Consider the following 72,089-nt stretch of genomic DNA (forward strand, 5'->3'; position numbering starts at 1 on the left):
GAAGCAGATCAAACATGTATCTATACTGGCTTACTACATGTGTGGCTGTCCTAATCACACAAAATTTGTCTCTCCACCTAAAATTTTAAATTGATAATTTAGAATTTAAATTAACTAGATCAATGATATAAAAATTAAATTGAATTAAAACAACATACCGAGAATCGTAGGCTCGTCCAACTAACTGAGCGTCATTAACATGTTGTGGCTGTGGAGTCATTGTTGGAAATCGCTCCTAAGCCCATAGTTGTAAAAGTATGAGAGGCCCAGCTATCTCTCGAACCTCAGGTATTTGCATATTTGTCTATATAACCATGCCAAACATGCTTCACCCCACGAATACCGCCCCACATCATGGAGGTTAACTAACATTGGCCTCAGGTATTTGCATATTTGTCTATATAACCATGCCAAACATGCTTCACCCCACGAATACCGCCCCACATCATGGAGGTTAACTAACATTGGCAGGAACATCAAGTGAACAAAATGACCCGATTTATCTGAAAACAGATTTCCACCCATCATTTGTAGTATATATGCTTACGCATATCTTATGACGGTTTCCTTGTCTACATCATCTGAGAACTCTCGAAATTGTATTCCTAACCATATTAAACTTAACCTCGATCCTTCAATCTTGTCGGAATACCGAATGTTTGCCACTTGTTACATGTACCGTTCCCTGTTTAGCCTCAATATTTGAAAGTTTCCTCCTTGGCATTGAGACTATGACATCCGGTCTTCACATGAAACACACCTTCATACCGATCGTATGATTGTACTTCATGTTTACTAGATCGTGTAGCCCATTTATTTATTTTGTCGTGTGCGTACCTGGATTTTTACTCTACTTAGTATTATAAAATATGTTTGAAATAAACTATTAATAAATTATATATAAAAAATAATATTTATCGGGTGTATTTATCTTGACGCTCTAATGCATCCCTTATTTATGCTCTTCTTTTTTCGAAATAGTTCACGCATTTGAATAATGTTATCTGAGCAAGAATATTTATAGGCAACATTCGAGCTCCTTTGAGGACTCCATTTATGCACTATGATAGAGACAACTCTGATTTATTCCTTTGATATCTTTAATTGCTTTGTTGAACTTTCGAATTTGAGACTCCCGGCACGATAAACATAATTTTTCAATGAATTAAATTTATACTTTTTATTGAAGTTGCTAACGATATGTCATAAGCAGAAACGATGGTGACATTTCAGCCCCGTCCAACCATTTGCTGGGTTGTTCACTGCTGCAATTATACCAGCATGTCGATCTGAAATTAAACACACCTCTTCGTGTGTTACAATTTCTCTCCGGTGTTTCAGGAACAATAAACATAACAACAATAATTTTCATATGAATAAACTAAAAATTTCAAACTATATTAAATTTTTGAAACTATACTAAACTGGTTAACTATCACAATAATTTTGTATTAAACTATAAATATTTAACTTCTTAAACATAACAGTAAACTAAACATTCTAACACTATAAACATCAAAGTTAATACTAAATAAATCAAATATCATAAGAATAAACTAAACTTTTCAAATATCATAAGTTCAACTCACAGATTCGACGGTAGTTCTCTTTTTTCCTTCAAAGTGACGACGTTCACCCTTTTTTCTTGTTATTTGTTATCTGACCACAACTACAAAATTTTTTTAAAAAAATAGAATCTATAAAAAGATAATAATATAAGAACAAAAATAAAATTTATAATTATTCTTAAAAAATAAAAATCTAGTAGAGTAACGAACCAGTATAGTTGTGTGAGAATGATTTGTATTAAACGAAATACAAGAAGGGAAATGGAAATGGAAATGGGAGAAGAGGAAGATGATTTCGAAGGCAGTGAGCTATGAAGGGGTAGTGAGCAAATCAAGGGGAGAGGAGTGAGCAAAATCAAGGGCAATGAGTCTTAAAAATTATCGAGGGAATGAGTGAGTAGAAATGAAGAGGATGGAGTTTTAAAAGAATGTAGGTCGAGTGTTCAACACTCGACCCACGGATTTGGGGTGGTTGAAAAGGCATTAAGGTTATGGCAGAGAGGCATGAATGCGCCAATGAATGTAGGGAATCAGAGCAGGGGAATCAGATCAATCGGTCAATGCATCAGGGAATCGTGCAGGGGAATCAGAGCATGGTGATAGGACTTCACACCTTTTTTAAGACTTAGTCAATAAATATATGCACTTTTTCAGACTTATGGAAAGTAAATAAAGTGAAGACGATTTCCACGTCAGCTGTGGTTGATCGTTTAATCCATGAGACTCAATCTCACTCTCTCCAAAACCCTCGCTCAACATCTCGTTCTCTCCTACAATCTTGCTCTAAATCTCGCTCTCTCCAGTAATCTCGGTTTGAATCTCGCTCTCTCCTACATTGCTTCACCCACTTATGTTCCTTGTCGAGGATTGAAGTTCCGACTTAGGTATGATTTCTAAGTATGTCGAAACTTCAACCCTTGACAACAGTAATTTACGTATTGTTTCCAACCTTATTGGTTCCAACCCTAATGTATGTCGAAACTTCAACCCTCGACAACTTTATTTACGTACATTAGTCGAATCTTCAACCCTCGACAACCCTGATTTACTACATTAGTCGAATCCTCAACCCTCGACTTCTAGCCTCGAACTCCCAAAACAATAATATTTCTCTAATAAGTTACAAAACAACAATATTAATATTAAAGGTCCGAATTACATCACTCCTAAAAAAGAAAAAAAAAAGAGAAGAAAACTCAAAAGTCTCCTGCACGGCTGCACGTCATACTAATCGTTTCCCTTTATTTTTTCAAGAAAAAAAAAACCTGCATGTACAGTCTACAGTCTTTTGAAAAACCGTACTATACACAGTATCTGAACAGACGCCATTTTTCACCAACTTCATCTTCCTCACTTCAACTTTCTTTCATTCTCTGCAACTCTACCTTCCTCCACCATTAACAATGGCTTTTCCTCCCAAGTTTTTCAAAATTCTTCCTTCACTTTTCATTTTTATCTTTCTCCTTCCCTCCCTTACACAAGGACGAATTTTCTTATGATCAAGAGAAGAAAAAAGGAAAAAAAAAAAAAAGAAGAAACTTTTCAAGTTCTGTATGTCTTAACTTAAGAAATGGTCTTTTGCCGTGTTTTCCAGATGATTCCGAAGATGTTTGTCAAAGACTATGGTAAGCTTTTATCAAGTTCCGTTGTTCTTAGGCTTCCAGATGGAATGAAATGGAAAGTGGGTTTGAAGACGGCCGCTAATGGCGCTGTTTGGCTGCAAAAGGGATAGGAAAATTTTGCCGAACATTATTGTTTAGAGTTCGGTTCATTGTTGGTGTTTAAATTATTAAATGGAAGTGGAAGTTGGAGTAGTTTTGAAGTGACCATATTTGATCCAACTGGAGTGGAAACCCAACATTCTTTCAATGTTAATGAATTTGATTCTGATTCTCATAAAAGTTTGCAGAGTTTTCGCCGACAATCTAACAAGAGTAAGAAGGCTTCAGTTTCCTGTCGTCGATCTTGTAAAAAATGAGAAAGAAAGATTCGTTTTCAATCAATACGGAATCTGAAGGTATGCAAGTTTTAAGGTTCATTTGGTAAATATTTTTAAGTAGAATAGTTAGATTCTTAGTCAAATTTTAAAAATAAAAATATTTTTTAAAGGTTTTTTTTTAGTTTTCAAAATTTAGCATGATTTTTTAAACAGTTGGTAAAAATTGATAACATTTAAAGAAATTTGGAACTAGAAGTAGTATTTATAAGCTTAATTTTTAAAAACAAAAATTCAAAATAAAATTATTACTAAACCAACCCTAAAACATTCATTTCTTATTAAGTCTTCTGTCTAATTTGTTAGTTTATTTATTTGACTATGTCCACTGAAAGTATTTTAAACTGTTTTCCAAAGTGCTTTAGATCAAAAAGTACTTTTAGTCATGTTAATTAAAGCTTAATGTCACGCCCCGCAAAAATGACTTTTCAAATCACACCAATAGAAGGCCCAAGGCTTCTTTAGCATCGCCAAGATGGAGTCATGACCCGTCAGAAGGCTTTCCCAAGTCGCCACATATGGCCCACTCATGCGCCCCCTATCCCTGGTGCAAGCCCATCACGGACACCTAACAAGTCGGCATGCCAAGGCATAGGCAGGCACATGCCCGGACAGGCACCCAGCCAAGCGCCCAAGGCAGCAGACATGCGCACGGCCAGGCCCGCAACCGTGCTCACGACTGAAGGCCCAGCGTGCGCGAGTCCAAACGCGCGCGCAACGCTCAGCCGGGCGACCCCGCGTGTGAGCGACGAACGCGTGCGCCTCCCTGTGCGCATGACCCAACGACTAACACCTCCAGACGCGCTAGGCGACCCGAGAGCACTCCAGACCGTCCGAGATGCCGCTAGAAGCCTCTAGATAGGGCTGGACGGACCTGGACGGACCTGGACGACGTTGGACAAGGCCAACGCCCCTCATGAATGTCCCAGAAGCGTCTGGAAGCCCCTAGACAGTGCCACACAATGCTAGAACGTGCTGGACAGCCCCGGTAGCCTCTAGAAGACCCAAGATGGTGCTGGAACGTGCTGGATGGTATCGGATGACTCTAGACTGTGCTAGAAGGCCCCAACACTCAGTCCAAATATACATACTCTAGAATACTCTACAAGAGTCTAGAATAGATTAGGAGTGTCTAGAATATTCATGTATGTACTTGGTAGGATCTAGAATGGCCTTGTATGGCCTAAGATGTATCTAAGACACATATAGAAGTGTCTAGAATGGTCTAAACCGACCTGCTAAGGTCGGCCATACGCCCCTAGGTTGGTGGGGCATGTATATAAATAGATTGGTAGGGATCATTTGTAGATCATCCCTTGGACAATTCAACAAAGCTCTCATTCACTCAAACTCCCAAGTTCCCTTGCCTACTCATCTTAAAACCTCCCAAGCAACTTTCTTTGAGCCTTGAATAGGCCAAAACTCTTCTTAGGCTTACTTGGTGCACTCTTTAACAAGCAAGAGCCTCCAAGTGCTGCACGTTGGTCGTCTCAAACTCCGACCGCGTGACATTAAGGTACTCTAAACACAGCTTAGAAGATTGTTTTGAAAAAAATATGGTTTAATGACAGAAGACTGCAGTATTTCTAGTGATATACCAAGTTGTAAGAAAAGAAAGCCAAGAGAAGATGAAGTTGAGATTTCAAGGAGAAGGCAAGAATCCAAGAACAAAGCTGAATCACTTGAGAAATCTGGCTTCAAAGTTGTGATGAGCCAATCAAATGTTCCTAAGAAATTTGCAAGAAAATAATTATCAGAGAAATTTGGAAGTATTAGCCTCCAAACAGAAAATGGTAAAAAAGGGCCACTTCTGTACAAATGGAGTAGAAATAGAGATAAAGATGCTTATATTTGTAGTGGATGGAGGAGTTTTGTAGAGCAAAATCTCTTGAAAGCAGGGGATGTTGTTTGCTTTGAACTCATTATCGATAGATTTTTGTTCACCAAATTACAAGAGACAGCTCCCTCTTCTTTCTCTTCACCAAAGAAGAAAATTGCATCAACCAGATATCCCTTCTTCAAAGTGGAGATTCACTTGAATCGCTTCAGGCAATGGAACAATGTTCTGGTAACAAAATAAAAAAACTTTTCTTGGTTAAAAGTATTATATATTTTCATGGAATTAAGTTGAAGCATTATATGTTGTCCATTGGCAGCACATTCCCATATCCTTTGCAAATGAGGATTTTTCACCAGAAATGGACTCTGAAAAGCTTCAAGTTAGGAACAAAGAGTGGAATGTAACATTGAAGCAATATGAGAGCAATTCCAGATTCTCAGCAGGTTGGTGTAAGTTTTTTCAAGAAAATGAGTTGTTTGAGATGGTGAGCAGACACATGCTTGTTTGAGATGGTGAGCAAAAAAAAACCTGCACTTTTGAAGTTACCATTTTCAACAACTTGAGATGGACACATCCCTAGCTATGTTGCACATGCTTGTCTGTAAGTTTTTTCAAGAAAATAATCGAGTATGATTATGACCCTCGAATTTAGGGAAGTATATTATATAAACTCTCTAATCCTAGTGACGACGTTTTGTATTTAGAAAATATTCTCTTTAATAATATTAATCCGTGTAGATTTTTTTTTTATATTATTATTATTATTATTATATTATTTAATTACTGATTGCGTAACAATACTTTTTTTCAAAAATGATGTCTAGCCACAATTATATTAAAATTAAAAGAAAATCTAAAAAATTTAAATACACAATTTTCAGTAGATTGCATCAAATCACGGACCAAGGAGGCACTATTTAATCTTCCTCCCACAACTGAGCACTTCGTCGAACTTTATTTTAGAAATAAATAATTTAATTCAATCGAGTGGGGTCACGTATCTCCTCATCCTTACATGAAATTGGCTAGGCAACACATAATCATTATAATGAAGATTCTATCGTGTTAAGAATATATAATTGGTATATTCTTATGAATTTTATGGCAATGCATGATTTCACTTATGAGCATATCTTGAGGCCTTATTTGATTAGAAAACTTAGCTAATTGAAATTAAAAAAAATTTTGGTACGAAGACTCTGATTCTCCATCACTAAAACCTCCCAATCAATAATTCAATCTAAGAATTGTTTAAACATTAATTGCCTCAGGATCAAAGCTCTTGAGATAAAGAACAAATTTCTTGGCGCAAGATTTGAACGGTCCACAAGATAGGCTGATCAATCGTCCCAATCGAAAGTTCTTGGCATGTAACTCAATACATGATTCCAAAATTTAAGAAGCTCTCTTGACTAACTTTGAAAAATAAAAGCTTAAAGGCTAAATTCAATTCATCTTAAACTTCTCAAACAACCTAATAGCAAGACTTTAGATAGCCAGAAAACCCTAACGCGTTGTAGTAAAATGACAAAAATATTCTTACTTAATATGTCGTCAAATAGATAAAATTGGAAAAGAATTACACCAAAATTATTAAATAAAACATATGATATCACATTTTATTTTGGTAATACAAACCGCATCATCATCACATAAGAGATCTTCCAAAAGCTCAATATTTCAAGTATGCAAATTGAAATCTTAGCCAGTGCCCATATTGAAGGTCCCTTCAATTTTCAAACCAAAATTTTCCTTTCCAACGGAATATTCTTAGCTCTAATAATCTCATCCAGAAATCCAGATAACGAAACTCATATTAAGATCATTCTTAGGGATCTCTAGAGCCAACAAATATTTGTCAAGAACCCAATCCTTATCTTTAACAAAGTTAAACCCAAAAAGAAAGAAATTCTTACCCATGTTTTCAACATAAAAAGCCTAGTTTAGCCCTCCACTAGTTCATTAAAGCTTTGAACTCCATTCGAACCCACACCAACAATCACGAACACCTGCAGGAGGACAACCACATCTCCCCGATACAGCCTTACACAGAGGAGGTTTTTGGAGGGATCTTGAAGATCCTCGTTGGGTTTAGAAATTGAATTGGGAATTTAATATTCAAGTTATATCCTTCTAATTGAATTTTGTTTATAATTACTTAGTAATTTATTTTAAAGAAAAATAATAATGGCGATTTTTTCCTTGCAAAAGTTCATCTAACTTTTTAATTAATTTTAGCAATTAAATCTTTCCCAATTTTGATTTCCAAAAAATAGCATTTAAAACAAAAGATTATTAATGAGTTCTTTTATATAAAAAAAATACTATAATTTTATAGTAATAAGTTTTTTCGGAATTTCTAGATAGAAGACCTTACCAGTAGGTTTATATTACACTATTGTTTTCTAGACTCCATTTATTTTATAAATAGACTAATGGATTACAAATTTTCACTAATGTTGGTGTCTATTTATGTAAAACCCGCACCTTACTTTCCTCTTTTTAATTATGTTTATTGTTTAAGTTAAGAAAAGGGTTGGGTTAAATATTTAAGTTAGATTGGATTTGTGCGTTTTGAGGTAAAGGATAAGTTTGAAGAAGGAAAATATTTAAGTATGGGAACTTAACTCTGATTACTTATCGATCTAACCTTACAAAGAGAATTTCTGGCTAAGTGTTGGTCGTGTTGAGAGGTGCTTGAGCAGCAAGTGGCAGAAGGTAGGATCGAGTAAATGTTGCCGAATGTTGAGTATAAGTTATCGAGGAAGGGTCGAGCATCGAATATAAGTTATTGAGGAAGGGTCGAGCATCGAGTATAAGTGATCGAGGAAGGGGTCGAGCGTCGAGGGTAAGTGAGGAAGGGTCATGCGTCGAGTATGAAGAATCGAGTAAGGAGTGTGCATCGAGCGAGCTCCCAGTGCCGAGTTCCCCATCGAGTATCAAGTCCTACCCATCAAGTATTCAACAGAGAGCCAGAGAATGTTTCATCGAGTAAGGACCTTTCTCCATCAAGTTTTCCCAGCGAGGATCGAGTTACTTAAAACGCTCAGTTTTAAACTTCTCATTTAGTTACCCAGACAAATGGCTTAAACTCGATCCTTAATCTCCACTAGTGGGTTGGGTGGCTTAAGGAGATTTCATGCAAGGAGCTGGACGGTAGTATAAAAAGGGAGGAGAACTTCAAGGGCTCATTTTGGACTATTTGCTCGAGCAAGCCAGACGAACTTTTCTGAAATCAAGCCTTTGGAAGAGAGTTCTCACAGGAAAAAGGGTCGAAGAAGGAAGGAAGAGTTGAAGATTCATTTTTTGGGTGTTTTCGGCCACTCGATGAAGAAACGTAGATCTAGAACGAACTACTTAAACTTGCAAGCCGAAAATTTAAGGTATTATCGTGAATACCATTTCAAGTACGTTTGTAGAAGGAACTTTGACAAGAAGAGGTCTAGATTTCAAGTTGCATATTTTGGAAGTTAAACCTAGAATTTTTGCTCAAGTAGGGAGTTATGGTTAAGGCTTTCGGGAAATATTTGAAAGCTTAGGTTAAACCACAAGGAGTTTCACGTTGAAACTTTGAGGTAACATTGTTAACATAATTCTAAACATGTTTAAAGAAGGAATTTTCTTAAAATGAATTATGGATTTCGAGTTATCGACATTAGAATCTGAACCTAGAATTTATTGGACGAACAGGCAGCTACTTACTAAACGTGGGTTTGACATCCTAAAATCCTACTAAGTACTGGGTATGGGCATCAGAAAAGAGGCGACCAGCTGAAGTTTAAGCCCTTTTAAATTCGACTATGTACCCGACGCCCTAAGATAAGTTACGAGGAATTAAAAGCGAAAGAAATAAATGTGAGCTTAATTCTGAAAGCGAGTCTAAAAAGGGAAACCATGGCTAGTAACTAAAGTATAAATGTGAGCTTAATTCTGAAAGCGAGTCTAAAAAGGGAAACCATGGCTAGTACCTAAAGTATTTCGACATGTTCATAGGGTTGACATTAGTAGGAGAAGCTCATCAATCTTAAAAGGAGTTTCCAAAGACTGTGAGTGACTCTAATTTCTACAAATATTTATGAATGATTTAGCAAGACATGCTTTAATGAAAGTTACTTATTGATAGCCAGCCTCAAACGTTTGTCAAGCTATTTCCTTTACCAATGTTTACATATGCTTGATAGATTAATAACTTATAGAGTATGGATAGGTATGGTCCAAGCATGATGTTTTTAAGTAATTAATGTCTAGTGCTTATGAAGTATGTTGCCCTAGACAAAGCCTGAATAGTTAACGCTTGCTATTAGGGAAAGCTAAGACTATAAGACAAAGCTAAGTGTAATATTTATGTGAAGGACTCCTAGTAAAGTATGTTTAGCTCAATACCTCGAAGTGGTAACCAAGATTATAGGCGGTTGAAGATAGGATCCTAGCTACGCACACATAGGACCAGTGGGATTAGGAAGGTGATGGACAGAGGAGCCATATCCCAGGAGATGAATTCAAGTTTCAGTAAAACTTATTAATGAAGAATGCTATGTATTGAGTTGGTACCATATTGGCAAGAACTATGAAGAGGGATAAACTATGTCATTTCAATGATAATTGTTGATAAGTTTATATGTTTTCAAGCAATTAAGTTTCATGAGATTGCTTAGCATTTTCCTCGAGTATGTACTTGTTTGATCACATGCCAAGATAATATGTTAGCCTTATTTAATATTGGACTCAAATCAAATACTATACATTATAAACATATATATAAATAAATTATTTTATATATTATAAATATATAAATATATCAAATCAAGGTAGGGGGTGGGGCCCCAAAAATTTTTCTCGGCTTGACCCCATCCTCGGTCAAACTGGGGATTCCCCGCCTCGATCGGGGCGGATCCCCACAGAGACCCGATCCTGCAAGGAATTTTGCCAACCCTAGGTGTAAAGAGTTTAGCCAATTAATCTCGGATTGTTGGAGCCCATGATTTGTAGGTCCACAAGGTTCCTACTAGCTCGTAAATGGATTAGCTTTAGAGTAGCATGATAAGTTAATTTGAAATGTTCAAATTAGAATTAAAGGAATTAGTAATTATATATGTTATAATTACACGTTTAATTTTACAATTAAACCGTATTGGAGAATTAATTAATATTTAAATATGATTTAAATATTAAATTCATGAATGTGGAATTTATGTAAAATTAATTTAATATTTGAATTTATTAGAAAATTAATTTTGAAAAAATTAATAATGTTTTCAATTTTTGAAATCAAATTGATTTTGGAAATTCAATTTGTAAATTAAAAAAATTGGAAAAAACACAAAAATGGAAATGTTGGATTTCTCCACTAACGAACAACTAGCTCACTCAATTTCCCTCCATTTCTTGATTCAATCTTTCAAGCATGAAGTGCTCTCCATGCAACATTTTTCATTGCATGATTGTCCTACAATAAATAAAGAATAGTGGAATTGAAACATGCATTAGTTGAATTTTTATAGAAAAATTTGAGTTAAAGAAGGTGTTTTTCAAGTGGGTGCAATGGTGAGTTCTTCTCCAAATTCCCTTCATTTAAGCTTATTTCGAGTCCCACAACTCAATCTAAAGCTCTAAGAGTATAGTAGGGAAGATCTTGAGGTAGTTCACAACGAGATTTGGAGAAGATTTGCAACTGAGAATTGTGATTTAAGGTGTTCTTCAAAGGTATTACTTAAAACCCTCTTATTATTATATGAGCATGTTTTATTTACAGCCAAAATTAATAAATTAGAAAGAATACTTAATGATTCTTGTTGCTTCCGCTGCATACTGATATACTGCTACGGATGGAACATGGAATGTTGAGCTCCTTAACAGAGTATTTTTGCAAGAAGATGTTGATGTAATCAGAACAATCTCTCTAAATACAAAAATTCAGGACAAAATGATTTGGCACCATGAGAAAAAATGCATTTAATTGTGGCAGCTCAAAATCCATTCAAAGACAAACCACTTTTTATGGAGATGTGTAAACAATATCATTCCAATAAAAGTAAATCTTCATAATTGAGGTTTACATATAAATCCCATTTGTCCAGTCTATGGAAAAAATTATGAGTCTACAGATCATGCTCTTTTCAAGCGTAATCATGCAAAGGCCATATAGAAACAGATTATATCAAAGCAACATCTAAGTACGAGCTTTAACAATAGTTTCTTAGATCGATGGTGTCTTCTCAGCTCAAACACATCAATCAAAGATTTAGAATTAATTGCAATTACCTATTGGTCTGCCTGGAATGATAGAAATAATCTGCTCCATAATAAACTAATCTCCATTCAGTCAAGATGCATCTGGATTCACAAATACTATCATGAGCATCTGTTGAGTTTTATGTCTTAAAACCCGTGATTTGTAAACAGTAAACTTATTCTGATAAATTTAATAAATTTATTATTGAAGTTTGATTCAATAAAGTTATATTGAATATTTGAATGGCTTGTTTCGTTTTAGAAATAAATCCAATAAACTAAAAGATTCATGACTATTACACGAGTACTTGATTTTTATGTGAGACATACAAGTAGATCTGGTTTGAGTAAATAGTCTAAATGATCTATAGTATATGAATAAAGTTGGGTGTCTTATTCTGGTAACACTATCGGATGCGGCTCACTTTGTAGTTGTTACAAGGAGTTGTAAAGTGCTACAGGCGAAGTGATCCTGATTTGTACATGTAGTGACATGAATTGAGACGTCTTGTGCAATGAGTTTGCGTAAGATCAGACCAAGAAATAAGTCACTCTTACTTTATAACGTTGGTTACTGTTTAAGATTGGCTATTTCAAAACAATGACCTAGATAACTTGATCTTAATCCCGAGCTAACTATGAACTTTTGTTTATTCGGGACTATCCTTAGATTTGCATAGGTGAGAGTTGACTCAACAGCACTGGCTCAATAAGCCCCCTATTTTAGGGGTAAGACCGGGTAAATAGTTGAGGACATAGGGTACAAGATGGAATTCACTCTTACCCGCTTTGAGGGATAGTAGAGAGGTTGTTCCCTTAAGTGCTGACTCCAGGTCTTGAACAATGAGCCTCACCCTCTCATTGGCCTGAAAAGAACTTGGTTTAATGATCGGATCATAAAACAATCGTTCATTAGAGGATCAGTGGGACTTAAGGAACAAGAGGTAATCTCGAGGGTAAAACAGTCTTTTGACCTAGTTGTTATTATGAACAACCTGTGAAGAGTTAATTTACTGATCATTGTTATATCGAGTGGACACAATATATCTACAGTGAGAGGAGTGCAACTACGGGTTCTAGTGGAGTGACCCAATAGTTAACGAATGAGGATTAATTCAGTGTAAATAGTTTAGCCAATTAATATCGGATCATTGGAGTCCATGATCTGTAGGTCCACTAGGTCCCCTACTAGCTCACAAAGGATCAACCTTAGAGTAGCGTGATAAGTTTATTTGAAACGTTCAAATTAGAATAAAGAGAATTGGTAATTATATGTCACGTTTAATTTTGAAATTAAATGGAATTGGAGAATCAATTAATATTTAAATATGATTTAAATATTAAATTCATGAATAGGGATTCATGGTAGTAGAATTGGTGATTAATTAATTATTAATTATTGATTATTAATTTTATTAGAAAAATTAGTTATTGAATTAATTTTGAAATAATTTTTGTAAAATTAATAAAATTTCAACTTTTGAAAATAAAATTGATTTTGGAAATCAATTTGATAATTAAAACAAAAAAATGGAAAATGGAAAATCCCAAAATTTGGGAATTTTCCACTTTCTTTAAAGTAGGTTAGTCACAATTCCATTTCAATTCTCAGCAAATTAAAGGCAATAGTTGTAATTCATACATGCTTCTTGATCGCATGATAGTCATGCAATATATAGCTCAAATTTTGAGTAGCATGACCATGCCGTTGTTGTTGAATTACAGAGAGAAAAGATGGAAGAAGACTGTTTTTCAAGCTTGTGATAAACCAAAAAGTCTATCTATCAAAATTCCTTAATCCAAGCTTATTTTGAGTCTCACAACTCAATCTAAAGCACCAAGAGAATAGTAGAGAATACCTTGTGGTGGTTCACATCCAAAGGAAGGGAGGATTGCAACTGAAATTTGTGATTCAAATGTATCTTCAAAGGTTATTGTTGAAACTCTCTTTTTAGTTTATGAGCATGCTGAATTTGAAGCCAAAATTAATGAATTAGAATGCGTTTTCTTCCGCGACTTGTTTTGTATTCCAACAGTATCATGCTTCATATCACAAATTATCTCCATGCAAAGATTCTATGATTAAAAATTCAGCAAAATCAAAGAGTACTTGGTCTGCTCCCTCGACGAACTTCATTAAAGTAAGTGTTGATGTAACTTGAAAAACATCTTCAAATTCTACAGGATTCAGTACAATTATATGGGATGACCAAGGATCCTTGAAGGCGGTACAGATCTTCTCGATCGATGTTGTTTACTTACCGCTTTTTTTGTTAAAATATCTGTTGTTCTTCAAGGGATACAACTTTCTTCTAAGATGAATTTTAGGAAGATCATAGTAGAATCGGACTGCAGTAAAGCCATTAACCTTTCGGGAAACAAAAGAAATTGACAGTAGTGTACTGTATGGCTAGAAAAAAATTTTGGGAAATCTCCCCTTCTTTTGAATCCATAATTTTTCCCTATACCCCTGGAGATATAAATAAGTTAGCTGATATTGTAGCTAAAAAGGTTAATACTAGGATTTGATTATACTTGGATGGATTCCTACCCCATGTGAATTCAAAATCTTGCTGTAAATGAATGTATCTCAAATCATACCTTGAGGTTTAATAAAATACTTCATTTCTCAAATAATAATAATAATTAATTGCTTTAAGTAATGAAAGAGAAATTGCACTTAATTATAAATATTTTAATCTGAACATTTAATTAATTATTAATTATTAATGTTTTAAAGAATTGTTGATAATTTAAACTAATTAGAAATCAATTTCAAAATTAAGAAATCAACTAAAAATAAAATTACAATTTGAGAACCAAGTATATCGATATCACTTTTTTAAAATCGCAATAATCAAATAGAAAACTAAAACCAAATATCAAAGACAAAAAGTGATATCTTCAAAATTTTATGGATCATAATAGGAATTAATTTCAAATTACCATTGGGCAAAGTGTGTATTCTATCATATTTTAAAACAACCTTTTTAATTGGGGACTTCTATTAAATTAAAATACCTAAAATTAACTTTTCAAATATATGGAGCTATTATCCTAACATTTTATTAGATTTTAGGAAAATACCCGTTCAGTTATTGAATTTTTAAGAATATGTGTATTTAGTCTTTCAAATTTCAAATAGACTATTTTTAGTCTTCAAATTTTTAAGAATATATTTAAAAGATCCATCTATTAAAGTCTCCATTGGATTTTTTTAATAAAAAAAAGACTAAATTGGTGACGTGGCTTGATGATTTAAAAAAATTTATATTTTAATATTTTTCTCTCCCCTCTCTTCTGTCTTAATAGCTGGAGAGAGGACAAAAAAAACCTCTTTTTTATATCTCTTCAATAACACCATTTTCTTGTTTTTCATTTCCAACACTCTTTATCATTTTTAGTTTATTATAATTGTGTTTTCTCTCTTTTCCAACGCAAAAGTTTCCATCTCTTTATGAAAATTACTCATCACCAAAACCAAGTGAGCTCCAAAGCTCTTCATTGGCACTATTTGATGAAAAGAAAAACAAAAAAACAAACGGATAAGAAACTGACCATCACATAATAACACGAAGGGTTACAAGAGAAAAATGAAGTTCAACAAACTCAATCCAGCTCAATCGAAGCTCATGCTAAAAATTCATGGGAGAACTTTCCAAGTCAATCTAATTATGAGGCAGTCATTATGCCCTATAAACCAATGATGAGCTAGAGCTAAAAGACTTCTAGAATGATTAAATGTTTGCTTTGAAGATAAGTTTCCCATAAATGGTGAAAAGTTGCAACTATTGAAGCTCCAGTCATTTGGTCATCCAAAAGCCATCATGAATCTAAAAATTCAGATTCATTTACATTATTAACATCCCATGTATTTGATTAATATTATGAATTTACATTTATTAGAGTAGTTGAAAGGGTGTTAGATGAATGTAGCCAATGTAGGTGAAAGGTTGCATCCTTTCATGATGTCTATTCAATTAGTTTAAACAGGACTGTAATCCCCACATTTAGAACAACACTTTGAATTTGAATGAAATTTCATTAGAGTTTATTTTCTCAAACTTTATGCTTTTTCTTTATATTCTTGTGTTTAGAATGCATGTATTAGAACTTTCAATCTAGTTTGATCAATTAGATTGTGGAGAGTTCGAAATCTTGAAGTTAGGAACAAGTTCTTTTTTCTTGATCATCAATCAATCTACCAAGCCAAATCTGTTTAGCTTTTTTGGTTGTTATCATTTTGTTTATCGAAGGTTATTCTTATTATCGTTGTAGGATTCATATAGAATGAAGGAGGGTTCTCATACGTGATTGAGGTAGTTCTCTTTATCACAAATCCATATGAGAAATTGGAAATTACGATTCAAGATTGATTATTCGATTCTCGACAACTTTGACAACAACTTATCGAGGGAGGAAGCTAAAGGAAGGGGATTTGTTGGATGGTTGATAGACTCGATGACAAATTCGAAGATGTGAAGAGGAAGATGTAAGAAAGAGAACACCATCCTCAAATTTGGGTTTGTTGGATGGTTTTGATGGTTTATTAGAGAGGGTTTTTTCGCTAACCCGTCAATAGAAAGACTGAGAATTAATTAAAAACCACCCAACAAACCCCCAAATCCATATCCATAGTGGTTTTAGTAATTTGATTTGGGGGTTTGTTTGATGGTTTAAAGGGTTTATGGAGCCGATTATTAGGATGAAGAATAAGGCTTTTTTCTCTCTCCCACTATTAAGAGGGGAGAAGAGGGAGAAAGGAGTGAGAAATGTTAAAATATAAAATTTTCTAAGTCAGCATTCCAATCGTATATTTAATCAACTTTTTTTTTGTTTAAATTTGATGGAATTTTAAATAGAGAAATCTTTTAAAAAGTTTGGGATTAAAATGACCAATTTAAAATATGACGGATTAAATAAACTTATTATTAAAAATTCAAGGACCAAAAGAATAATTTCCCTTAAATTTTAATTTACATTTTCCCCCATATATAAAAAGTTACAATTATAATATAAATGTTTGGTTAAAATATCACTGTAGTCTATTGTCATGGTTTTCATTTTATTTTAGTTTTTTCTATTTTAAAATGTTTAATTTTAGTCTATATATTTTTAATAAATCTTAAAAATATTTTTTTTTCAAAATAAAAGTTTAATTTTTATTGTCTTTTTTATATTTTAGAAATATAATTATTTACATAAAGTTTTTTATAGCAGGGAAATTATTATTATTTCAATATTATTTAACTAACTTGGATAAAATTACTTTCTATTTGTCAATTAAAAATCAATGTGATAATTTATTATTTTTTTTCAAAAAAATATTAAATTATAACTTTTTTTTTATGTAGAAGAATGGGAGTATGAAATTAGGTATACCTAATCATTGCTCTTAGGCTATTCACGGTTCATTTCGGTTCAAGTTGAGGCTTAAATCGAACCAAACAACAAATTTTAAAAATTGTATTTTATGAAACAGAACCAGACCGCATGTTTGGTTTGGTTTTACTTTATTTTTTAATCGTTTATGTTCTTTCATATCTTCTAAATTATAAGCGGTTCAGTTTCACGATTATATATATATATATATATTATTTTTTAATACATTTATTAAAAAAAGATTCGCTTCGATCGATTTGAAATCGAGTCGAACAGTATTAATTTAGTTTGAAAATATAATTTGATTTCAATTCAGTTTACAATTCGATTCGGTTTTAACCGTTTCAATGATAACGCCTAATTGTTCATTCCTAAAATGATATTTTAATACATTAATTTTTTAAGAAAATAAAAACAAAAGAAAAAATCCCCAAAACCCTAGAAAGATTAGCAATTTAGCCCTCACCTCTGACCTCATAGTGCAAGCCGAAAGTTGCATGCATGTGGTGTAACGTATCCATGAGTTCTACTCTGAATTCTGAAATCTGGGGACCAAAATTCTATTAAATTCCCCTTTTGTCTTGTGTTTCACTCCTTCGATTCTTTTTCGTCTATGATTATCAAGCTTTCTTCCGCAGTTTCGGTACCAAAATCTTCCCCTGTTCTTCGCATTGTTATCTAATTCTTCATCGACACCTCTTTTAGTGTGAATGATGAGTCACAGCAGCATGGAAGCCACTTCTAGCCTTGAGTTTTTCAAGGTTTTTCTTCCCGATTCTTGCTCTCTTCATATGGTAATGGTTTTTCTCTGTCTCTCTGTTTAATCATCCACATTGTGCCCTAATTCCACAACCCCCCCCCCCCCCCCCCCCGGTTTAAAAGGTTGATTAGTGGAGTTTGATAGATGGCTTTGTTACTTTTTCTGTATTAAGCAAAAGAGCATGTGGGATTGATCTGTTTTTGAGTATTTGACCATTGTTGGATTCTGCATTGCACGTGCACGGAAAATAGTCTGAAAAGTTACTTGCGTATTACCACAAAAATTAGGCATATTAGAGATGCATGTGCTCCTCTTAAGGCTTCTTTTTTTTTTTTTCCCTTCTATTTTTGTTAATTTAAGTCATCGTGATCTCTCTGTTCTGACATGCTTGAGTTGATCACTTAATTCTAGTCATGCTGGGTCAACATGTTAATAAATTTCGTGGAAATCAACAAAATATCATGAAAAAGTTGACCAAATAGCAAAACTGTACTTTTCAACAATATGTTGTTAAATTTATATATAATTGGGAATGACTTTTATGAGCTTTCGTGATTCCCACGATCTTTCTTGAAATATCCCTCGACATTCGACCAATATTTCCATGAAATTGGCGTTTAAACTCATTGATTTTATATTTTTATACGGAGGATTTTGATCTATGTGGACCAGAAGAGAAAGAGGCTTCTGTACTCATAGAAATAACTAATTATCTTATTGTATGACAGTATTGATTAATTTTGAAAACAAGCTTTTGTTAAATAAAATAACATGAACGTGCTAGGTGATTTGTTTTGTTTTGTTATCTGTTTGCATTTATTCTTGATTTCTTATTTCCAGAGCATACCTCCAGCTTTTATGAAGCATTTAAATGGAACCTTTCCAGAAAAAGCTACCATCCAAGATCATACGGGAAAATCATGGGGTATTACATTGGAAAAATTGGACGACCTTCTGTATTTCAAGAAGGGCTGGCAGGCCTTTGTAGATTACCATTTTCTGAAATATGGAGACTTCTTAGTTTTCCAATATGATGGTCACTCTACGTTCGATGTTAAGATATTTGGCAAAAATGGATGCAAGAAGGCAGTGACAGCAAAAGCTACTAGTTCTGTCCCAATTTTGGAGGCTGAGATAGCAGAAGCTGGTAATTCTGTTTCAAATTTGGAGGCGATGGTAGCAGATGCTGGTAATTCTATTTCAAATTCGGAGGCTATAGTAGAAAATGCTGGTAATTCCGTTTCAAATTTGGAGGCTATGGTAGCATATGCTGGTAATTCTGTTTCAAATACGGTGGCTATGGTAGCAGATGCTGCTTATTCTGTTTCAAATTTGGAGGTTGTGGTAGTAGATGCTGGTAATTCTGTTCCAATTTTTAAGGTAAAAAAAGAGCCTGTGGTTGAGGAAGAAGATGTGGAACCTTCAATTTATCGCAAGAGGAAGCGATTACAAGATGGATCAGGTGAGTACTTCTTGTTTTACTTGTGTGCTTCACTTAGAGCCTGGTTTGTAACTTTGTAGTGCTTCGGTTTCTTGTTATTTGTTTATTCCTATTTTCAGGTTTCGGGAAAATAGGTACTTTTGGTCTTGTCTTCTTTGCTTAGTTTCTCACTTATTGAAACATGATGCAAAATTGTATCCAAATTTTGAACAAGATGTTCTTGTTTTTTGTACTGTTCCTAAACTTTCAAAATTCGATGAGACTGTTCCTCTATTGTTTTTAGCTCATCGATTACATATTCAATGTAGCTTCCTGATTTGATATTATTTTATGCTCTGTATTAGTGTAAACAAACGCGTCCTTTCAGGGATTAGTCTATCTTCTTTGATTTCTAATTAGAGATCTCTTTGGTAATTTACATCTTGGTGTTTGGAGACCACTAAACTCCTTGTCTGCTATTCATCAATAAAATTTGTTTCTCCTCTAAAAGAGTTACATACTCAAAATGGATTCTTAACATTTATTTCTTTTGAAGAATAAAAACAAGAATGATTTCCAAACACATTCTTCTTTTCAATTCCTATATATTATTTCATCGAATTTTGATTTATCTCTATTGAAAAAATATATCTCGTTTCATATATTATCTCTCGGTCTGATTTAGAATTCTTTCAACTATGCTTTGTAGAGATAGTTCGCAAGTCAAAAAGCATTGTAGCTTCAAATCATGGTAGACTGGATAATGCCTCGAACTCTGTAGGACAGGTTAGGCCAAGAGGGCCTTTCTTTGAGCGGATGATGAAACATTGGTCGAGTCAGACCATTGTGAGTATTACTCTCCAAACTTCTTTTCTTAAGAAATCTTGATTATAATAGTACTATTATAGTTGAGAAGCTTGCTAACTTATAGTAAGCTGATGCATCTCATATATGAAATTGAGTGCTAACTTATAGTAAGCTGATGCATCTCATATGTGAAATTGAGTTGGATGTTGCATTGAATGTCCAGTTTTTCATAATTTGATTATGATGTAACCTCTTTATGAGCTTCTCATGATTTGATTATGATGTAACCTCTTTATGAGCTCAGATTTCAATGCTATTCATAAGGCCCAACATGTTATATCAATATAGAAATGAAGCTAAAACGATATGGCAAGGATTTAACTCAGGGTTTCCAACATTGGATATTTCAATGCAAAATCACTACTAAATTAAAAAAACTTGAAGTTGATTCTATTTTCAAAATGTACTCAACAAATTTCTATCAGAGTATTCCTGTGTTTCCGACTGTGCTACTATTGAGATTACAGGCAATCAAATGCTTGTCTGAAGCTTTCAGTGATGTTGGAGAGAATGCCATTTCTGATGCCATGGTTTTGAATTGAATTGCAGTATATTTCTGGACGTGTGGTGAGGGATGAGAACATCTTGTTGAAGCCGAACATAGTTCTTAGGGATGAAGAGGGCAAATTGTGGCCAGCAACAGTCTGTTTCACCAGCCAAAATCGTATTTCTGTTAATGCTGGATGGTCTAAATTTTACTCCTGCCATAAGTTGAAAATAAATGACAAATGTGACTTTGAGTTTGTTCTTGAAACGGGAAATGTATGCCAACAATTAAATGTCAAAATTACACGCCACTATCTTGCCCTACGTTGAAGAAGTGCATAGCAGAACCAAAATTTCATTGTACAGTGATTTTGTTTTTCTTTAACTAGGGAAAATCAGACAAGTCCCTCTCTCTTTTGTCAAATTTTGTTGTCAATCTAAACATTGTGAATTTAGTGGTGATTATATATATAACGAGATCCAGAGCTTAAATCCTTGCCATCCTTGTAAATTGCAATATCGTTTCAGCTTCATTTCAAGTTGATAATCCACATGTTTTGCGCCTCATGAATTAAATTATATGGAAGCAATATTGAATTATAAAATTGTTAGATTTTTTAAGTGCTTACAAATATTAAACACTTAGAATATCATTCTAACAATTAAAATAACTACAAACTCACATGTAGAGAGTGTTTACCAATAAATATAGATAACTCAAGTTCAGGATGTATAGCAGCACTCTTTTTCTAGGTGCCAAAATCAAGTTTCCTTTTTTAGGTGCCAAAAGTTATGATTGTATAATGATGATATTTTTATCTTAACTAGTTAAATATATTTCGAAACTCGAGATAATAGTAATCAAGATACTCAAAAATGCATAAAATGACAAAACTTAGATTTTTATTAGAACGTGAAACAACGAAATATATTTTCCATTTACATTTAACAATGATAATCTAAGGTGAAGGAGCACTTGCATTATATGCCTTTCTTTGGAATAGAGAATTTCAGGATTGAACCTTTCGAGATAATTCCAGGTAAATAAGTTTTTGCTTGTTTTCTTCAATTTTCTTTTTGGTATATGAACTGATTTTACTAACCAATCTCACAAATTAGCAAAAAAGAATTACCTTGTGATAAATTTGGGTCATTTATACAGTACGAATATATCCAAAAGTCGCAAAGTACATTCAGGAGTATAGCCAATTTCAAGAACATAGTAGGGCGATGATTTGTAGCCAATTTCATTCAACGTCCGCAAGTCAAGAGCCCAAATACATTCAATTTGATCATGAGGTAGAGTATAATCTTCTGTCTTGGGATCTCATTGAAATATATTCTTGTGGATGACCTTTTAACATTTACATTATCCATAGGAAGTTGATAGTCAACAAAATGATCAATATTTCCAAGAAGATTATGACCCTCAAGGGGATAATCAAAGTGGAGGAGTTGATATGGACATGGTAAGATATACATCTTCATTCAAGAATCATAAATAAATGGGATATATAACTATTCTTTTATGATTTTAAATCAACAGATAAATGAACTACCTATTAGTCAATCGCAAGAAATACTGTATTTGGAGTATCAACCCCTTCAAACAGATAAAGAAGACAATAGGAAATCAGCAAATATGGAAACTACTGAGGTAAATATATGATTTTCATTTGCCGTTATTTATGACTTTAGATACCTTTCTTAGTTCTTGTTGCCCAAATTGAAACAGGTTGGTGGGTATTCATTCAATATTGAAGAGCAAAATACAGAGAGTACTACTGAGGTAATTTATTCAACTTTCGTTTACCATTATTTATGATTTTTAGATATCTTTCTGTTCTTACTTGCTGCCAAAATTGAAACAGCTTGGTGGGAATTCGTGTGATGATAATGAAGAGAATAATATGGGTACTACTGAGGTAAATATATATTACTTTCATTTACCATTAGTTACGACGTTTAGATATCTTTCTTAGTTCTTACTTGCTGCCAAAATTGAAACAGCTTGGCGGGAATTCATTTGATATTGAAGAGAATAATATCAAACGGGAAAAACGGTCCCCTACAACTGTCGAGGCTACTAGAAAGAAGAAAAAGAGAAAATCGAGAGAGACGACGAGCTTTGAAGTGGTAGATTTTATTCCCAAGTTTGTAAGCTTTCAAATTACTTGTTATTGATGTGTTATTGAAACATATATTTTATAGCAAGAACACAACGAAGAGACGTCCGAAATTGATACTGATCAGGACTCCAGGAGGAATGTGGGAACGAAGCAAACGAAGAACATTTCTGGACAATCTAAGGTAAAATTAATTAATTAATTTTTATTATTTAAAAAAAGAAAAAGAAAAAGAAAAACGTCCATATTTAAGCTTATAAATATGACTTCCATTTCTGATTTCCTTTGTTTTGGTATTTCAAAATTCATGTGAAGTTTTAAAAACTAAAAGAGAGTTTATATATATATATATATTGGTTAAGAATAGTGAAGACTATTGTAAAGAAATTATGAAAAAAGACCCGTACAAATTTTAAAAATCAAATAGTTATCAAACGAGATTTAAATTTTTATAATTTAAATGTCCATTTACATTTAGATTAGATAATGAAGTTCTTAGGTGTATATATATACCCGTAAAAGCAGGATGGAGGTGGTAAGAGAAAAAAACGAGCAAAGAGGGGAAAGAAATCAGGAATTTCTAGTACGCCTTCTGAACATGATGATAAGGTGGATGTTTATAAGGTTGGTTATTTATTTATTTTTCAATTTGATTAGATACTATATAGTTTTCAACGTTTAATTTTGTTTATGTTCCGATGATAGGAGTACCCTTTATTATTACCGAGGAGTAGCTGGTCGACTACTCAACGAATAAACTTGTATAGTAAGCTTGATGTTATCTCAGTGATAAAGAATACATTGAATGAAAGGCAACTAAAGAAGTTCAAGAAAAGCTGCTTTGGAGATTTTTTAGACTTGAAGATCACCAAGTTCTCATCCCAACTCTTTTATCATTTGGTTAGACGTCAATGTTGTTCTACAAACCGCAACGAACTATGGTTCAATCTAGAGGGTAGAATACATAAGTTCGGGATGAAGGAGTTTTCCTTGATAACAGGTTTGAATTGCGGAGAATTACCGGAAATTGATATGTCCAAAATTCAAAAAGGTAAGTTTAATAAGAGGTATTTTGGTGGTGAGAAAACTATTAAAAGGACAAAATTACACGAGGTGTTCACAGAAATGGATAAAGGGAGAAACAAAGATGTCGTCAAAATGGCAAAGCTATACATTCTAGAGATGTTTATACTTGGTAAGCAAATAAGGACAGGAATAAATCATGAATATACCTTATTAGTGGACGACAAGGAACAGTTTGATAGGTATCCATGGGGGCGAATCTCTTATGAGATTACCATAGATTTTGTGAAAAAAGCCATAAAAAGCAATGATGCTTCAGCAATAGGGATTGGCGGATGTGCATTTGCCTTACTTGTGTGGGCGTATGAGACCATCCCCTTACTCGGGTTAAATTCAAATTTTGTCGCAACGAGGGTCTCTTTTGGCACACCCAGAATGAACAATTGGGCAGCAGACGTTCATCCAGAGTGGAAGGACCTTTCAGAGAAGGTTTTTCAATCTGATTCTGTGAGTATGCTAACATATACTCGGTGTATGTAATCGGTAATTGAAAATTCCTAACAAACTGATTTGTGGCATCTGTTCTTTTGTTTGTTTGTTTAGTTTGATGTTCAGCCTCTTATAGCAACAAAAACTGAAATGGAAATGCCATATATGATACCATTTGGTGGGGTTAAGCCATCAGAAGAAAAGATTAAATCACAGTTGGATCAAGAACACAACAGCGATGCTAGAACTTCATACAACAAGGGGTATTGTAATTGGAAAGGACCTCCGTCTGTTCCAAATGATGGCGTGGGGAATTTTTTGTTCACTAAGATAGTCAACATAGAGGAAATTTTGGGCAGTTTGGTTCATGACATAGATAACCTAAAGAATCTCTTTTCAAAATTGTGTGAAAATGTAAATGAAGCTACAGATCCTGAAAAGATGAGGTAAATAATTCTATAAAATAACTTTTGTTTTCGTATGTGTGTATTTCTTATATATATTCATGTATTGTTTCTTGTGACTTGAACTTTTGAATCAAAGAAAGTAGGAGATGTTGAAAACTATGATAAAGATTACCAGGAAGATGAAGACGGAACATCTTTGTTGAAAATTACACAAAAAAAGTTTCACAATCAAGATGGCAATGCGCGATGACGTTGGTGGGAAAAGAAGCCATGCAACTCCAATTGATTCAATAGTTCATCATGCCCAAGTACATGAAGAACAATCTACCCTTCTCCTGCAGCAAAAGGAGTAGTTGTTTGATGTTCATTAACAAGATGTGTGTTCAATTTTGACCTTGATTGATGGTAAATATACTAACTGGACAATTATGTATTTGGTTGTGGATCTAATTGTTAAGAACATTCCTCTTGAGGATCAATTCATTTTTTTGGCTCATAAGGACCCTCCAAAGTATAAATTTAATGATTATTGATATTTAGCTCTTCGAAAACATTGAGAATATCTCAAGTGGGTTATACTTCTTTCGATCTCGAAAGTTCAAATCTGTATACTCCAATTTGTGATACTAAAAAATCATGAGAAAAGTAAAAGGGAGAACATGGAAAATGTGATAATGAAGATGAACCAGTAAATTTTTAGGGTAAATATCAATTTATACTTTAAACTTTTGTGGTTATGTCAATTAAAACACCGAACTAACAATTATATTAATTTAAACTCAGAAATTAATTGTATCAATTTATACCCTTCTTTATGTTCCATTTGAACTTCTGTGAAATTTATAATTGTATCGATATCAATTAAACTCCCAAATCTTATCTTTCATAAATGAATTAATTGAGACTGTTGGACAAAATTTATTTTCTTTCGAAACCGTCTATGTATTTACTACTGTTCATTTTGTAAAACTGATATTTGAAGAAGTCTATTTGAGAATTCATGCATGAAAGATTTTCAAATGTAATGGTAATGAAATTTGAAGGGTGTAAATTAATACATTTAGGATTTAAATTGATATAATTATTATTTCAAGATTTTCATTGATACAATTAAGAGGTATAAATCAATATTTTTCCAATTTTTTTTTTTATGAAGTATGTTATAAAATGTCCTTGTTGACAATGTGGAGAAAATTCTATTTATAAACAATTGACTAAAGTTATAATATTGGTTTTCAAACTTTTATGGTTGTTTTTAATATGTTACTTTGTGTTAATATGTTCTTAGTCTTCAAAACTCATAGATCTAGTAGATATTGATTTGAAATTTTATGATCCTGTGAACACAAATTCAGTTGGGTTATTTTATTAAGAAAAAAAAACCGTCGAATAGATTACGATACTTATAATATAACCCTACATGTGAACAAATCTATCTTTCAAAAATGAAAAAATGGGAAGATATAGACTAACGAATCTTAAAGAATCTGTGTTAGACCTATGAAAGACTTGGTTCTGATTATGACGTGATTGAATGAAGCATATCAAATAAAGCTTAAAGACTCTCTCTTTGTATTGATTATATACTTTGAAAAGGGTTTTCGGATTAAATAGTTCCCTTCAAAGGGTTTGTTTGTCAAAGCTGATGCATGAAGACCAGCTGCTACACCTTTTCCTGGGGCTTCGACAACTCCGTTTCATTTATTTGGGTAAAATCCCATTTTAGAATTTTGAATAAATATTTGGAATTTACAGAGAAGTACTTGTAATTTTTCAAGGTAGTGGAAAAAAAAAAGGCTCTTCTGGGAATGAGGGCAGAGTTAAGCACAAGCAAGCTGACCCACTGACCAAAAGTGTACTTTTTCTTTTGCAAGTTCAAGTTCTTATCGAGGGTTCGGTTCAACAAATAAAAAAGGCCTTCTTTTGATATTTTTTGTGGTGGGTTCAAGGGTTTCTCGTTGAGCAAGGCCAAGGGTCTAATGGCAATAGTGGATTCCAGCAGCAGAATCTCTTCTAGCCTTGAGTTCTTCAAGGTTTTTTTCCCCAATTCCAGTTCTGAGCGTATGGTATAACTCTCTATTCTGTTTATTTTTTTTTTCTCTCTCTCTCTCTTTGTGGTTGATGGAATTAGACCCATTTTTGTGCTTCTGGAGTTTCATGGAGATATTGAAGAAAATTGTGCTCTGTTCTGACAAGAAAAGCTAATAGAATAATGTAAAACAAGATACCCTTTACCATCTTCGTGTAGATTTTAGCAGGAAACAGCAAGATTAGGCAATGTTGATATGTTATGATGGTGTGAGCTTCCATAATATGGATTTCATGTTAAAATGCTATTCCTTTTTTTCTCAAAAGGAAAATTGCTTGCTTTTGTCAGTATGGACAATAGCATTGTTGAGTTCCTTCGTCTTGTTTCTCTTACCGCTACTGTTGATTTTTCTCTCTTCTCTTGTATCCCTTAAATGTAGGCTTTCTTGCAGTTGAGAGAATTTACAACTGACGCTTTATTCAGAAATCTCCTTTTCTTTTTCTGCTTTGTCCTCCTTAGTGCATTCTTTGCAGTCTTGAGATGTGAATCCATATCCTGTATTGCAGGTTATGTATGGATATATTCATCTCTAAGGTACATAAGGTGTAAAAATGACCAACGCCTCTAAGTTTTGTTCTTGGTCTTGAATTGTAGAGTATACCACCTGCTTTTGTGAAGTATTTTAATGGAAGGATACCAAGTGAAGCTGTTATCAGAGATCAAAGCGGAAAATCTTGGCATGTTACCTTGGAAGAACTGAAGAATGTTGTGTTTTTCAAGGATGGCTGGCAAGAATTTGTTGACAGCCACCTCTTGAAACTTGGAGAGTTTTTAGTTTTTCAATACGATGGGAGTCATATGTTTGATGTTAAGATATTTAGTAAAAATGGATGCAAGAAAAAGCTAGTATCAAGAACCGGTACTCCTTTCCCAGTTGCGAAGGTCAAAGATGAGCCCCAATCTGAGCACGATTATAGTACATCCTTAACTCGTTGCAAAAGAAGTGATTCAGAAGTTAGATCCACTGGTTCAGGTGACAAGTTTTCATAACCACATTTTTGCTCAACATATTTCTCATTTTCTTCATGCATAGACGTGTATTTAAATGCCCCAATTTTTTTTTTGGTACTTTACAGGCACTGCCCCTAAATCAAAGAGAAGATCAACATCAAATCTTGAAGAACTTAGTCCCTCTAACAACACAGAACATATTTCGACAAAATCACCAACCTTCGAGCACATAGTTAGGCATTGGTCACGTAACTCCATTGTAAGTTCATTGATCTTGATAGCTTTATTTTAGCATTTTAAAGATAACTATGATAGTCTGATAAAAACAATAAAGGAAAATGATTGAAATTGTAGCTTAAACATTGATCTCTGACACATTCAAGGATTGCATGTAAGATGTTTAAAGTTGCTGGTTTTTATAATCTCATAATGCCTTCACCCATGGAAATGTATCCTTTTCTCTTCTCTTATTAGTGGGTATAATTTGCAGTTGGAAATTCAATGAAAAGGCTGAGTTCTTGCTTATGGAATCAATTCATGCTTAGCATTACTCTACTTTTGTTAACTTGAAAGACTATAGAGTTCAGTGTTCTTAATTCTTCAACTGACAGTAGTGAAGCTTACATTGCAGAGGAGAAGACTGCAGTTTTATCCCAAGTATTTCTCTTTGGTTTTCCTAATGAAATGGGTTGTGATTGCAGCATATTCCTAAACCGGCGATAGTTACCCATAACATCTTGCTGAAGCCAAATGTGGTTATTGTAGATGAAATGGGCAGGTCGTGGGTGGTGACCGCGAAGCCAATTAGCCGTGGTCGGTTTGCCTTGACCACTGGTTGGCCTGCTTTCTTCAGGGAAAATAGTTTGATACCAGGCGATGAATGTACATTTGAGTTTGTTCTTGGTTCGAATAACATTTGTGGAGAACTAAAGGTGAAAATCATGCGCACCCTCGAAATAACTCAACAAGAAAAACAGACAACAATGGTGCAAGAGGAATGATGCATTGTATCTTGCATCTGAATCTTCCTTGTAAAAAATAATTTTGTTGCTGTACTGTACACACTTCAATGTTTAAGTTCTAAACAGAATATTTAGAGTATGTTTGGGATCTCTTTTAAAAAATGATATTTTACTTTAGTTTCTATAATTGCTCTCAAGGATAGTTTGCAAAAACTCTAGTAAAGGAGTTGAGATTTGAGAGGTTGTATAAAAGTGATGCTCGAATAAGAAAAGCTAAAAGAAGTAATAACACTGATGGCAAGTTCTGAAAACCTACCCCAAAATAGGTAAGAATATAATATTGAAAATTGAACACTAATTCTCTGCCACTACCAAAATGGTATTTTGCAAACTTACAGCTGCAATTACTTGTGGAAGGAACAGGCTTATCTTGTTCATTTACAAAGCTATCATATGTACAACAGCATAAATTAGTATTGGTATAACATTTTTACCCACTCTACACGTCACCGCTGATCTAAAAGCATTAGTGAGAAAATGAGCTTTCCTCTGTGCCGTAGACTGAGTACTCACTCAAGCTAAAGTTGGTTCTTTCTTCATCCCACTTCACTATTTCCCTTGCATATTTAAGAGCTGCATCGACACTGTAGGGCTCTAAACCCTTCACAGGTGAAACATACAACTTCCGCCCAGTTAATGAGGTGAAGAGTCTTTTGAATTTTACTGCAATGTAGTGGAAACCAAGTTGCCCTAGCGAGGGGCTGCTGTTTATAGTGTTCTGGCTGTTAGAGCGGTTGCGGCTGATCATTGGATGGAAGTCGTCAAACCACTCGCACTGAGTTAATGGTACCCGTTCTATCTTCTCTTCAAACAGATCGTATTTGTTCAGTAATACAAGGAAGTCCATTTGATCGAAGGTCGGATGAGTAACCAAGCTTTCAAAGAATTTCCTGCTAAGTAACATCTTATTCACAGAATCCCCATTTCCATCAATGGCAAACTGATCATAGTCGCTTAGAGAAACGCAAAAAATAACAATCCCAATGTCCTCAAACATCTCCAGCCACTTGCAATTTTCACCAATTCCTCTTGCATGGGCTCTAATAAGTTGATACCTGACAAACATTCAAAACGAGTGCAATCAGCAATGACTGAACGGGTACCCTTAACTCAACATGGAGATCAATACAAACCAATGTTATATAAAGAATTATCTCTTCCATATTTTTTCCAAAAGTACCAGACTAAATAATCAGTTTATAAATAATACTTTAGAATTTTAATGAAGCTAATTGAAAAAGAAAATAATAATAATAATTACTGGAGGAACAGAGCATGCTAAAGCGTAAGGCACTCATACTCGGGAAAGACAAGTAAATAGATATACCTCCAAGTATTATTACTCACCTAAGCAGAGAGTTGTGCTGATCGGCAGTGTCTATATCATCATCAGGTGCAGGTTGTGGAAATGAGAAATCTACACAAGCAAGTCCATTGGATGAAATAAGACCCTCTGCATATAGGATATCTGAATCCGAAGGTTCAAAATCGGTTGTCAAAATGTCCACTACCTAAAGAACATAAAATATTAGAATCTATAACGGCAATTACTACATGCAACATTTACGGCTTTGCAGTAAACCAATATACAAAATTAATGGAACATAAAAGATTTTCAAGATTAAAAAAAATTAAATTAGTTCAGATAAATACTATAAGATCTTACTCTTTCTAGGAAATAATGAGCAACGTTTGGCAGCATTTCCAACTCACTTCCTCGTTTGTAGGTAGCCTGAATAGCAGCATCATTCCATAGCTCTTCAACCAACGGTGCATATTCTCGAGTAGCTGCAGGAAAGATAGTCTCCAAAGTTCCTGATACCATAGTCTTGAGAAGCCAATCGGAGAATGCTTTCAATCTTGGCCCAATTGAGTATATGCTTTTGTCAGGATCAACACTCGAGCTCCCTGCTTTTAGTGCAAAATGTTGTTTCAACAAACTAAATACCAATCCAGCATTTTTTATAATAATAATAATGCTAACTACTAACACCAGCAAAGTCTAACAGTCTCATTACACACGATGCATAGAGGAGCTACGCAAGCACAACTGTGTAAACAATTAACCACTCCACACTCCAGTCGTCAAACAGTTTAGCATGGTATATGGAAACCTGTTACACAGAGCCAGCCACAACTTGTCTGGAGATCTAAATCTAGCATTGTTGAGTTTTCACTTAAAATCAATAACATCCATACGCACAGACATATATAGTTAGATCGATACATAGCCCAAAGCTTTTGATGTCTTTAGTAAAGGTTTCATATCCTTGGCTCCAGGCTCAAGGTGATCAGTTTTTTGTCCCGATGACCCAGTACTGGTGGCCCACTCCCATTGATCCAAAGGGCACCCATGCGTGCCCCAAGGCTGAGACCCAGAAGACAAGGATTTTTCCTTATTTAAGCTCACTGTTCAACACTAATTGTGCATTTAACGGACAATTGAATGCTAAATCTAAAAAGCCTAAGTCATTATCCAAAATTGCTGTTCAAGGTAACTAGCAAGCACATGAACAGTAACTTTGTCTAATGCCTTGAATAGATATTGAGGCAAGAATCATAACTCCTACCAGCAGGCTCAACTTCATCAGATAGTTTTCTCCTTATTTCAGCCAAACTGTCCTCCTCAAATCGCTCACGGCCTTCAAGAATTATACCAAGATATCCGTACACATTGCTCTGGATCTTCAATTTAATAATTTCACGTTCATCTTTAGAGAAAGGTGCATCCTTATATAGAATTTTGGCCTGCAAAAGCATTTAGAAAATGAGATTGCCAACTCGATTGGACTACTAAAGATTTGCAATCAAGGAGTGCAATGCAGACAAAATTGAGATTACTAAAGAAATCTACAGAGTACACACATTATCTCAGAGATAAAATAAATGGAGCATCATTTCTCATAATATAACCACCAATGGAACTATCCAAAGACAATCTAGTGATATTGGTACGATGTACCATCTGTCTCTTATACACATCTAGATGTGTATAAGAGACAGTATTGGTACGATGCACCATATACTCAATTGACCAATTAGAGACTACCTGCTTGAATATAGTACTTGTCCCAGATCCATCATAACCAACTAAAAGGAGCTTTTGAAGAGCAAGGTAGTCAGGAAAAGTTCTGTAAACAAGGTTGCTGTCTGGTTCCCCAGAACAAGTTGAAGATTTAGAAGGAACCGGTAGTGATAACAAAGCACAGACAAGCTTCGTTCCAGCCTAAAATGTAATCAAGAAGTTAAAAACAAGTATATGACCAGTTATAGCTACATATGTAAGCTAAAATCAAAATTAACTGTCTATTTGCACAGGATAGTACCTTCCCCCATATGTACCCTTTGGTGTTCTTCTGACCCTCCTCTTGGTACGATCCATCCTCATTGACCCAAAAGTGTGGATTACCAGCGCATTGAACTCCAGCCAACTACAACGATCAAATATTTCCTTTTAACTTTAGAAGTTTATGCTAGAGACAAAGGTTACAGGTACAAAATTTACCTGCAGCATCCGGAGCTCTACTTTTGTAATTTCTCGGCCATTTATAAAAATCTTTGTATTTCCACTGCTAGCATCTGCCTTAATAGGCCCACCGATGTTAAGATGAGGCGTAATTATCTTTGAAGGTTTCTGTCCTTCCTGTCAAATAGATTAGAAAATTTAATTGCATACCCAAGAATTACGTCTTGAAAATAAAAGAAAAGGAGGAAAACTCAAGGTAACAAGATTCACCTTTCCCCACAGACCAGAAACTTTGTCATACCAATAATTTCCTGGTTTTAGCTTCTTTGGTGGGTTGGGGCAGGTTTGTAGCATTGTAAGCTCCTCAAAAGATAAAGGTTCCCCATTCACACAAACATACTCTGGTGGTAGCTGATTCGCCTCACAACACTTCTCAGCCTTCATAACCTGTCGAATCTCCAATTCATTCAGCAGCCTCTTAAGCATCCTGGAACATTTTCCCAAATTTCCTCGCTTAGACTCATCAATAGGAAAACCTATGCAAGTAACACATTTGCGACCTTCAGGCATTGAACCCATAGCTCTAAGCACACAGTTGCTACAATACTTGGCATCACACACAATGCAGACCTCCTTTTCAGTAAACCGGTTCCCCTTGCAGCATCGATAACAAGATCCTCTCTTTCCTTTTCTTAGTGGTTCTCTTCTCATTCGCAATGTTTCTGGCCCATCCTGACTATACTCTTCATTATATGTATAATCAGACTCAGGGTCAAGAAATGTTGCAGCTGACCGCCTACCATCACCACCTCCCTCTTTTACAACTTTCATAGATGAAACGCGGGAAGATGGATAGTCCGTACTCAGTATTGATTCTGTGGAGACCCAATCAACTTGATTGATATCATTGAAATCTATGCTTTCCTTCCTACAATTTGAAGCTATCAAAGAACCTGAGCTTCGCTGCGATTTATTAAAGCTTCCAGAAAACTCTATCGTGCAAGAGCTCCCAGCGTCACCTAATAACTCAGAAGAATTTCCTTGACTGATTGATGAGCAGGCAAAAACCCTGGAGCAGTTGCCAACATCCGACAATTCGCCAGAAACAATTTGGCCATTTGAAAACTCCAAAGCACCTGAACTACTCAAATCACCAGATAATTGACACCCATGATTACACACCACTCTGTCCTCAAAGGCAATAACAGAAGTTGGTGAAACAGTTCTTTCAGAGCCAGAATCTGATTCCTTCGACAGACACCTGTGACTATCCTCGGTACTCCGATCAAAGGCAATAACAGATGTAGGTGAAACCACAGACTTCCCTCCAGCAGGTTCCAACTCTTTAGAGAACTTCTTACTCAGAACATCCTGCGCTAAAATCGGTTGAACAACCGGCAAAGACATTTTATGAGTAAATGGAACCTCAGCTACCACCGCAGCCACCGGAATCTGCTCCACGTTGATCGGAAGAGCCTGAGGAAGATCATACGGCACCGGTGGACCTTTATACTCCTTGGCAAACGAATACTGTATACCATCAACAGGATCCGAAACCATTGCCTCCACCAGAGGCATTCCGATCCCGAAATCTAAGGCCCTAACCCTAATTTCAACTCTAACCCTATTACCAACAATACGAAATAAAGCGGTAAAGTATAGAGCATTTAACGAAGCAACAGATTCCTCTCCCACCAAGCAATTAAAAGAGACACAGTGTACCCTTAAAAAATCTATCAAATTATATCCAAACCGAAGCTTCAGCAATCTTTAATCAACCAAAAGCGATAAAGAGGAAAGAAAAATGAGCCACAAGCAAGGCAAAGTTAAGATATGGTGCACAGAGAGGTTATGGAAACAAAATTTGGTTCAGAAGCGAAGAGTATGAAGACAAAAACGAGTAAACAACAACACGCAATAGAAGGATTGAACAAACAAGGAAGAAATCAGAGGAGACACAGAGAGAGAAGATGAACCTGGAAAATCCAAATTCGGTGGGGATGAGAGCACTGTATGGGTGAGAGGGGAAAAAAAAGCTTTTTGGAAATGAGAGAGAGTGACAGGAAAGCTTTTGGATTTTTTTTTTTTTTTTTCTTTACTACTTTAACGATATTGTTGAAAAATGATTGTTTTATTTATATATTTTGAGTTGGTGTTAAATGAAATTAAGCAAAAACACTTAATATTACTGACAAATTATCGAAATTGATTTACTAAAAAATAAATTATTATTCTAATTGATGTACTTTTTCATTTAGATTTTAATTGATATCTACTCCAAAAAAATTAGGAGTTTACTTTCATTTCTCTTAACATTTTTAAGTTTAGTTTTTATAATGGGGATTTTTAAAGATAGAAAAATAAGAAAATTTATTTTCATAAAATAGTAAATTTTATTTTTTTAATAGAGGTAGTTAGAAGTTGTCTATTAAAAATAGAACTGATAGAAATTTATTATTTATGTTATGTGATAAATATCAATTTTTTTATTATTTCTATAAATAATTTGACATTTTTTTCTTATCTAAAAAAAATTCCTTTTAAAAACTACTATCTCCAACATTTCTAAAAATATGTTAATTTAAACATAGCTTAACTGCGGTTAAAAAATATTTAAACTTTTCATGAAAGTAAAGATTTAGTCTCCGAACTTTGGTTTGTGACAGTTTAATTTTTGTACTCTCAATTTTAAAAAAATTTAACCCTTGAATTTTAATATGTAATAATTTAGTCCTTATACTTTATATTTGTAACAATTTAGTTCCTAAAATAAAATAAAAAATTAAAAAAAACTTCAAAATTGGATGACAATTTTTATTATTTTATGATGTAAACTTTATATCTAATAAAAATATTGGGTCTTTAATCAGTTTATTGATTTATTTATGTAATAAATCTCATTAAACTTTCATATTAATGTCTACAATAAAGAAGAAATTGTTACAAATTTAACTAAATTGTTATAGACTAAAATTTAAGGATTACATTATTATCGATTTAAAATATATAGACTACATCATTACAAACCAAAATTTAAGAATTAAATCATTACTTCTATAAACGTCTAGAAAGATGATTTTTAATCTCTAATTACGACATTATATGTCAATTAAAAGTTTGGATCATTTTTTTTTTTTTTTTTTGGTGTTACTAAAGTGAGAATAAAAGGCTCGGAAATGCTGTGGGTGTGAATTTTGTAAGTAATTGTTAATTAATTTAAATTTGAAGACCACATCATCTGTTCATATAATATAAATATCAAAATTAGCAAAAGCAATAACTAGAAAGACTCAACAAACAAACCTTTGGAAAGTACGAAAACTGAAAATAAATGGGGAAAAAATAGAGTTAGAAAGTTACAAATTAAAAAACAAAATTAAAAATTAAAAATTTTAAAATTTTCCTTTTTACTAGCCTCGGGTTTTGGGTTGGTGGAGGGAAGGGAAAAGAAGGAGAGTGGGGCCAGGATAAAGAGTGGTGGGGCCCTATTGGTCCAACAGTGCTTTTGTCTTTTACGGTGAGTTGTTCATATCAAAATACGAACAGTGACCAATTCTGTCGTTTAACCCTCCAATTTGGCCACGCCTTTTTCTTTGGTCCTTCTCCCTCACTTTCTTTTTCTTTTCTTTTTAATTGTTTATTATTATTATTATTATTATTATTATGCTCGCTTGAATATTATCTCTCCACGGGTATGTTGTGATCTTTTTAAATTTAGACCACGCATTTAAAAGGGAAATGTCATAATTTTTTCAATTTATAGTAAATTTCCCCAACTTTGAGTTCCATTGCATTATTGGGACCTCTTTCTTTTCCTATAAATTAGGTTAGTGGCGAACTTTAAAAGTTAGAGAAAATAGAATTAGAGTGTAGAACAAATCAATAATGCTTGTATTATTTTCTTTAGTGAAAATATTACAAATATCATCTGTGTTTAAATAATTAATAATTGGCATTTTAAAGAGCACTTAGAAAACTAAATTAGATCAATGTTTATTTCCGGCTAGGTTATAAATAAAGAGTATTGGTAAGAAAAAATAATATTTCAATTTTCAAAATATATCTCACAATCAAATGTTGTCTCATTAGTGTAAACTAAAAACTAATATAACAAAAAAATAGATCCTCAACAATTTCTTATTACATATAGAAGTTTTTTATCTACAGTTATCTTTCATATCACGTGTTCTATAAACTATGAATCAATTATAACAATATTTAGATTCATTACTAAAATAATATATTATAGAATACATTTTAAAAAATTGTAATATTAGCATAAAAAATTATAGTGTTCACCAACAAATTTCAACATAGATTTGCATCTAGATCAACTTTAAGAAATTTTATAACATATTTTTGTCATTTTAAGCGTTTAGATTTTATCTTCAAAGTATTTTAACAAATTATTTTCAAAATATTAAATTTTATACTTTTAGTATTTATATTCTCAATGGATATCTAAACATCAATATCTACAAATTATACCACATGCAAGGATGGTGTCACGTAGAGGCCAGAGGCACATGCACTTTCAAATTATCAGTTTTTGTATTTTTTTTAATATAGATTTTTAAGTAGTAATTAATACTATCATCAATAAATGCGCTTTTATTATCAATTCTCCTTTGTGGTTTAGTGGTTAAATGGTTGATTGAAGTTTCATGAGACCTGAGTTTGGTTTTCACTTGATCCTCTCTTAACTATAATTTTAAACTCCCGCTCAAAATTGGTTTACCTTAAAAAAATCCAATTTAAGAGTGGAATTCTATTTTACATTCATTTTTAGATATNATATATATATATATATATTTGCATATAGTGTCCTCTATATAAAATTTTTGGGTTTGTTACTCCCAACATGAACATAGTTAAACTAACATAGTATTTGTATTATTAACTTCGAGATTCTATCACTTCCACCCCCACACATTTATTTTACATTTTAGATTTTGTTTTCATTATACTAAGTGGATTCTAATTTATTTCCATACCCCCGATTTTTTCATATTTATATTTTAAAATTCAGTCCTCTTTTTGTTGTTTTTCTTTTTTAATCTTTAAAAAATATTTTTTTTATTCTTAAATTTACTTCTTTCCAACAATATCGCTCTCATATCTTTGAGATCCAATGAAGTTCTGTAATTTCTCACAATCAGCACTTGGCATCCTATGCCGGTCTGGGTCAAGTTATCCTTCCTCCTAAAGGGCAATAAAAAAGGGGAAATTGGTGGACATATTTTAAAGGGAAATAGGAGGAAATAGAAAACTCGGTGTACCTTTTGATTTCTGTTAAAAAAATAAAAAAATTAAAAAAATTAAAAAAAATAAAATCGTTCACGTGACATATATTTTTTAGTTTTCAAATTGTTCTTGATATGATTGATTAAAAGTTTTTTCGAATATTGTGTAATTGTTATACCGTATATAAAATCTCAATTGAAATACATGTAAATGGAATCGTCAGAGACAATGTATCAGTAGAAATATAGTGCAAATGGAATCGTCAATTTTCGAGTGATAAAGGTCCTAGATTTTTCTCCCATTTTAAAATTTGAATTGGTGGTTTCATATTTGTTTTGACTTGATTTAACCAAAAAATATCTATCTTTAATTTGTTTATCGTCATTTTGATTTTAATTTATAATATATTTTTAGATTTTATATTATTTTATTCGTTTTTTTATTATTTCAATTTTGGATCAATATCTTTTTATCCCGATGAAGATTTTACTTAATGTTTTATACATATTATCATATAACAAATTGTATATTTCATTTAAAATTTATCATTTTTTGTATTTTTTAATCATCTTTTATTCATTATCAAATTATTGTATTATTATACAATTAATTTATCTTTTTGACAAACAAATAAATATTCACTTTTGCTATGCCTCTACAACGAGTTAAGATTCTTTCGTAGGTTTTGTGGTTGATGGAGTTATAAATACAGGGTAATTATTGAAACTTAAATGAAAATGAAATTATGAATACAATATAATTATAATAAATGAGCCCCTTCCTGATTGTTCTTTCTCAAATTATATTTGGTTTTATATTTTATTATCAAATTAGATTTTATTTCAGTACTTATCGAATTAATCACAATAAATAAAAAATTCATGGTTTTTCTCTCCAATTTGTATTTGAATTTATCTTTTATTACAAAATTTAATTTTATCTAACTAACTTTCGATTTGTTTAAATGTTTGTTACAACAATTGTATCTAAATATATATTCATTATTTTATAAATATTGATATCAAATTAATTTGATTTTTTTTGTTTCATATTTTTATGTTTTCAATTTTTCATATAGAAACACGTAAAAATAATTTGATCTATTTAAAAAGAAGCATATAAATGGAAATTAAACTTTAAAATTTTCAAACATGTGTGTATGTATATATATTTTTTTGTTCGGTTTATTATTGATATTATTATTAATAATAATAACAATAATAATATATTATTATTAAAATAAGATAACAAAAAACTCTAAATCTCATCTTCTTCACTTTGTCATTCCATAATTCTCCTTTTCTCTTCTCAATTTCATGTCCGCAATTGTTGGTTCAAGTACTCTTTCTCGAATTCCATCGTCTTGGCTAGCTTTTGCCAACCAACATCGCCAGGTTGCTGACATTTTTCGCTCACACACATATTTTCTACTTTCGTTTCTACTTTGAACATCACAATGACGTTATGAGATTGATAATGTTTAAAGTTGTTTTCAATATCCTATAAGCAAAATGGTCACATGGAATGAATACGATAAAACTTCCTACAACTGGTTTGGTGTCAAACAATCATATTTATATCAATCACATCATTCTGAAGTTGCATTTCCTTCACATACTCACTTACCAATAATAACTTCATTTGTACAATCAACTTTGCTCTTTCTCACCTTGGAGGAAGTCCATCGCGGTAGATATCCACAAGTTTCTGATGACCCCCACCGCCTGGTCATCATTTGTGGTTCTAGAATGTTTAGATATGGTGTATTTGTGGTATTTGAGTTTTTTTAAGCAATGTATCTTTGCATTCTCGCTTGTACATAATTTTATTATTATAGGGTAGTTTTGTCATTTACTAATTTGTATTTTCTATTATATAAATTTATTTTTCTATTTTTATAATTTTAAAAACTTTTTTACCATTTTTGTAAATAAAATTTTAAAATTTGTTATTTCTCTCCCTATTTTAAAATGTAAATTTACCAAATTAAAAAGGTTTGTAAGTTATTGGGTCAATAGTCCTATCTTGCTTTGGGTCTGTCCAGCTCACATGAAATCCCTCCATTCGCTCGGTGGCGCCTCTCTTTGCTCTAATTGTTGCCGGTAATTGATTTCCGTCTTCTTCGAGATGCACTCTCTATTTCCGTTTTCTATTTTTCTTTTTAATTTTTAATTTATTCATATTCAATTAAATTTTGGTACTTATATTAAAATTGTAAATATTGTAGATAAGAAGTTAGTATTATTATTATTTTATTTATTTAAATAAACAGTTAAAAAATGATTTAGCATTTCTTATTGTAAATTTAATAACAAAAATTAAGGTCATTATATTTTAAAACGAAAAAAAAAAAAAAAAAGCTACTATGTGTTATATTATGAAATGGAAATTTAAAAAAATTTAAAAACTTCTTAAAAAACAGTAACTACTGTTAAGATAATTTTTGGATATTTTATAAGCAAAAGAAAAAGAAAGAAAGTGATACTTTCATAATTGTTGTTTAACATTCAAATTAAATTAAAACATCAAATTGAATGATCTCGTTTATAAATTTAATTTTCATATGTTAAATTGGTATGTTAAATATGTAATTTTTCCCATTTGATGAGTTATGGTCAAACATTTCTTAGTAACTACAATCGAGATATGTTTGGAATATGTTTTAATTGTTATTTTTATTTGATTTTATTTTACATTTTGAAGAGTTACTAAGTTGGTAGCATACAAGTAACAACTTGTTTTTTCATTTGGAGTATCTCATTCCAATTTGAAGAGTTTTCTATACTATTTCTTTCTTTTTTTTTAATCTCGGATTGAGTTTAGAACAAGTATTCAAGACTTGTGCCAGATTCGAGTAATTTGGGTTGCTATTCTTCTAGAATTAGTTGTTGCTAAAATGATCATTATAATATGCTTGTAGCTTGTTAGAAAAAATAATGATCTTCAAGATAACACTTATAAAAAACGAGCCTCGACTACCTATTGATATTCCACAAGTTCTTGAGGTATTTACGTATTTCAATGTATAAATGTTATTATTCTATGTGACATACTTTTGAGATTGAATATTGTTATTGTATACCGTGTCTGTATATTTATATCATAATTATTTATATTTAGTTAAGGTGTAATAAAGCTTGTGTGTTATTCAGCAGTACACAATTTTCACTCACGAACTAAACATGTAGAGTTGGATATTTATTTCGCGTGTGATCTTGTTTTGCAAAGAAACTTTATGTTCGTCTATCTTTATTAAGCAAGTATGTTGCTTCATTTCTTAAAATCATATCCAAGCTTCATGTTCTTCCACCCTCCGAACATTTGCTCGAGGACTGGTGTTAAAGGAATAGAAGTTTTAGGAAATGTGCATTCCACGTGAACTCCCTTTATCTTTTTTATAAGTGTGTATCTATGCAAAAGGGTTACAAACGGGTTTAAATTATATTTATATGTATTTTTAAACAAGATATTGGTAAATGATTATTTCTTTTTAAAATAGAAAAATAAAACAAAATAGAATTATGTGTAATTATTGTGTGAAAGAATTTGTATTAGTTAAAAGATATGTATAAATAGTTTTAAATTATAATGAATAAAAAATAATCAAAACCGAGAATATATGGACAAAAGTAGTATTTAAACCTAAACGATAATTTAAAAAAAAAAAAAAAGGTCATGTAACCATATTTACTAAAAAATGTTGGAAAGTTATTGGGTCAATAGTCCATGTTGCTTTGGACTACCAAAAATAAAGGGTTGTCTAGTGTATTGGCAAAATATTAGAAGTGCAGTTTGTCTGGCATCAGTTAAGTTGAGGAACGGGGATAGACTCCAAGCCTATAAAAGGAGTTTATGCCTCTGATTTCAAGTCGTCTCAGTTAGAAACATAAAAATCTTGGGTGTGCTAACTCTAGTTAAATTCCCTTTTATGTATTCTCTAGTTTGAGAGTGGGAAAAGGGTGTGAGTAGCATAGAAGCTTTGAGAGATGCTCTTATAATTGGGATCGAGGAAAGAATTGTTTTATGTGATTACAACAACTTTTCACATAGTGAATTCCTTTTTTATGGGTCGTGGTTTTTCTCCGAGTTTGGAGTTTTCCACGTAAATTCTTGTGTCTCATATTTTATTACTTTCTTTTGATTTCTCTGATATTTTTCTACTTTTTCCCGCAGTAGGAGTGAGTGGTTTTTCCCAACAAGTGTATCAGAGACATGCCCCTGACTTAATCATTCTCGATAAAAATATTAGGTGCCAAACAATGATGTAGCGGAGCTTTGAAAGGAGTTATAATGTAATCTGTGGTTGAACTCTACTGGATAGCGAGGTGCTCTAGTTGAGAGAGGTAAGCCTAGATAAGAGTTAGACGGATGGATAACTATTTGAGGGGAGGTTGTGCGGTCCTTTGTTCAAGAGGAGGATTGTTGAGAATGCAACCAAATCCCACATTGGCTAAATAAGGGGATGATCATGGGTTTAAAGGGAGGACAACTATCTCCATTGATATGCCTTTTGGGTGGTTCAAAAAGAAAAATCATGAGGGTTTATGCCCAAAGTGGATAATATCATACCATTGTGAAGATATGTGGAGGTCTATTGTCCTTATCAAGTAGTATCAGCGTGTTGGGTTTGGAGTTTTTTGAATTTTTTAGTATGCTCGTTGCAGCATCGTCTAAGCTTCCACTTTGGAAAAAGAATTCATAAAACAGGTTGCACTATTGTGAATAGTATGAGTTGTTTACTATTTGCTAGGAGTGAAGCAAATGTGTGTCAAGTTTTATGAGTTCAGTAAAAATTGATGCAAGGATCAACTTCGGCTTGTAGCAAGTACAAGTCAAGGATGTTTGGGTTGATGCCCTAAATCTCGTAGGGTCCTATTACATTTTATTTATGTAATAAAATATTTGATGTTTTATTTCAAAATTAGTTGCATTAACCACAAACCAATAAACTAACATCTACGATTATCTTCTAACTTAAACATGTCTGTAGAGACATACAGTAGATCATGTTTACGTGATAACCTAAATGGTATGTCGTAGATGGATAAGACTTGATACCTTACCTTAGTGACACTACGAGTATGACCTGCTTTGTAGGTGTTACAATTGTTGTAAAGTGCTACAAATGGTATGATCCTGATCATTCATGTGGGGTCATGTGAGCAGAGATATACTATACAAAGAAGTTTGTATAAGACTAAACCACGAAATATTTAGTCTCATTATATAACGTCGTTCATAATAGAGACTTACATTTCACCAGAATGACCATAGGTAACATGACCTGAATCCTGAGTGAGTTTGTGAACTCCTGCCTGTAAGGACGGTCCTTTGATTTGTATGAGTGAGAGTGGCTAGATCGTCGACTCAACAACATTTTGAGGATTTGTCTGATTAGGGAGTTGGGAACACAACCTACACAAGATGAAATTCACTCTTTCCTCAATGTCGGGGCAAACAGATAAATTGCTCTCTTAATGGCTGATTTTGAGGCTTGAATAATGTGGCGTCACACCATCTCTTGGCACAAGAGGGGCTTGATCATAGTTGGACTATGATTTATTGTTTCTTAGAGGAATCAGTGGTACTTAAGGAGTTAGATGTAATTATAGGAGCAAAACGGTAATTTTGGCCCAGTTATACTTATGAGCAACTTATGAAGGGTCATCGTACTGTTGATTAGTTATATCTGATAGACACAAAAATATATATGTAATGTGAAGAGTGCAACTGTCGGTCTTTAGTGAAATATCCAAAAGTTACATATGGTAAATAATTTAATTAAAGAGTTTAATTAATTATTCACGTACTGTTGGAGCTTTAAGCTATAGGTCTATGAGGTCCCCTCGATAGCTCGACGAGATTAAATGGAATCAGTTTTTGGATTAATTTGAATTGTTCAAATTAATTGAGGAAATTAATTATATATGATATAATTAATTAAATTTTAATTATATGTGATATAATTACTATAATGAATTTGATACATTATAATATTAAGTATTTATGAGAGGAAATACATAGTTTAATGTGATCCAAATATTAATTATATGATTTGAGATTCATATAGTTAAATTTAATATAAATGTGATTTATATTAATAGCTATTAGTAGGAGAAGAATTGAAATTATAGGCTATATTTATTTCACAATATCTATATGTATGATAAATTAGTTACTATATATATAATTCTATATATTAATTTAAATTAATTTTATCTATTTAATTTAAATTAATCAGAGAGAAATAACTTCCCTCTCATTTTTTCTCTCCACCCACGTTTAATGTAGGTGGTTGACGGAAGTTCAAGTGGTTCTTCTTCTCCTGCAAAAAGGGAAAAAAAAAAGGTTATGTGACTTATCTGCAAGAAAAACTCTCTCTTCCTCTTAATTTCCCCCCTCTAAATCTAAAAAGTCAAAGTCTGCACCTCTTAGGTTCTCCACCAGAGAATATTAAGGTCTCCAACTGGTGGTGTTCAATTGACCATTTTTTGTTCTGTTCGTGAATTTCATAGAGAAGGGATTCGTAAAGTTTGTCTTCAAAGGTGAGGTTTAGTGTAACTTTTTTCCCCCTCAAGCATGTTTTATGTTTTTCCTTTAAATGCATAATTTTTCTTCTTCTATGTAAAAATGTGATTCTGTAAAGAATTGGAATTTTGGGACGATCCCACTTTCGCTCAAGGATCCTATCGTGAGGGTTCCTTTAATTAGTATCAGAGCATGGTTTATGATCCCGAATTTTATTTTTGTAATTGATTTTATCGTGCTTAAATATGTGCATTATGCAATTTTTATGTGAGATGGTCGTTTAAAAATGTATGTTTTTTAAATTGTTGGATTTTTTTTATTGGCACTATTTTACTGCTTTAATTTATTTTTTGGTATGTAAAGGCCCATGTTTTGGGGCATATTCTATGCAATCGAGTCTGTGTTTATTAGTCCTTCAACCGATCGTGGCTTTTCTGGTGTGGATCTGGAGAAATTGGGACCAATTTCGGTGGAGAATCGATGGAATCCGCAGCAGTACAATCGGGACTGTACCGCAACATTGCAACGCTGCGATGAAGAATAGCGTTGAGTTCTTTCTGTAGCGTTGCAACACTGTGATGCGGAAAGAACCAACCAGTTTTGGTCCGATTCAGTTCGTGGTTCACTTGGTTCAGTTGCGATTCAATTAATTCGACTGATTTAGTTTTGGTTTGATGGTTGGTTAGTCCGGTTCGAGTGGTTCAAGGCTTGGTTTGCTTATATTTGAACCAGTTGAAATCTTTTCTTGTAATAGTTAATAGGTTGGTTAATTAAATTAATATAAGTGTTATATAAATTTCATTAATTATTTAGTGTCCAATCCCCATTCAATAATTTTTGTTAATTAATTATACATGTATGTTTTAATTTTATATATATGTCATATAATATGCCATATAGTATAAAATTCCACCATAGGTTATGCATTTAATTTAATGCATCATTTTATATTATAAGTGTTATAATATTTGTATATGCATGATTTAAACTATATAGCATGCTCATGCATCATATAGTATAAATGTTATAATATATGCATGCCACATGCATTCAAAGCATATCCATGCATCATTTATATTATAAGTATTATAATATATAGTTCAATATATATATGGATGTATGCTATTGTATGTTTCATTACTTTATTATATAAATGTTATAATTTACTAAAGTTTGTCAAAGTATGCAATGTATGGTTTTAATTTATTTCTTTTGTTTATAATTGTTATAACAAAATGGAATTAGAAATTAAAATCAATAATTAAGAGTTGCATGCAAACCTTAGGTTTTAATCATCTTTTAAAATTGTTTTAAAATATGAGACCTAAGATCACGTTTCTAATGAGATTAGAAATCTTAGTTTAATCTTTTAAGCGGTTTAATAGGATTAAATTAATCTTAATAAAAGATTAACAATGTAACAAATATATCTATAAAGGACATTTTGTCTAAGGCGAGTCTTGTCTAGATTGGGATATTTAAGTTGACGGAAACATAACACCCCTACCTAAATACTTACTTGAAAAGGTGAATTAGATAAATTTACTACATGCATGCAAGTTTGATTAAAGTTTATCAAAGAGTTTAATAGACCTTTATCAAAATTGTTTAACTATCCAAAGACAAATGCTTTTTTTTTTTTTTTTTTGGGGGGGGGGGGGGGGAGAATTAAACATTCACTTAGATAAAATCAGTAGCCGAATTTTCCTAAGTTAATTAACCCTAGGTAAAATACTTAGTAGGAGAAAAATTTGGTGTATGATACTACGTTTCTCCTTACAATTCACATCATGAGGTCTATACTTGACCTCGAGGCACCATGGGTGTCCCCCTACGGGTGATATTTGTATAGATCAATAGCAAGGTGAATGAAGAAAGCGTCTATAGTAAGTGGGAGCAGGATGTGTGACAACACATCCCTCGGTCCCTCTCATTAGGTTGAAGTAAAGTTTTCGTGCAGGGTCTCATAGCACCGTGTACTACGAGGATGTCTCCTTAAAGGATGACATTTTTGCATGATGCTTTATTTGATCTCCATAAATGGATATGGTTGCTTTAGTTTCATGTCCTAACCGGTCTTTCCCTATGGTTGGCTCATTGAGGTAGAACTCTAGAACCTAAAATGAGGGGTTACACTTACAAGAATTGTTAAGCAAGTTAACAAATTCTGGATCGAACAATGGTGATTGTTAGTTACAGTGACAAAATGTTGTTTTTGTCTAATGGTTGATAATATCTCATTTCAGTGAAGGGGCACATGATCCCTCTATGATGAATGTTGTCATGCCTCATTGAAACATCATTGCAAAATAGATGTTACTTAGGGTACATTGGACTATTTTGCTAAAAACTGATTGGTTGTCTTACTGGTGTAATGTAAATAAACTAATTATAAATAATTTGTATGTTTCAGCAAATTTGTTTCAATAGCTACCATTACTTTAAATTTTCTCGCCGCTGATAAATTAACTGGCAAAAACTACATATCATGGAACGATCATCATAATTTTAATAATCGATGGCCTTTGTTTTGTCCTAATGGAGGACTGTCCTCCCATTCCAACTCCTAATATTGTTTGAAATGTTCAAGAAGCATGTGAGCAATGGACATGGACAAACAAAAAGGGTCGAGTGTACATCTTTGCTAGTCTTTCTGAAGTCTTGTCCAAGAATCATGAGCCCATGCCCACGACCCACGAGATCATGAAGTCCTAGAAGGGAATGTTTAGACGACCGTCCACACAGCTTAGGCATGACGCTTTCAAATATATCTTCAATGTTCTTATACAAGAAGGGGTATCTATTAGAGAACATGTTCTCAATGATGGTCCACTTCAACATGGCGAAGATGAATGGGTCCGTCATTGATGAAGCCAGCCAGGTTAGCTTCATTTTGGAATATTTACCTGAAAGTTTCATTCATTTCTGAAGCAATGTTGTTTTGAACATGATTGACTGCAACCTAACCACCATATTTAACGAGCTACATACCTTCTAGTCCTTGATGAAAAGAAAGGGTTAGAAGGGTGAAGCAAATATTGTTTCATCCTCTAAGAAGTTCCACAGAGGTTCGATCTCTAGGACAAAGTTTGTACCGTCTTCCTTCGGCAATAAAAAGTGGAAGAAGAAGAAAGGTGGAAATAGGAAAGCTAACCCCCTGGTCGTTGCTCAAAAGAAAGCAAAGGTTACAAAGGGAATCTATTTCCATTGTAACCAATATGGGCATTAGAAGATGAATTGTCCCAAATACTTGGTAGAAAAGGAGAAGGCCAAGCAAGGTAAATTTGATTTGCTTATATTGAAAATATGTTTAGTAGAGAATGGTGATTTTATCTGAATTGTAGATTTTGGCGCCACTAACCACGTTTGTTTTTCATTTTAAGGAATTAGTTTCTGGCGGCAACTTGATGCTGGTGAAATGACGATGTGTGTTGGAACTGGGCACATTGTCTCAGTTGTGGCAGTGAGAAGTCTCTAGTTGACTTTACAGAATGAAGTCATTTTATTAGAAAATGTATATATAGTTCATGGTTTAAAGAGGAACTTAATTTCTGTAAAATGTTTGCTAGAACAATCATATCACATTAATTTTCTTGTAAATAAAGTGTTTATTTCTATGAACAGTGTCGATATTTATTCAGTTGAACTGAAAAATAATTTATATGTGCTAAGATCGTTAGCTACTAAAGTCCTCATAACACTAAGATGCTTAAAGCTAGTTTATGTCATTTTAGAATCTAGGGTTGCCCAGCGCATGTGCTTGAGGTTAATCCTAAGAAATTGGAATCTTGTTCAAAATTATGCCTATTTGTGGGCCACCCCAAAGAAATGAGAGGTGGTTACTTCTTTGACCCACAAGAAAACAAAGTGTTTGTATCGACAAATGCTACTTTTCATGAAGAAGACCACATAAGGGAGCACAAGCCCCGCAGTAAGATTGTGTTGAATGAAATTTCCAAAGACACTACTAAACCTTCAACAAGAGTTGTTGAAGTCAGGTCATCTAGTACGTTAAATCCACCTGAAGTGTTGAGGGAACCTCGACGCAGTGGGAGGGTTGCGAACCCACTTGTCCGTTACATGGGTTTAACTAAAATCCTAACTATGATAACCGTTGAAGATGTTGAGGATCCATTATCTTACAAGAAGGCAATGGAGAATGTTGACAAAAAATAGTGGATCAAAGCTATGGATCTCAAAATGGAGTCAATGTACTTCAATTCTGTAACACCCCGCACATTTTTTTAGTAATAATGTAATTTCAGTAACTTTATTATTTGGAATTTCAGTAATTGTTATTAGTTGGAGGGAATTTTTGGAATTTTGGACTTCAAGTGTAAGTGCGAAAATTTAATTGTTGGCGTGATATTATTCAAATTGGAAATTAATGGCAGGAATTAATTTTCTTTTGAAACGGAAAGGAATTTAATAGTATAAAACGAAGTAAATTTAATTATATTTATTTCCTTTTTTGTTTTATTATTATTATTGTTGTTGGTGTTTTTTTTTTTAATATAAAAAGTCAAAGCCCACCCCCTTTTCTTCCTCACGTTCGTAAGCCCGTTCGACGCCGCCCAAAGCCGCCGTGTCAGTTTCTTCTTCATGACCTCCGTCTACCACTGCTCAAGCGTCGTTAGATTTTTCCGTCACTGGATCTATCGATTTGGGTAAGATTTCTGCCGTTTGGGTTTGTTTTCGGTTGATTCTTGAATACTCATTTACTTTTGTCATCAATTGGTTGATACCCATTGTGTTTCAACTATGGATTCAAGTTGTGAAGGTATTGATGTGTTGTTCAGTGAGGTTGGAGTTTGTTTTAGCGAGTTTTAATAAGTTTTATGCTTTGATTACCCTCTTGTGGATTAATTTTGGTTGTTGAGAAATTTTGGTAAAGTCATTTGGAAGTGATTTTTTTTTTACGAAGCTACATATGGATAATTTATTTGAGACATTGGTAGTGAAGTATGTATTTGATTCAAGCTTTAATCATGTAAGCCTAATTTCAAATTATGATTAGGGGGTTGATTCAAGAATTTCATTCAAGATGAAGAAGACTTTGGTTTGCTAATTATTTGGGCTTAAAATTGGAGGCTTGGAAGGTGAATTCGAATTGGACCACACCTTAGGTAAGGTTATCTGAAAATATTTTGTAATATTTGGATGTTTGGAATTTGGCCTTAACTATTAATTTCAAAGCTTGGTTTATGTTTAGGCTTGATTAAGGATTCAAGAATTTCACAAAGATTCAATTGCTTTTTGGTACAACCTAATATCAAGGTAAGTAATCTTACTACTGGAACTGCCCATAGGCCAGACATTAGATGTATGCTAGCATGATAAATGAATGTATGGTAGAATGACAACATGATAGATTGATAGTATAACATGATCAAAGTATGTCATGTTACAATATCCGAATTATTTATTTATGCACATAAACACTTGAATGCTAGTATGAGATGGTATGTGCTTCCATGGTTGTATTTGATCTGATGATGTTGAGATATACATGTATGTTGTAGAGCCATGATGTTGAGGTTTATATGTATGTCATAGATTCGTACAGTGATGATTATGATGTTGAGACTGTGCAAATGTTCTTACTGATTAGTTAAATGCCCATTAGATTTTGTGTTTCCTTCGGGATTTACCAATTTGTGTTTCCTTCGGGATTCACCAGTTTACGTCTTCTTCTTCGGGATTCACCAGTTTGTGTTTCCTTCGGGATTCACCAGTTTGTGTCTCCTTCGGGATTTACCAAAGGTAGTGGGCATACTTAACTACAGTAGGATAAGACTCAATCTCCTTCTTATTTCATGTGTATATGTGTCCCATGAGGACTAGAGAAGTGTATATGTTTCACCAGATGTGGGTATCTAGAGGACATAGATGCCTGGTCTGACCCCAGTAGTGGGGTTACTTACTGAGTATTTTATACTCATTCTTTCTCATGTTGTTGTTTCAGGTAAGGGTAGAGATGTACTGGCGATGGACAAGCGGAATTCGTGATCGAGCCACTGGGACTAGTTTTTACGCTTCCTCGTCATGAGATTTAGAGTTCTTTTTATATTTCTTTTAATTTTTAGTTTTGACGTTTAAAACTTACTTTTAAGAATCATTTTTTAGACTTATTTATTATCCTTTATGATTTATGGATACCCTACTATTGATTTAGTATTTGAATTTAATGAAAGTCTTTTGAACTTACCTTATTTAATTAGCATTTATTTCACCATAACCGAGTGTCATTTTGAGTTCCATGCATGCATGTATTTAGTAATGGCCTAACTTAAGTCCTAGGGGGTCGGTTCGTTACAGTTGGTATCAGAGCCCATATTTTGGGTTTTGTAGACCGACTTACTACGTAAGTCTAGATAGTCCCTGTGGCCCAGTAACGGATCCCTCGTCATCGCTAGGTATGTCTCATTAATTACAAGTTTTATGATAGTTGTGCATTAAAATATATGTTTAGCTTAAATGCACCAGTTATGCTCTAATGCTAGGTCAGTGACTTGTTAGAAGTTATTATAAGAGGATTATCAGGTACGACACTACAAAAGGAGGAAAATAAAATAAAGTAAATTATGAGGTCACTTGGCACTAGTTTATCTCATGGAAATTATGTTAGAAACGAAAAAAATACATATACCTCAGTTCAGAGATCTTAAAGGTTGATGAAACTATGTACAGTCATGACAGTTTACAAATAAAGGTATGTATATGTTTAAGCCCAGGAATTCAATTGTCTAGATAAGAATTCACTAAAGACTAGTGTTATGTTTTTTTTGTTAAGTAGTGCAATTGGTGTTAGTACAAATAAATTTATTCACAGGCCATATACTCAAGTATAAGGTTAAAAGTTGTTTTATGGATAAAAAGGAGAAAAAGAAAAGACTATGGATTTATTAAGGTTCTAAGATATTAAAACCAATCATTTTGAGAGGAATCTTGGAAGGACTAATAAGATAATCACTTTGGTAATATTACGACTTGATGGATTAGGTAAAGTATGTGTACTGATATTAAGGATGATTTTGGAATATCTAGCTAAGTTATGTCATTAAAGGAAGCCAAAATAGCTGGACATAAGTTTAGACTTAAAGGGGATAAAGCAAAGTGTTATTTGTTTGGGTTGAAGGATTATTTTAGAGTACCTAGATTAAATCCATAGCATTATTGTGATGAGGAGATCCAAGTTGGGCAAATTTGAACAAACAAAAGTCTTTCAAAATCTAAAAGCATGAAAATTGGCAAAGGAGAATTCTACAAGATGGAAATTTTTAGTGAGAGAGATAAGATTTATGGAGGAGTTAAGTAAATATACTTTTAGTAAAGAGATTATGTTCCACTTGGAAAGTGGAAAAAAAAAGTATCCAAGAAAGTTTACTCTTTTGGAAATAGAAATGAATTTAATGTGTTCAAAACTCCCAGTTAAGTATGGTTTGGAGGTATGATATGAGAGGTTACAAGGAATTTGTTTTAGTGTAAAAGAAAAATATCTCATTATCATGTGGAACTTTAGGACAATATATATTAGATGGAAAGATAGCTTATGTAGGTGATTGGTATGGAACTTTTTTTTAACACAAGAATCTGTTACCGAAATAGAAGGTTGAGAAGGAATAAGTTAAAATGGAGTTACAAGTAACAGTAGATGTTCAAGAACTATTGATATGGTATGTTGAGGCTTCATTAGTTAAGACGTAAAACATTGAGGGCATTAGTAAGATTTAAGGGATTTTGACTTTGTGTGCAAGTGTTGGAAACATGAACTAGCAAGAACATCAATTTGATTGAGAAAAGAAAATAATCCACTCGAGGTAGACAATAATGGTATATGCACAAAAGTAAGTAAGTTGGATCTTCCAATATAACCATTGGTATAAAAGATAGACTTGTCAATAAAGTTGAGTTGATAGTAAAAAGTTACTAAAAGTGGGTTTGGAGCATTACAAGGTAGTATGTATTCTCTTGCATAGGCAATGAGTTAACTAGCTTTAGGGAGTATGAGTAATCCAAGCTAGGACTTATGAATCAAGAAGGTTTTATTGTTAAAAAAAATGACTTCAAGGATCAATTACGGTTATTACGAGGTTATAAAAATGTATTATCAATTGACTTATGCTTTAACATCCAGGGAATTCAAAACCTCATTTTCGGGGGGTATTCTGGACTCGTTCGCAGCGAGGTCTAAGTAATGATATGTGATTGTTTCAAGCCTAAAGAATAATATGAGGATGGCTCAAGCAAGTTTTATAGCTCGTGACAGCATAGAGCCTTATGATGAGTTTCTCATGAATGTGAGACTTAATTAGACAGAGTTATTCTCATACATGTAGACCCTAGGAAAGACATCACAGTTGGCGCTTCTAGAGTAAAAGCAGTTTTCAGTTGACTAAATTTGTTCTTGTACGTATCTTCAGATGATGCATTATATAGTATGACCAGTTTCTTCACTGCACATATGAAGTTTTCCCTGTGACATGGTAGGCTCAGATATATGTTTTTAGTATATAAGACTTTCTTAACTTCATGACCGTTTTCACAGTTCTCAGCTTGGATGTGTAGAAGTGTTGTTGATTTTCAACATCTTAAGTTTCATAGTTATTTATGGAAAGGGTTGTTACACCTCTTTTGATACTAGTTTTAGCTATGTCAAACGATGACCCTCGCTTTGCATCTAGTTTTTTTTCCTAAGAGTCTCCAGTTAGCATTGGGTACTCAATTGGATTTCAGTACAATTTTTCACCTATAGACTGATGGTCAAATAGAACGTCTGAACCAGATATTGGAAGATATGTTGTGTGTTTGTGCATTAGAGTTTTTAGGGAGTTGGGACTCTCACCTGCATTTAATGGAATTCGCATATAATAGCTATCAGATTGCCACTGGCTCATTGCCATTTGAGGTCCTATATGGAAAGAGTTGCAAGTCTCCAGTATGTTGGGGTGAGGTAGGAGAAGGGAAATTGTTAGGACTTGAATTGGTGCAGACTACGAATGAGGCAATACAGAAGATCAGGGCTCGTATGCAAACAGATCAGAGTAAATAGAAGAGCTATGTCGATGTAAGACGTAAGGACCTGGAATTTGAGACTGGTGTGAAAATGTTCTTAAAAGTGGCACCCATGAAAGGTATTCTGAGGTTTGGCAGAAAGGGAAAGTTGAGTCTGAGATTCATTGGACCTTTCGAGGTCCTGGAACAAGTTGGCCAAAGCTTATCGTCTTGGGCAATTCGCCCCAGCACTGTCTTCAATTCAACATGTCTTCCATGTTTCAATGCTAAGGAAGTACTGTGACAGATCATTCCCGATGTTAGTGACTTACAGCAGCCTTATAGTTGAATGAGCAACTATGAGTTGCGCAGGGAGAAGCCTGTTAGATTTTGTCCAAGTAGACGTAAAGACGTAGGCCCGTGAGGAAATTATGTTTTTGTTGAATGAGTCGCAGTGTAGAATCACCAGTTCAGGAGGCTACCTGGAGTGAGAGGAAGCTGAATGAAGCCCAGTACCAAGCTTTTTCAAAATGAATCTTTTTGATGACGAAAAGTCTTGAGGAGGATAGAAAGTGTAAACCCCGCACATTGTTTTAGTATAATGTAATTCACATAACTTTATCATATATTTGGAATTCAACTATCTTATTAGTTGGAGGGATTTTGGAATTTTTGGACTCAAATGTAATGATGAGAATTTAGATTGGCGTGAAATTCATTCATAAATTGGAATAATGGCCATTGAATTAATTTTCTTCTTTGAAATGGACAAGGAATCTTAATGTAGTATAAAACGGAAAGGACAGTAAATTAATTACTATTTCATTTCCTTTTTTGTCTATTGATTATTATCTATTATTTTGTTTGTTTTTTTTTTTTATAAAAAGTCTTAACCCACACCCCCCCACTTCTCTTCCTCACGTTCGTGAGCCCGGTTCGATGCGCCCAACCGCCGCAATCAGTTTCTTCTTGACCCTCAGTCCACCACGCTCAAAGCGTAGTTAGCTTTCTTGTCGTCACTGGATCTATCGATTTGAGTAAGATTTCTGCCATTTAGGTTAGTTCGGTTGTTCTTGAATACTCATTTACTTTTGTCATCTAATTGGGTTGATACCCATTGTGTTTCAACTTTGGATTCAGTTTGTGAAGGTATTGATGTGTTTGTTCAGTGTGAAGTTAGAGTTTGTTTTAGCGAGTTTTAATAAGTGTTTTGCTTTGATTTACCCTCTTGTGGATTAATTTTAGTTGTTGAGAAATTTTGGTAAAGTCATTTGGAAGTGATTTTTTTTTTACGAAGCTACATATGGATAATTTATTTGAGACATTGGTAGTGAAGTATGTATTTGATTCAAGCTTTAATCATGTAAGCCTGATTTCAAATTATGATTAGGGGGTTGATTCAAGAATTTCATTCAAGATGAAGAAGACTTTGGTTTGTTAATTATTTGGGCTTAAAATTGGAGGCTTGGAAGGTGAATTCGAATTGGACCACACCTTAGGTAAGGTTATCTGGAAATATTTTGTAATATTTGGATGTTTGGAAGTTGGCCTTAACTATTAATCAAAGCTTGGTTTATGTTTAGGCTTGATTAAGGATTCAAGAATTTCACAAAGATTCAATTGCTTTTTGGTTCGACCTAATATCAAGGTAAGTAATCTTACTACTGGAATTGCCCACGGGCCAGACATTAGATGTATGCTAGCATGATAAATGAATGTATGGCAGAATGACAACGTGATAGATTGATAGTATAACATGATCAAAGTATGTTATGTTACGAGATCCGAATTATTTATTTATGCACATAGACACTTGAATGCTAGTATGAGATTGTATGTGCTTCCATGGTTGTATTTGATATGATGATGTTGAGGTATACATGTATGTTGTAGAACCATGATGTTGAGGTATATGTGTATGTTGTAGAGCCATGATGTTGAGGTTTATATATATGTCATAGATTCGTACAGTGATGATTATGATGTTGAGACTGTACAAATGTCCATACTGATTAGTTAGATGCCCATTAGATTTTGTGTTTCCTTCGGGATTCATTAGTTTGTGTTTCCTTCGGGATTCACCAGTTTGTGTTTCCTTCGGGATTCACCATTTTGTGTTTCCTTCGGGATTCACCAATTTTTGTTTCCTTCGGGATTCACCAATTTTTGTCTCCTTTGGGATTCACCAATTTGTGTCTTCTTTGGGATTCACCAGAGATAGTGGGCATACTTAACTACAGTAGGATAGAACTTAGTCTTCTTCTTGTTTCATATGTATATGTGTCCCATGAGGACTAGAGCAATGTATATGTTTCACCAGAGGTGGGTATTTAGACGACATAGATGCCTAGCCTGATCTCAGTTGTAGGGTTACTTACTGAATATTTTATACTCATTCTTTCTCATGTTGTTGTTTCATGTAAGGGTAGAGATGCACTGGCGATGGACAAGCGGAATTCGTGATCGAGCCACTGGGACTAGTTTTTACGCTTCCGCATCATGAGATTTAAAGTTCTTTTTATGTTTCTCTTAATTTTTAGTTTTGACGTTTAAAACTTACTTTTAAGAATCGTTTTTTCAGACTTATTTATATCCTTTATGATTTATGGGTACTCTGTTATTGATTTAGTATTTGAATTTAATGAAAGTCTTTTAAATTTACCTTATTTAATTAGCATTTATTTCGCCATAACCAAGTGTCGTTTTGAGTTCCATGCATGCATGTATTTAGTAACGGCCTAACTTAAGTCTTAGGGGGTCAGGTCATTACAAATTAAGTATGAGATCGTATAGATCAACCTGATGGGGTAAAACCTATAGGTTACAAATGGGTCTACAAGAGAAAAAAAGGTATTGATAGGAAGATACAAACCTTCAAGGCTATACTGGTGGTAAAGAGTTATACCCAGGATGAAAGAGTTGATTATGAGGAGACTTTATTGTATGTTGCCTTGCTGAATTCTATCAGAATCCTCCTGTCCTTGCCTCATATTATGACTATAAGATTTGGCAAATGGACGTCAAGACAACCTTTCTGATTGGCAATCTTGAGAAAACTATTTGTATGGAGCAGCCCGAGGAATTCATAACTCAAGGTCAAAAGCAAGAGGTTTTCAGGCTTAATCGGTCAATTTATGGGAAGAAAGCTTCTTGATCTTAGAATATAAGGTTTTATATTGCAATCAAATCTTATAGCTTTGATCAAAATGTTGATGAGTCTTGTGTATACAAGAGAATCATCAACAATTTAGTAGCTTTCTTAATGTTATATGCAGATGATATCTTACTCATTGGGAATGATGTAGGTCTATTGACTGAAGTTAAGAACTAGCTAGCGACCCAATTCCAAATGAAAGATTTGGAAAAGGCTCATTTTGTTCTAGAAATTCAAATCTTTAGAGATCAAAAGAATAAAACGCTAGCTTCATCTTAAGCATCGTATACTGATAAGATGCTTGTCAAGTATTCGATGCAGAATTCCAAGATATGCTTGATACCTTTCAAGCATGAGAGTTGTATTGTCTAAGGAACAATGTTCTAAGACACCTTAAGAGGTCGAGGAAATAAGATGGATCCCCTATGCATCGGCTATTGGCAGCCTGATGTATACGATGTTATGTACGAGAACTAACATCTGCTATGCAGTAAGAATAGTCGGTATATATCAGTATAATCCATGATTTGATCACTAGACCATCGTTAAAAATATCCTCAAGTATCTACGGAGAACGAAGGACTAGATGCTCGTGTATCGTTCTAAGGATCTGATCCTAACTGGATACATGGACTCTGATTTTCAAACTGATAAAGATTCTAGGAAATCCACATCGGGATCAATGTCAACTCTTAACGGAGGAGCAGTAGTCTGAAAGAGTATCAAGCAAGGGTGAATTGCTTACCCTACTATGGAGATCGAGTATGTAGCGGCTTGTGAAGCTGCTAAGGAAGTTGTTTGGCTCAGGAAATTCTTGACGGATCTGGAAGTTGTTCCAGACATGTCAAAACCTATCACACTTTATTGTGATAATAGTGGTATTGTGGCTAATTACTGAGAACCTAAGAGTCACAGTTTAACTTTTACACTGTACGCCCCACTAGCTTTAGGTCAAGTGGGATATTCTTGGGCTTGATGTTCTAAATCTCGTAAGATCCTATAGTCTGTATTTGTAATGTACAAGCATTTTATTTATGTAATAAAATATTTGATGTTTTATTTCAAAATTAGTTGTATTAACCAAAACCAATAAACTAACATCTAAGGTTATCTTGTAGCTTAAACATGTATGTAGAGACACATGGGTGGATCATGTTTAAGTTATAATCTAAATGGTCTGTAGTAGATGGATATATAAGGTTGGATACCTTATCCTGGTGACACTACAAGTATGGCTCGCTTTGTAGGTGTTACAATTGTTGTAAAGTGCTACAAATGAATTGATCCTGATCATTTATGTGGGGACATGTGAGCAAGGATATAGTGATTTACAATTCACCAAGATGATATAGGTAACATAACCTGAATCCTGAGTGAGTTATGAACTCCTGCCTATGAGGGCGGTCCTTTGATTTGTATGAGTGAAAGTGGCCAGATCGCCACCTCAATAAACCTACCATTTTTGGGATTCATCTAATTGGGGAGCTAGGAACATAGCTACACAAGATGAAATTCATTCATTCCCCAATGTCGGGGCAAGTAGATAAATTGCTCCCTTAAGGGTTGATTATGGGGCTTAAACTATGTGGCACCACACCCTCTCCCGGCCTGAGAGAAGTTTGATCATAGTTGTGAAGGAACTCTTAACAAAAAGAACCAGTGAGCGGAAGTAAGATCGTTTCAAACACCATTGTGACAGAACATACACATTTACAATCTCACAGTAACAGTTATGCATAGACTTGAAATTACAGCATACTTCCAAAGGAAATTATGAAAGATCGAGTAAGCATACACTTGAAGAACTTTTCTTCTCGTGTCCCTCGATCAAATAGCACAAATGCTCAACAACACAACAATCTTCTCGAACACCAACGAGTAACACTCAACCCTCAAACGGCAAGCAGACACCACCACGAGGCTACTTTGGTATTCTCGGTGTGAGAATCCAGAAGTTGTGAGCTCTATATGGATTTGGTAGAGAGAATGAGGAATTGAATGATTGTGTAGACGATCGAGTAGGTGGGAGAAAATGAAAGACTATTATGTAGTCTTGGGACTCAATCGTTTAGAAACGAGTGTTTATCGTATAGAAAACTTTATGCACGATCATTTACTCTCTCAAACCATCGTATAGCTATTTGGTAAAAATGCGTTCAATTATCAATCGTTTATCAAAAAATGAAGATGAATTTCATTTTATCCATTAGTTACCATAGTTGATCACAACTTCCCACTAAGTTGGTTATTAAAAGAAAAAATTGAAATCAATTATCCTATAATTGATTTAATTATAAATAAATAATATATTAATAACCTATAGTTTTAATACCACTTTAGGAAATTGTTTGATTGGGGAGTTGGGAACTCAGCTACACAAGATGGAATTCACTCCTTCCCGAAGCAAAGGTAAAGAGATAGATTGCTCCCTTAAGGGCTGATTTTGGGGCTTGAACGACGTTGCACTACACATCTTCTCATGGCCCGAGAGGTGTCCACACATAGTAGGACTATGTTGTATTGTTCATTAGCAGTGGAACTTAAGGAGTTAGATGTAACTACAGGGGAAATGGTAAATTGGCCCAACTGTACTTACGAGCATCTGTGAAGGGTTATCGTATGATTGATTGGTTATATCCGATGGACACTAAAATATATCTGTGGTGAGAAGAGTGTTGTTGTCGGTCTTTAGTGGAGTGTCTGGCAGTTAACGGATGGTGGATCTCGTGGCTAAAGAGTTTAGTTAGCTATTCACATACCATTGGAGCTTCGAGCCATAGATCCATAAGGTCCCATTGATAGCTCAATGGATTTAAGTTGAGAATAAGTTTTTGGGTCAATTTGAAGCGTGCAAATTGACAAGAGGTAGTTTGATTATATATGCTATGATTAAATTGGTCAATTATATATGATATAGTTGACATGATGTATGAGATACATTAATTAGAGGAAAATGAAAGAAATATGATTTATATCTAGTGGAGGAGAAAAAGACTATGGTTTATATGTTGTATATGATATGATATTAAAACTATAGGTTATAAATATAATATGATAAGTTAGTTATTATATTTATTTATAATTAAACAATTATGAGATAATTGTTGGTAGTTTTCTCCATAACCGTGCATGAATGTGGGGGATTGCATTCAGTTTTTTCATAACTCAAGGATAAAATGAAAAATGTTATAATTTTTAAGAGATCGAATAATCGCTTCACGAATTGTACATTGCCCATTGTATAGCTAACGTGAGCTTACACGATAGTTCAAGTTTTCCTAAACAATCGTGTACACGTACAGTCGACCTACACGATCGTATAGCTTTTACTAAAGGATCGTGTATGAGAACAAGTTTACCTTAACATCATGCACCTTTTTCTATGCGATCAAGCATCCGTATATACGATAGACACAAAATCTCTCCCACTTGCTTGGTCGTTGAATACGATCGTGTTTCCTCCTTTCCTCTACCAAATCCAATAGAGCCCACACCTTCTGGATTCTCACTCTGAGAATACCAAGGTCACTGAGTGGTGGTGTCCTCTTTACTATTTGTTCATATAGAAGATCGTTCGGTGGTGAGCGATAACGATATTTGGTAGACGATTGACTGGTCGTTGCAGTGACAGCGAGAGGTGTCGTTTCTTTACGAGACCGAGAGAAAGACAGAAGAAAGGTTCTTCAAAGGTGAGTCTTTCGATTCTTTGTATTTATTAGTTCTTAGCATGTTGTAATTTGTTCAGAAATGCATAAGTTTGTGAATGTTGTATTTCTGTCACAATGAATTTGGAACGATCTTGCTTCCGCTCATAGATACTCTTTGATAAGAGTTTCTTCAATTGGTATCAAAGCTAGGTTCTGATATTCCAAATCCATTGTTGTATAGAATAGCTTTGCATTCCTGGTGGGTGAAACATGTCTGCATTCTGTTTAAATGTTAATTAGTTTTATGGATGTGGATTAATGGAGTTTTCTTGGATGATGCCTCTGGTCATTTAATTCTCTTACATTCAAAGTTAATTGTAAGGGTTCATGTGTTTTTGGGCATATTAACTTGCTATCGAGTCTGTAATTCAAAGAGTTTGAGTCATTGTGAGTCGCTCGTGATGAGGCTTCAAGGCAAGGAGTTGTGCTGTACTTCGAGGAAGAAGGCAACCAAGTGTTGGTCAGATCGTGTAAATGATGGGGTAAACAATCGATGAGTATGTGATACTTGGTAGCAAGGTGAACGCATGCGCACTAGGCGATCGTGTAGCTCAACAAGTTTCATCCCTTAGTTCCTGACTACATGATCGTGGAGTAAATTGTTACTTAAGTGCTTATTCTATGATCGTCTAGACGATCGTGCTTTATAGCAACGTCGTCATCTAAACGATAGTTTAAACTTGCATGTTTGTATTTGGTTCGCTAAATGATCGAGTGCCTCATGCTTCATCGCATCGTAAATGGTACTCGATCGTAGCTTGACGATCGTGGACACTTGGCCTGTTTACTAAATGATCAGGGAGGCTTCGCCTGGGCAGTTCAAGACCCGATTCACCTGTGAACTAGTTTGCTCGATGGAGTTATGTAATTGATAGAATTTTATTTCTGTTTTTTAGGCTATTCATACCAATCCATTAGTCTTTGGTGAATGTACATAAGATGTATGTTTGATTATATGTCATATGATATGCCATATAGTTGAAATCCCACCTTAGGTTATGCATTGGTCATGCATCGTCTCTATATTGTAAGAGTTATGATTAGAGTTCGCATGATTTAAATTACATAAGAGCATGCTCATGCATCATATAATATAAGAGTGATATTTATGCATGCATTAAGCATAAACATGCATCATTTTTATATTATAAGTGTTATAGTATAAGGGTGTATGGAATCATGTTTGCTTTGTTCATTACCAAGTATATAAATGTTATATATATTAATGAATGGACATTACATGAAGCATGACACATAGGTTAAATTTATAAGTGTTATAAATACCTAGATGTGCATGGCAATGTGTATGGGTTTTGGTTGTTTTTTTTTATAAGTGTTATAAGGGAAATTAGAACTAAAATCAATAAGAAAGACATGCATGTGAACTTAGGCTTGAATCTTGGTTTTAAAAGTGTTTTAAAACTTGGTGGAGATAGACCTAAGATCATGGTTCTAATGAGATCAGAAACCTAAGGTTTAATCTTTTAATTAATTTAATAGGATTAAATTGACTAACAAAAGATTAAAAGTGTAACAAATCTATTTATAAAGGACCTTTTGTCTAGGACAGGTTCTGTCTAGGCTGGGGTATTTAAGCTGACAGAAATGGAATACCCCTACCTGGGAACCTGCTTGGAAAGGTGAATTAGATAGATTTAATGCATGCATGCAAATTTGAGGACAGTCCGTTAAAGAGTTTAATGGGACTACTTGAACTTGTTTAATTTCAAAGACAATAGTTGTTTTTAAGCAAATTAACTGACTTAGATAAAATCAATAGTCGGATGGTCTGAGTTAATGAACCCCTAAGTAGAACATTCAATGGGAGATACTTGGGGTATATGATACTTCATTTAAACCTCTTCGCATTTCTCCCTTTATGTTCACACTGTAAGATATATCCTCGGCCTTATGGCCCCTGGGAGTGTCCCCCTAAAGGATGGTGTTTGGGTAGGTCAATATCAAGGTGAAGGAGAGAATGTTCATAGTAAGTGGGAGTGGGACGTGCGACAACATATTCCACGGTCTCTCTCGTTAAGCTGGATAACATTTATGTGCATCGTCTCGAGGCACCCTAGGAGTGTCCCTCTATAGGATGACAATTTTACATGACTCTTTATCTGATCTCCTATATAGGATAAGGTTGCTTTAGTCTCTTGTCCTCATTTTCTTTTTTCCTACGGTGGGCGCTAGGGCAGGACTCTAAGGTAAAAAATGAGGGGTTACACTTCCGCGAAATTATTAAGGGTTAACAGTTATGGACTGAAAAATGGTGGCTGTTAGGGTCAGTTACAAGAGTTATTTCTGCTCAATGGTTGAGAGTTTCTCATCCCAGTGAAGGGGCATCTGATCACCTCACTGGTGACGTTTGTCCTACCTCACTGGGGCATTAGTGTGAAATAGAAGTCTTTTCACTTAGGATATTTGGAAACTATTTTGCCAAAACTAAAATTGGTGTTAAAATGTGGTATTGCATAAACTTATTAACTTTGTTCATTTTTCAGCAATGTAATTATGGCTACGGCCACATTAGCTCTATTAAGTGCCGACAAATTGACTGGTGAAAACTACGCTAGTTGGAAACACACAATCACTACAATTTTAATCATCGATGACCTACGGTTTGTCCTTACGGAGGAATGTTCTTCTATTCCACCTCAAAATGCCATTCGAAATGTTCGGGAGGACTATGAGCGTTGGACATGGGCGAATGAGAAGACCCGAGCTTACATCTTAGCAAGTCTTAATGACATTTTGGTCAAGAAGCATGAGCTTATTGTCTCGGCGCGTGAGATCATGAAGTCCCTGCGGGAGATGTTCGGACAACCGTCTAGACAACTCAAACATGAAGCTCTCCAATGCATCTTCAACTTCAAAATGGAGGAAGGCACCACTATTTGTGAACATATGCTTAATATGATGGTCTACTTCAATGTGGCAGAGATGAATGGGTCACGCATCGATGAGGGCAGCCAAGTTAACATAATCCTGCATTCGTTTACGGATAGTTTTCTGCACTTTATCAGCAATGCGATTCTGAACAAAGGAAACTATACCCTTAAAACTCTCCTCAACGAGTTGCAGACATTCCAATCTTTATTGAAAAGTAAGGAGAAGAAGGTAGGTGAGGCAAATGTTGCTTCATCTTCATAGAAGTTCCATAAAGGTTCAACCTCAGGAACTAAGTCTGCACCTTTTACTTCTAACACTTCCAAGTGAAAGAAGAAGAAGAAGGGTGGTAAGGGGAAGGGGAAGGCACCGGGTAACTAATAACCTGTCACTCAGTGGGGAGCGACCAGTGCCCGGAGACAAAGAAAAGTGTTTCCATTATAACCAGGATGGGCATTGGAAGAGGAATTATCCTCGCTGGATCAAGGAAAAGAAGAAGGCTAAGGCCAAAGCAAAACAAGGTAAATATGATTTATTAGTTTTAGAAACCTGTTTAGTGGAGAATGATGATTCTGCCTAGATTATTGACTCTGGGGCCACCAATCATGTTTGTTCTTCTTTTCAAGGGATTAGATCCTGTCGGCAGTTAGAGGCTGGAGAGATGATGATGCGAAGTGGCACCGGGCACGTCACCTCAGCTGTGGAAGTGGGAGGGCTTTAGGTTACTTTACAGAAGAAGTGTTTCATTTTGAATGATGTTTATGTAGTTTTTGAGTTAAAGTGGAACTTGATTTCTGTAAAGTGTCTGATACAGTGTAATTATACTCTTAATTTCAATTTGAATAAAGTGTTTATTCATAAAGATGGAGTTGAAATCTGTTTAGCAAATTTGGAAAATAACTTGTATGTGCTAAGGTCATTAGCAACGAGTTCCCTCCATAACATAGAGATGTTTAAAATTGTCGTAACTCAAAATAAATGACAAAAGATTTCTCCAAAGGAAAATACCCAACTTTGGCACCTTCGATTAGGGCACATCAATCTCAATAGGATTGAGAGGTTGGTGAAGAATGACTAAGTGAGTTAGAGGAAAATTCTTTACCGGTGTGCCAACCTTACTTTGAAGGCAAGATGATTATAAGTTTTTTACTGTAAAAGGTTATCGAGCCAAAGAGCCTCTAGAGTGAGTGCATTTAACCTTTGTGGTTAGATGAATGTGCGAGCCCGGGGAAGCTATGAGTATTTCATCATCTTTACTGATGATTACTCTAGGTATTGGTATGTTTATTTGATGCAACGGAAGTTTGAATCCTTTGAAAAGTTTAGAGAGTTCAAGTCTGAAGTTGAAAATGCATTGGATGGACGGATTAAGACACTTCGATCGGATCGGGGTGGAGAGTTTTTGGATTCGGGGTTCCAAAACTATTTGATAGAACATGGAATCATTTCCCAACTCTCAGCGCTAGGTACACCTCAGCAGAATGGTGTAGCGGAGAGGAGAAACAGGACCTGTCTCTTATACACATCTAGATGTGTATAAGAGACAGCTATTTGATAGAACATGGAATCATTTCCCAACTCTCAGCGCTAGGTACACCTTAGAAGAATGGTGTAGCGAAGAGGAGAAACAGAACCTTGTTGGACATGGTTTGATCGATAATGAGTTAAGCTTCCTTATTGGACTCGTTTTGGGGTTTTTCAGTGGAGACTACAGTGTATGCCCTCAACTTTGTTCCTTCCAAGAGTGTTGCAAGAACACATTTGGAGTTGTGGAACGAGCGTAAAGCTAGTTTGCGTCACTTTCGCATATGGGATTGCCTAGTACATGTGCTTGAGGGTAATCCAAAGAAATTGGAACCACGGTCGAGGTTTTACCTCTTTGTAGGCTACCCCAAAGGTACACGAGGGGGTTACTTTTATGATCTAACGAAAAACAAAGTGTTTGTGTCTACGAACATTACCTTCCTTAAGGAGAATCATATAAGGGAGCATAGTTCACATAGTAAGATCGTGTTATATGAGCTTTCCAACGAAACTACTGAAACTTCAATAAGAGTTGTTGAAGGGTCTGCTACATTAGTAAGAGTTGGTGATGGTGGTTCATCTGATAAATCAGTTCCACCTCAAGAATTGAGGAAACCTTGACGTAGTGGGAGGGTTGCGAATCCACCTGTTCGTTATATGGGTTTCATGGAAATCCTGGCTATGGTAGCCGATGGCGAGGTTGAGGGTCTGTGGTCTTATCAGAAGGCAATAGAGGATGTTGACCGGGATGAATAGGTCAAAGACATGCATCTCAAGATGGAGTTGATGTACTTCAACTCAATATGGGATCTTGTAGATCAACCTGATGGGGTAAAACCTATAGGCTACAAATGGATCTACAAGAGGAAACGGGGTGCTGATGGGAAGGTACAAACCTTCAGGGCTATACTTTTGGCAAAGGGTTATACCCACGTGGAGGGAGTTGACTATGAGGATAATTTCTCGCCTGTTGCCATTTTAAAGACTATCCACATCCTCCTGTCCATTGCCGCATTTTATGACTATGAGATATGGAAAATGGAAGTTAAGACTACCTTTCTGAATGGTAATCTTAAGGAGATCATTTATATGGTGCAGCTCGAAGGATTCATAGCCCAAGGTCAAGAGCAAAAGCTTTGCAAACTGAATCGCTCCATTTATGGACTAAAATGTTGATGAACCTTGTGTTTACAAGGAAATCATCAACAGTTTAGTAGTTTTCCTACTATTATATGTAGGGGATATCCTACTCATTGGGAATGATGTAGGTCTACTACATCAGTTAAGAACTGGCTAGCGACCCAATTCCATATGAAATATTTGGGAGAGGCTTAGTTTGTTCTTGGTATTCAGATCTTTCGGGATCAAAAGAACAAAGTGTTAATACTGTCTCAGGCATCATATATTGACAAGATGTTGCTCAAGTACTTGATACAGAACTCCAAAAGAGGACTACTGCCTTTTAGGCATGGAGTTACATTGTCTAAGGAAATGTGTCCTAAGACGCCTCAAGAGGTTGAGGAGATGAGACGGGGGGCCCCTATGCATCTGCCGTTGGCAGTTTGATGTATGTGATGCTCTATATTAGACTAGACATCTTCTTTATTGTGGGGATTGTCAGTAGGTATCAATCTAATCTAAAAGAGGGTCATTGAGCCGCAGTCAAGATCATCCTCAAGTATCTTCGGAGAATGAGAGACTACATGCTTGTGTATGGAACTAAGATTTGATCCTCACTGGATACACGGACTCTGACTTTCAGATTGATAAGGATTCTCGAAAATCCACTTCAAAGTTAGTTTTAACTCTTAACAGAGGAGCTGTAGTGTGGCAAAGCACTAAGCAGGGATGCATCACCGACTCCACGATGGAGGCCGAGTATATAGCGGTTTGTGAAGCTGCTAAGGAGCATGTTTGGCTCAGGAAGTTCCTAACTGAACTGGAAGTTGTTCTAGACGTGTCTAGGCCATCACCCACTATTGTGACAATAGTGGTGCTGTGGCGATCTCCAAAGAGCCCAGGAGTCACAAATACGGCAAACATATAGAGCGGAAGTATCATCTCATCCACAAGATAGTGCAGGGGATGTGATAATCACGAAGGTCGCTTTGGAGCACAATGTTGCTAACTCGTTCACGAAGGCTCTCATGGCTACAGTTTTTTAGGGTCACCTGCAGAACATGGGTCTACGGGACCGCCCGCAGCTGAACTAGGGCAAGTGAAAGAATTTTGTATTGGGCCTTAGTGCCATAGTTTATTGTTTTGTACTTATTGTATTGTACACCTCACTCGCTTTAGACAAGTGGAAGATTGTTGGGGTTGATGCCCTAACCTCTCGTTGGGTCCTGTAGTTTGTAAACACTGTATTGAATAAACAATTGTGATGTAATAATATATGATATTTCCTTCACTATTGTCTATGAACCATGGGATGTTTTATTTTCTTTACCACAAACCAATAAACTAAGATCCCTGGTTGTCATTGTAACTTAAGCATGTAAGTGGAGACATACAGGTGGATCATGCCTTAAGTGATAACCAAAATGGTCTAAAATCTGTAGTATAGAGACATAAGAGGAAAAACTTATCCAGGTGACACTACGGATGCGACTCACTTTGTAGAGAGTTACAAGTGTTGTAACTTACTACAGGTGGTCTGATCCTGATCATTCATGTGGAGACATGCGAACGGACGCATCCTATATAAAGGAGTTTGTATAAGACCGGACCACGAAGTGTTATAGTCTCGTTATATAACGTCATTCATGGCAGAGACTTCACTTCACTAAGATGACCATAGGTAACATGACCTTAATTTTGAGTGAGTTGGGAACTTCTGCCTTTGAGGGCGGTCTTTTAATTCACATGGGTGCGAGTGGCCAGATTGCCGACTCAAACCTACCATTTTGAGGATTCGTTTGATTGGGGAGTTGAGAACTCAGCTACCCAACCACTGAGTAGTGGTGTCCTCATTCCTTTTACCAAATCCAACAAAGCTCATACCTCCTGGATTCTCACTCCGAGAATACCAAGGTCACTAAGTGGTGGTGTCCTCCTTGCTGCTTGTTCGTATAAAAGACCGTTCGGTGGTAAGCGACAGCGAGATTTGGTGGATGATTGACTAGGCGTTGTAGTGACAGCGAGAGGTGTTGTTTCTTGACGAGACCGAGAGAAAGACAAAAGAAAGGTTCTTCAGAGGTGAGTCTTTTGGTTCTTTGTATTTATTTGTTTTTAGCATGCCGTAATTTGTTCTGAAATGCATAACTACTGTGTTTATTTATGAATGTTGTATTTCTGTCACAATGAATTTGGAATGATCTTGCTTTCACTCATAGTACTCTTTGATAAGAGTTTCTTCAGTGAATAACTGACTAATCTATTTAATCACGATATCCAACATCCGTTAACTATCGAGCATTCCACTAAAGACCGATAACTGCACTCTTCGTGCAACAGATTTATTTCTATATCCATTGGATATAACTAGTCAATAGTACAATGAACCTTCACAAATCGCTCGTAAGTATAGTCGGGGCAATTTACTTTTTTCCCCTGTAATTACATCTAACTCCTTAGTACCATTGATTTCTCTAATGAACAAAATATCATAGTCTTAGTATGAGTAAACCCTTCTCGAGCCAAGAAAAGGCGTGTCACCACATTGTTCAAGCCCCAGAATAAACCCTTAAGGGAGCATTTTATCTACTTACCCCTGATATAGAGAAAAAGTGAAATTCGTCTTGTGTAGTTGAGTTCCCAACTCCCTAATCAGACGAATCCCCAAAGTGGTAGGTTTGAGTCAACGATCTGGCCACTCGTACCTATGTAAATCAAATGACCACCCTCATAGGCAGGAGTTCTACACTCACTCAGGATTAAGGTCATGTCTGGTCATCCTAGTGAAATGAAAGTCTCTGTCATGAACGGTGTTATATAACAAAGCAAAACATTTCGTGGTCCAATCTTATACAAACTCCTTTGTATAGAACATCCCCGGTCGCATGTCTAATACATGAATGGTCAGGATCAAACCATTTGTAGCATTTTACAACACTTATAATGTCTACAAAGCGGGCTATACTTGTAGCGTCTGCAGGATAAAGTTTCCTTCCTTTATCTATATACTACAGACCATATAGGTTATCATTTAAAGCATGATCCACTTGTATGTCTCCACATACATGCTTAATTTACCACGATAACCAGGGATCTTAGTTTATTTGTTTGTGGTTAATGCAATTAAAATATCTCATATTTCATATATATTAGTGAATAAAATATCTCGTATTATTACATTACAAAATGTTTGTTCATACATGTGTTTACAAACTACATAACCCTACAAGATTTAGGGCATCAACCCCAATAAATTGGACTATGATTTATTGTCATTAGAGAATCAATAGTACTTAAGGAGTTAGATGTAACTACAAGGGAAAAATGATAATTTTGGTCCAACTGTACTTATGAGCAATTTGTGAAGGGTCATCGTACTGTTGATTGGTCATATCCAATGGACACAGAAATATGTCTATAGTGTGAAGAGTGCAACTGTCGGTCTTTAATGGAATGCTAGACAGTTAACAAATGGTAAATAATTTAATTAAAGAGTTTAATTAATTATTCACGTATCGTTGGAACTTCAAGCTACAGGTCCATGAAGTCCCCTCGGTAGCTCAATGAGATTAAATGAGAATCAACTTTTAGATTAACTTTAATTGTTCAAATTAATTAAGAAAATTAATTATGTCCGATATAATTAATTAAATTTTAATTATATGTGATATAATTATTATAATGTATTTGATACACTATACTATTAAGTATTTACGAGAGGAAATAAATATTTGAATGTGAGTCAAATACTAATTATATGATTCAGATCCATATAGTTAAATTTAATATAAATGTGATTTATATTAAAGGTCATTAGTAGGAGAAGAATTGAAACTATAGGCTATATTGTATTCGATACAATATAGAAACTATAGTTTATATTTTATATGTGATATAACATATAGTTATATGTATAATAAATTAGTTATATATATATATATATATATATTATATTAATTTAAATTAATTTTATTTATTTAATTTGAATTAATGGGAGAGAAATAACATCCCTCTCCTTTTTTTCTCTCCACCCACGTTTAATGTGGGTGGTTAACCGAAGTTCAAGTGGTTCTTCTTCATCCCACAAAAAGAAAAAAAAAAAAAAAAGGCTTTGTGACTTCTCTGCAAGAAAAGCTCTCTCTTCCTCTCATTTTTTCCTCTCTAAATCCAAAATAGTCAGAGCCCACACCTCCTGGGTTCTCTGTTGGAGAATATTGAGGTCTCTTTGGTGGTGTCCAATTGGCCATTTTTTGTTTATGTTCGTGAATTTCACAGAGAAGAGATTCGTGAAGTTTGTCTTCAAAGGTGAGGTTTAGTGTAACATTTTATTTTATTTTATTTTTTCACAAGCATGTTGTATGTTTTTTTTCATTTAAATGTATAACTTTTCTTCTTCTCTGTAAAGTTGTGATTATGGAAAGAATTGAAATTTTGGGATGATACCGTTTCCGCTCAAGGATTCTATCATGAGGGTTCCTTCAAAGGATGTGTTGGTTCAATCTGAATTACACAAGTGCAAGTTAAGCGGTGATAGTGTTCTAGTGCAGTTCCAGAGTGATTTCAGCAAAAGTTAAAAAGGATAATTTTCAAGCAAGAGATAGACTGTTAGGCATGTAGACAATATGGGTACATAAAAAGTAGAGCAAGTTCATCAAAGGGCTCTAGATCAGATGCTGATAATGTCTTTCTCACCAGGAGAGTCAGGCAAGATGGTGACTTCCTCCTAAAAAGATGAAAATCATCCTCGTGGTATGTTCGCTTTACCATGATAGAGGATGTGTGTTAGCGATTCTACAAGTGTGCACATGAGTATTGACTTGGCGGTTATGAAAGGTGTATGGTGGAAGTTATGTTGATGGTTAAAGGATTTATAAGTGAGCCAAGTATGTGGAAATTGCACCATGAATATCATTAAGGTTTATCGACAAGTGACAAAAAAGGAAAATCTCAGGAGGTGGTATTCCAAGTGGTCTACTTTTCATAGTGGAGTAGATTATAGTTCTCTAACTTGAGAATTATGATTGTCGGTGAAGACATGGATGTTGTAGAAGTTGTGATTCTTCAAATATCTTGCCAAGGTGGAATTTATTGGGTTTTGGCAAAATATTAGAAGTGTTGTTTGTCCCACATTGGTTAAATTGAAGAATGGGGATAGACACCAGGCTTATAAAAGGAGCTTATGCCTCTAGTTTTAAGTTGTCTTAGTTAGAAATACTTTAAGCTTGGGTGTGCTAACTCTAATTAAATTTTATGTATTCTCTAGTTTGAGAGTGGGAAAAGCATGTGAGTAGCATAGAAGCTTTGAGAGAGTGCTCTTGTAATTGGGATCGGGGAGATAATTGTTCTATGTGATTGTAACAAATTTTTAAATAGTGGATTTCTTTCTGGTGGGCCGTGGTTTTTCTTCGAGTTGAGAGTTTTCCATGTAAATTTCTTTGGTATTTTTCTGTGGTAGGAGTTAGAGGCTTTTCTCAACACCCAGCTCACACACCTTGTAACTAGTAAATAAATAGAATCCTCCCCATCCCCATCGACTTGATCTCCCTTATCATCGAGATTTCTCGAAACTGGATTATCAATCATAAACGATGGGGAAGGTGGAGAGGAACAGGATTATCAACATACGTTGGGGGCTTCCAGTTCCACCTCATATCATTCAGGTAATCCTCTCCAAACTTTCTACATCCAATTTACCCACTAGTAGACTTGTTTGTAAAACTTGGAACTGTTTGATTTTAGATTACGCTTACTTCTAAATTCGCTTGGATCGTTTCTATTTTTTATTTCAACCCGAATAACATTCCTTTTGGATCATCTAGCAATGTCAGGATCCATTTTATCAATATTGATACGTTGATTTCTGTTGCCTCGTTTGAGTTTGATGCTAATTTTTCAGCTATCACAATTTCAATCACTATAATGGTTTTGCTCTTTTTTGACAAATAAGATACTAATGAATTTTGTCGACTTGGTATATTAAATGTAATGACTAATGAGTTATTTGAACTTCTTGGATCATAACTAGAAGATATTTATAGGTTCGTATTTGGTTTCATCCGTTCGCAACAATACAAATTGTTTAAAGTTACTCATGTTCCTATTGGCAATGGTATCCTAAATCTCCTTGTAATCTCGTAGTTTGTAAACTCCGTATAAATATATTGTTGTCAATAAAATAAGTGTTATTTTATAAGCATATACTCAATCCAATAAACTAAGATCCGAGGTTATTTCATGCAATTTAAACAAGTATGTAGAGACATACATGTGGATCTTGTTTAAATAATAACCTAAATGGTCTGTAGTAGATGGATAAGGTTGGGTACCTTATCCTGGTGATACTACGGATACGACCTACTTTGTAGGTGTTACGAGTGTTGTAAAGTGCTACAAATGATCTGATCCTGATCATTCATGTGGAGATATGTGAGTGGAGGTATCCTATACAAAGAGTTTGTATAAAACCGAACCACGAAATGATTAGTATCTTTATATAAGGTCTTTAATAATATATACCTACATTTCATTAGGATGGCCATAAGTGACATGACCTGAACCCTGAGTGAGTTGTGAACTTCTGCTCATGAAGGCAGTCTTTTGATTTGTTTGAGTGAATATATATAATAAAGTATTATATATATTATATATAGTATATATATATATACACACACACACACACATAATTGAAATTAATAAAAAGGGAAGAAGTTACAACTCCCTCCCACCATTCTCTCAAGTTAACTTATGTGGGATTCAAGAAGTTTAATCATTCATTTTCTTCCTCAATTCACTCTGAGAGAAGAGTTCTCT

The 72,089-nt window shown here is 34.3% G+C and overlaps 3 protein-coding genes and 1 pseudogene across 11 annotated transcripts; 3 read left to right on the top strand and 1 right to left on the bottom strand.

The window, feature by feature from the left end:
* The first annotated feature begins 3,138 nt into the window (after window positions 1-3,138).
* LOC120073570 lies at window positions 3,139-6,154 on the top strand (annotated as a pseudogene).
* An 11,295-nt stretch (window positions 6,155-17,449) lies between these two features.
* Window positions 17,450-25,091, top strand: LOC120074618. Of its 6 annotated transcripts, none has more exons than XM_039027787.1 (15): window positions 17,450-17,811; window positions 18,618-19,239; window positions 19,907-20,043; window positions 21,515-21,590; window positions 21,713-21,849; window positions 21,930-22,019; window positions 22,097-22,207; window positions 22,286-22,339; window positions 22,422-22,475; window positions 22,561-22,686; window positions 22,762-22,860; window positions 23,199-23,300; window positions 23,382-24,206; window positions 24,303-24,634; window positions 24,732-25,091. In XM_039027787.1, the coding sequence occupies exons 1-15, from the start codon at window positions 17,728-17,730 to the stop codon at window positions 24,736-24,738; spliced, it is 2,856 nt and encodes a 951-aa protein (XP_038883715.1). In that variant the 5' UTR covers window positions 17,450-17,727; the 3' UTR covers window positions 24,739-25,091. The 6 variants fall into 6 exon arrangements, with proteins under 6 accessions (XP_038883715.1, XP_038883718.1, XP_038883716.1 ...); XM_039027790.1 differs by having other exon boundaries at window positions 23,199-23,285; XM_039027788.1 differs by having other exon boundaries at window positions 23,202-23,300.
* Window positions 25,092-26,163: 1,072 nt separating this feature from the next.
* LOC120072649 (putative B3 domain-containing protein At5g66980) lies at window positions 26,164-28,759 on the top strand. Of its 3 annotated transcripts, none has more exons than XM_039025076.1 (5): window positions 26,164-26,304; window positions 26,470-26,661; window positions 27,279-27,657; window positions 27,761-27,894; window positions 28,337-28,759. In XM_039025076.1, exons 2-5 carry the CDS (start codon window positions 26,575-26,577, stop codon window positions 28,634-28,636), a joined length of 900 nt encoding a protein of 299 aa, XP_038881004.1. In that variant the 5' UTR covers window positions 26,164-26,304; window positions 26,470-26,574; the 3' UTR covers window positions 28,637-28,759. The 3 variants fall into 3 exon arrangements, with proteins under 3 accessions (XP_038881004.1, XP_038881003.1, XP_038881006.1); XM_039025078.1 differs by having other exon boundaries at window positions 26,198-26,304; window positions 26,476-26,661; XM_039025075.1 differs by having other exon boundaries at window positions 26,185-26,661.
* A 137-nt stretch (window positions 28,760-28,896) lies between these two features.
* Window positions 28,897-34,194, bottom strand: LOC120072648 (extra-large guanine nucleotide-binding protein 1-like). 2 transcript variants are annotated; one of them, XM_039025073.1, is made up of 8 exons: window positions 32,394-34,194; window positions 32,163-32,300; window positions 31,984-32,088; window positions 31,707-31,883; window positions 31,228-31,405; window positions 30,324-30,568; window positions 30,005-30,168; window positions 28,897-29,712 (listed from the first exon to the last, which is right to left on the bottom strand). In XM_039025073.1, exons 1-8 carry the CDS (start codon window positions 33,699-33,701, stop codon window positions 29,124-29,126), a joined length of 2,904 nt encoding a protein of 967 aa, XP_038881001.1. In that variant the 5' UTR covers window positions 33,702-34,194; the 3' UTR covers window positions 28,897-29,123. The 2 variants fall into 2 exon arrangements, with proteins under 2 accessions (XP_038881001.1, XP_038881002.1); XM_039025074.1 differs by having other exon boundaries at window positions 30,324-30,565; window positions 32,394-34,193.
* Window positions 34,195-72,089: the final 37,895 nt, after the last annotated feature.

This window comes from Benincasa hispida, chromosome 3 (genome assembly GCF_009727055.1).
Source record: "Benincasa hispida cultivar B227 chromosome 3, ASM972705v1, whole genome shotgun sequence".
Classification (NCBI taxonomy): domain Eukaryota; kingdom Viridiplantae; phylum Streptophyta; class Magnoliopsida; order Cucurbitales; family Cucurbitaceae; genus Benincasa; species Benincasa hispida.

What these genes read in the sequence shown, in the direction of transcription:
- LOC120072649 (XM_039025076.1), top strand. Translation starts at nt 26,575, where the DNA reads ATGGCAATAGTGGATTCCAGCAGCAGAATCTCTTCTAGCCTTGAGTTC. An exon ending in AGTTAGATCCACTGGTTCAG is followed by an intron (nt 27,658 to 27,760) that starts GTGACAAGTTTT and finishes GGTACTTTACAG; the next exon opens with GCACTGCCCCTAAATCAAAG. An exon ending in ATTGGTCACGTAACTCCATT is followed by an intron (nt 27,895 to 28,336) that starts GTAAGTTCATTG and finishes TTGTGATTGCAG; the next exon opens with CATATTCCTAAACCGGCGAT.
- LOC120072648 (XM_039025073.1), bottom strand. Translation starts at nt 33,701, where the DNA reads ATGCCTCTGGTGGAGGCAATGGTTTCGGATCCTGTTGATGGTATACAG. An exon ending in AAGGGTACATATGGGGGAAG is followed by an intron (nt 31,884 to 31,983) that starts GTACTATCCTGT and finishes ATTACATTTTAG; the next exon opens with GCTGGAACGAAGCTTGTCTG. An exon ending in CAGCACAACTCTCTGCTTAG is followed by an intron (nt 29,713 to 30,004) that starts GTGAGTAATAAT and finishes AATGTTTGTCAG; the next exon opens with GTATCAACTTATTAGAGCCC.
- LOC120074618 (XM_039027787.1), top strand. Translation starts at nt 17,728, where the DNA reads ATGATGAGTCACAGCAGCATGGAAGCCACTTCTAGCCTTGAGTTTTTC. An exon ending in GAGGAGTTGATATGGACATG is followed by an intron (nt 22,020 to 22,096) that starts GTAAGATATACA and finishes TTAAATCAACAG; the next exon opens with ATAAATGAACTACCTATTAG. An exon ending in ATAAGGTGGATGTTTATAAG is followed by an intron (nt 23,301 to 23,381) that starts GTTGGTTATTTA and finishes TTCCGATGATAG; the next exon opens with GAGTACCCTTTATTATTACC.